Source organism: Archocentrus centrarchus, chromosome 5, assembly GCF_007364275.1.
Source record: "Archocentrus centrarchus isolate MPI-CPG fArcCen1 chromosome 5, fArcCen1, whole genome shotgun sequence".
NCBI classification, from domain to species: Eukaryota; Metazoa; Chordata; class Actinopteri; order Cichliformes; family Cichlidae; genus Archocentrus; species Archocentrus centrarchus.
Window position 1 is genome coordinate 1,061,747 of NC_044350.1, and position 72,089 is coordinate 1,133,835.

The 72,089-nt window shown below is 40.0% G+C and overlaps 4 protein-coding genes across 4 annotated transcripts; all 4 read right to left on the reverse strand.

Annotated features, from left to right (window-relative positions):
* Positions 1–2,988: 2,988 nt before the first annotated feature.
* Positions 2,989–13,156, reverse strand: arfrp1 (ADP-ribosylation factor related protein 1). Its single transcript, XM_030730094.1, has 7 exons — positions 12,816–13,156; positions 11,552–11,639; positions 10,888–10,970; positions 9,043–9,124; positions 7,436–7,506; positions 7,167–7,267; positions 2,989–5,410 (listed from the first exon to the last, which is right to left on the reverse strand). Exons 1-7 carry the CDS (start codon positions 12,906–12,908, stop codon positions 5,323–5,325), a joined length of 606 nt encoding a protein of 201 aa, XP_030585954.1. The 5' UTR covers positions 12,909–13,156; the 3' UTR covers positions 2,989–5,322.
* A 13,557-nt stretch (positions 13,157–26,713) lies between these two features.
* On the reverse strand, positions 26,714–29,682 carry LOC115780191 (acidic mammalian chitinase-like). The gene is made up of 11 exons (XM_030729240.1): positions 29,658–29,682; positions 29,540–29,566; positions 29,232–29,436; positions 29,044–29,100; positions 28,687–28,852; positions 28,460–28,584; positions 28,224–28,347; positions 27,951–28,133; positions 27,709–27,825; positions 27,481–27,613; positions 26,714–27,007 (listed from the first exon to the last, which is right to left on the reverse strand). Exons 1-11 carry the CDS (start codon positions 29,680–29,682, stop codon positions 26,757–26,759), a joined length of 1,413 nt encoding a protein of 470 aa, XP_030585100.1. The 3' UTR covers positions 26,714–26,756.
* Positions 29,683–37,497: 7,815 nt separating this feature from the next.
* LOC115780320 (acidic mammalian chitinase-like) lies at positions 37,498–52,010 on the reverse strand. The gene is made up of 11 exons (XM_030729451.1): positions 51,992–52,010; positions 50,913–50,942; positions 50,625–50,829; positions 45,731–45,787; positions 45,453–45,618; positions 41,420–41,544; positions 40,412–40,535; positions 38,743–38,925; positions 38,463–38,579; positions 37,813–37,939; positions 37,498–37,706 (listed from the first exon to the last, which is right to left on the reverse strand). The coding sequence occupies exons 1-11, from the start codon at positions 52,008–52,010 to the stop codon at positions 37,498–37,500; spliced, it is 1,362 nt and encodes a 453-aa protein (XP_030585311.1).
* A 15,413-nt stretch (positions 52,011–67,423) lies between these two features.
* On the reverse strand, positions 67,424–71,981 carry LOC115780285 (acidic mammalian chitinase-like). The gene is made up of 11 exons (XM_030729398.1): positions 71,963–71,981; positions 71,809–71,838; positions 71,511–71,715; positions 71,157–71,213; positions 70,885–71,050; positions 69,788–69,912; positions 69,459–69,582; positions 68,242–68,424; positions 67,986–68,102; positions 67,741–67,867; positions 67,424–67,632 (listed from the first exon to the last, which is right to left on the reverse strand). Exons 1-11 carry the CDS (start codon positions 71,979–71,981, stop codon positions 67,424–67,426), a joined length of 1,362 nt encoding a protein of 453 aa, XP_030585258.1.
* Positions 71,982–72,089: the final 108 nt, after the last annotated feature.

Sequence of the window (72,089 nt, forward strand, 5' to 3'; positions counted from 1 at the left end):
GCAGGAGCGACATGCTGTTTATCCTCACCTTTATTTATTGGCAAAAAAAAATCTTTGCATCCCTGCCACAAGTGTGCCATGTGAACGGATGTTTTCCAAAGCTGGAGAGGTAAATAGCAAAAAAAGATGTCGACTGAGCCCCAAAACAGCTGAGGAAATATTTTTGAATAAAAATCTTGACATATGACAGTTGTTTCTTGAGTTTCCCTTCCTTCATTTCCATAAGCATAAGTAGATTTGTAGGTGACATTCAAATCCACCAGACCTGTGTTGTCGTCACAAGGAACAGCAGCCTTGTTACAAAATATTTTATTTCATACATTTATTTGTTGTGCATTACACTGAATTAATAAGCAACTGAAACACATATTAAAACACAGTTCTTTACAGTCACAGCTTGCGGTCTTTAACAAGAGTTTTTCTTGCTTTGTTGGATGCCGGTTTCTCTCATAATTATTGATAGTGTGGTGTAATAAGTACCCTCGCTTACAATTGTTCCGCACTTGTGCGTTTCATTGTTTCAGAGAACGTCATCATACAGATGTGGAATGAGCTAAAGTGGCCACTGGGTGTCACTATAGAGATGTGTTTCAGAAAGCCTCGCTTTGCCCATCACTACAAGGCGCACTCTACTGGAACAAAACACGTAAATCACATAAACTGACTTAGTAGCCCAATACTTCATATCGGTTACACACCGCGGCGACATGCTTTAACCTTCTCTTCATATTTCTTTCTTCCTCGCTCTTACCCTTATTTTTCCTTTTCTTGCTCTTTCTTCATTCCTCTTTTCCACACCTTGCTTCCTATTTATCTTCTTTCCTCTATCCATCCCTTTCTGTACCTTTTTTTTCCTATTTATATTTTTGTTTTATTTTATTTTCCTACCTCCCTCCGTCCTGTCCTATACATTTTCTGCCTACTCATCTTCCTTTTTTTCTGTTTGTTTTAATTTACCTTCCTCCCTCCATCTCATCTGTTACCAGTTTGCTTAGTTATCATTCTTCCTCCTTCTTTCTCATCCTATTTCTTTACCTTCCTCTATATTTTCCTATATATATTCCTATTTATCTTGTGTCCTCTATCTGTCCATCCTTTAACCTTTTCATCCTGTTTATCTTCCATCCTTCATCCAGCATTCTTGGTCCAGTTTATCTTCTTCATTTTTTTCAATTTTCATGCCATTTTCTTCCTATTTAATTTCCTTCCTTTGTTTCCTAGATTTACTTCACTAAAACAATAAAATGAAATCAGCTAAAATCAGCAAAGTTCTCCAGAGTTCTTCGTCAACTTGCAGCGGGATGTGAATCATGCCAGCTCCTTCCCATTAAATTCATCATCATTGCTGTTGTTGTGTGGTTTTTACCTTACAATATAAAGTGCCTTGGGGTGACTGGGTGTTGTGATTTGGTGCTATATAAATGATATTGAATTTAAAAAAACATCAATGGCAAATTTTTCATTGCAACAACTGTTAAGGAAATTTTATAGAACTTATTCTGGTGTCACAAATTAGTCCAGTCAGAAAAATGTTTTTTAGCTCTGACAAATGGAGGTTGCAAAGATTTCAGTAGCATCCTTAATCAGACCTGTTGTAATTCTTCAAAAGCAAAGTGCTTAATGTGTATGTGATTTGTGTTTAAATCACACATAACACATTGGATTTTGGGAACTTCATTCAGTGAGCAACAACAGAGCAGCACTCGCTCCTACGCTGCTAACAATATCACAAACATTAATGCTGTTATTGAAAGAACACTGAATAATCAGAAAAGGGAACAATGCTTATTGTTCTTTATTTTTATTATTTTTTACTCTATACTAACAGTTAGTCTAAGGGATCAGGAACAGTGAAGCAAAATGCGAAAGCCCAGTCAAACCAGGGTCAGAAGAATGCGTCTGTTAGCACTCTGAGGTCTATAAATGCACATTTAGTTTTTCTATAGTTATGCTTCTCTGGATATTGAGCCTTCAAAAATAATTTTGGGTCTAATATAATTTGTTTTGAAATGATTTTTTTTCCCTTATGTTCCTTATCTGCTCCTAAAATAGTTTTATCTGCCTGTATTGCTAGAGGCAAGGTATTAATGTTCCTTTGAGTAACACTTTTTACATGTCTAGTATGTCTTCCTTGTTTTTATTTAATTCCATAGGTGTAACATATGTACGCATAAGCCATTTAAATTATAGTACTTTAAGATGATTGCTTGTAGACATTGTGTGAGCTTTTTTTTCCCGGATTGATCTTTCTGAGTTAATTCAAGTATTCCCTCTAAACCACAAAGTGTGGGACACTATGCACAAATATGTATACTTATATATTTATATAAATTTTATTTATAAAAAAAGTGAATTAAAACTGGTAATAGGAGGTTATTAGTTTGTGATATTACTCATTACTCTGACCTAAATTTACTGCTCTTGTATTGAAGTTTGTGTGAGTCACATATTGGCATTAACACTTTTCATAAGACTGTGTAGTGTTAGAAATTTATAGTCAACAGCCTGTGTTGTTTGTATTTTTTAAATAAAAGTTTCAAGGAAATCATCACTCCTGTATTTTGATTCGAGTAAAGATTTAAGATTGAGTGGGTCTCGTGGGATTTTCAGGTTTTCGAGTGGGCTGCAGTACTCTTGACTTTGGATTGGCTGCTCTAACACAACAACACATTTTAACACCCCATTCCTACTAGACTGCTCAAAGAAGTCCTAACATTAATTGATGCTTCAATCCTAAATATGATTAATCAATGTTTATTAGGCTATCTACCACAGTCATCACTTAAACTCAGCTATCTTAGCTAATTAAGGCCAATCTCCAACCTTCATTTTCTCTCAAAAATTCTTGAAAGAGTAGTTATGAAACAGCTGTAAAACATCTAACAATAGATTTACCTTCACAACTAGACAGACAACAGGAGGAGCTGTGAAGGTCAATATGAGGATTGATAGGAAACTTCAGGTCAAAGTATATCAGATGACACACTGTTCTTGCTGAAATTAGAAATTTATTGGAATAAGCTATCATCCAGTCTATGCGATTGACAGAAAAAGTTACCTTCAGTTGATTTTTTTTAACTAAGTACATCCCAAGTCAAACAGCTGATCTGACATTGATTTAGCAGGATCAGTAAGGTTTCTGTGCCCTGCACACTTAGCTTTCTCAGATGGCATATCCAGTTACCGAACCATCTATAGTGTTTCTGCAAATTAACATAAAAAAAATCATTAAGAGATCAAAGTAATGTTTTACCAAAGAGAGACCCCTGACTCAAGTCTGTGAAAACTGTTGGAGCTCCTGCACTAGTCAGCACAGAGACTCACAGAGCAAAATGATCCCAAAGGACACATCAAAAACACCTCCACACACCTCCAGTTTTTTTTTCCTTCCAAAAGTTAAAATTAATTTTATGCTCACATTACTGGGATTTGAACTTTACAAATCATCAGTTATTTACACTCATTTATTCCTCACAAATTCCTATTTTGATAATGATGGGAATCCAAATGTATAATGATGAGAAAAATAATCCATGTCAAAATTTAAAAGGGCAAACAATACCATGTTGACAATTAAAGTAGCAACTGCCAACTGGACCGATTGAACATGACTGAAAATGAAAAAAAAATTAGAGTTATGCTGGTATATCAACAGATAAAGCGGGGACCAAATAAGAGGAAAAACTGCATAGTAATGCATTTAGCCACCATGTGCTGCCAGAACAGATTCACTACTCATGTGCATTGGTTGTCAAAGTCTCTGGAACTCTACTGGAAGGATGAACAACATTCTTTCAAAAGAAGAATAGACTGTCCAAAATCTCCTATCAATTTAGAGTTGGGTTGTGATCTGGTGATTCATGTAATCTTCTTCCTCAAATCATTCAGTATCTCACTATGCTTTGTGTTAGACTGGAAGACCAGCAATGGTTTGCAAAAGATTTATTCCAAAAGATGGATGGGTATGTGCACATTGTGCACATGTGGAATATTGGAATTATCAAACAATTTTGCTTATAAGTTCTTCATCTGCAAATGTTCTATTGGTCAATTTAATTGTGGCAAATAACTGAGAAATATAATCAGCTGTAACCTTCAGTGAGTCTCTCATTCTGTGATTGAACTCAAACTCTCAGGTGCATTCCACCTGAAGCTGTAATTTCCAAGTTCCCAGTCAGATTTTTCAACTGGAACATCCCCCTCAAGTCAGACGTCCAACTAGGAAAGTCAGAGCAGCCCCACAAACCTCAACTTTATCCAAGATGGCGGCAATGTACTTAAATATTGGTAAAACTTGTAATCTGTGCTGCCACTGTTGTGTATGTCAGACTCACTAAAAAAGCCATACAGAGTTTGTAGGGAAAACATGGGCTGGAAAAGGTTGGCGCTAGCTAGTTTGCAGCAACTGAACTTTCAAAAAGGGAGGAAAGTGAACTGTCAACTAGTAAACTGATTGTATTTTTTCTTAATCTGCCTGACAGCAAAGTTTAAAAATGAGTCGACAAACACACCTTGTTGGCTACCCAAGTAAAATATACGTGTGAGAACCACTGGGCAATATTGGTAATGTAATGTTCTGTCTTTACTGCCACATGAGCAGATGACCAGCTGAGGGTCCAGGACTTAGCTGGTGTTGATTTAAATTAAAAAAAAAAAAATTACTTCCTAATGCCAGAAGTGAAGGCTAACTACCTGTACAGTCACACTTCCCAAATGTTGAAACTCATAAATAGACAGGACAGATCAATTTCCTAATAATTCCTCGCTGATGCTTAATGACAAAAGGAAAAAAGTGACCAACCTAGCTAAAATGTAAACTGTTTCTATAAATATGTTAATAAAGGTTCTAATGACGGAAGAAAAATGCTGTATCGTTAATCACTGATAGCCTTCACAAAAAGGAGAATTTACGTTTCAGTTTATCTGCAAACATGTAACTTATCATTGCTTAGTGGATCTGATTAAACAGATAACTCCCTCGCCAATGCTTTGTATATATAATGTGAGAAATGAGGTGTCAGTACTTCTGCCCACATGGCGCGCTCCATACAGATGCTGCAGCACGGATCCCAGCCAGCAACAATAAATGATACACCTTCAAAAAGTGTGGGCACAAACACGCAGACATCTGATCAAAGGACATCTGAAGTTATGCTTGTTGATAAAAATACCGTAATGAACTCCAAAAAGCAAAAATCCAAACCATTCAATGTCACAGGAAATACAAGGTGAGAGGAAAGTTATCGGCTCCAGGGCTTAACATGGAATGTCCTCGAGAAGAAACTCTCAGTCCGTAGTCAGAGTCCAGAGATGACTAACATCTTATGTGATGTCCTTCTGTCTGGGTGGCCGGTGAATGTTTCTGACCACACACTTCACCATCCACTCAATGCCTTCATTCACTCCATCCCTGTATGAGAACAAGCAAGTAGAGTTTTGAATTTCATATGAACATCTACAGTTCAGAAAGTGTAAAAATCATTTAAGGCTTACATTTTGAAAGCAATACAAAGACATATCAAATATATCAAGTGTTAAAAATGAGACATTTCCTAATATATGCTTATTTTGAATTTGTAACAACGGCACATGGCAATAACAGCTGGGACCAGCAACAACTAATTTGCAATCATTTAATAGCATGATTGGCTATAAAAGGATGAGTCTTGCACAAGTGAAGATGGGGGGATTTCACCACTCTGCAAAAGATTGTGGGGCAAAGAGCTCAACAACTAGAATAAGGAATGGGCTGCCAACAGGTGCAAAATATTTCTGTACACAAGGGACAAGGCTGAAACCAGCACTAAATGGCTGTGACGCCAAGGCTCTCAGGGAGCATCGCATTAAAACTGAAATGACTTGATAGTGGAAATCACTTGCAAAATCTACACAAAGGTGAATTCAAGTTCCACTATGCAACTTCAGACAAACAATTACTTTCTCTGGAGTTTAAGGTGGACTGAGGCAAAGGGGGTAAAATGTCCTGTGGGCTGTGCAATCAAATTCTGAAATTCTTTTTGTAAACCATGGATGACGCATCCTCGGTGCTAAACAGGAGAAGGTCCATCTATCACACAGTTCAAAAGACAAAATCTGGATGGTATGGGGGACACATTAGTGAATGTGGCATTGGTAACTTGCAGGTCTCATTAATGCTGATCGATACATACTGCTCAAAAGAAATTAAAGGACCATTTTGAAAACACATCAGAGCTCAATGGGCAAAAAAATCATGCTGGATATCTATACTGATATGGATTAGGTAATGTGTTAGAAACAATGAAATGAATGAAAATGATCAACCTGCAGAGGGCTGAATTCAAAGACACCCTGAAAGTGAGCAGGTGCCAACCCTCGGCTGTTTTGAATTCATAACAGGGGGAAGGGGAGGTCAAGGTGCTGTTATATTAAAGTCATTGAACAAGTGTTTTCAGTTTGATGGGTCTAGCTTGAACAGTATGCATCCATGGTGTGAATTTGAACATTCTAGATCACATCATTCTCGAGTTATTGTGTTCACAAGATTTTCAGAAAACTTGATCTCTGACCTTTACAGTCAGGTCAATGTCACCGAGATTCAAACTTGTCCCAGATTTTCAGGAGGTGCATCTATGGTGTCGATTTGAACATCCAAGGTGAGATTGTTCTCGAATTATGGCCAGTGCTAAAGTTTTTATGGAACTGACGCCAAGGCTATGGACACTTACGCAACTAAAAATGACATAGCACGCTAGTCCATTTTGCCTAAATTTCATTGCAGCAATTTCAAATGGTACTCAGTAGTTTTTATGGCTCCCACATGCTTGTAAACATGCCTGACAATGTCGGGACATGCTCCTAATGATCCAGATCTGGGAGAAGGTCCCCCAGGACACCATCCATTGACTCCATTGCAAACTGGTAGCATTGGATAGATGGAAACATAATGTCCAGAGGTGTTCTATTGAAATTAGGTCAAGCAAGCGTGGGGGCCAGTCAATGTATTAATTCGTTCATCCTCCAGGATCTGCCTGTATACTCATGCCACATGAGACCTTGTATATTAAATATAAATATAGCTATTACTTTCGTAGTTTAGCTTCTGTTGAACACGTACTGGATTGGATTACATGTAAGAGCCACCTGTTGCGCATACAGTGTACCATTTAGCGGTGGAGCTGTCTTACCCTGTGAGTGCAGTACAAGGCTGGACTAAGCAATCTCTCTTGCCAATCTTCGGCGCACAGTCACTGAAGGCTGTTTTAATGTCTGGCACTGACAAACAGTTCTGAGAAAAAGAACACACACAAGACCGAAGGCAGCATCAGCAATGATCAAACTAAAGTGCATATTTAAAAAAAAATTACATGTAATCTGTCAAAGATTTAGGTATGAACAAATCACTGGCTTAGTGTGGACGGAAAGTCTAAAGTTAGTGAATAATCCACATTCATACCGGTACATCTTGCTTGTTAGCCAGCACAAGGAGTGGAACGCCTTCTAACGCCTCACTGCTGATCATTTTCTCTGGAAGAGAAGAAAGTTCAATCACTGATTCATCAATACTGTGCCATGAAAATGTATTTGCCCCTTCTTGAGTTTTTTGTTGTCACACATTTCAGATCAAACAAATTTTAATGTTAAACAAAGATAAGCTGAGTAAATAAGAAATGCAGTTTTCAAATTATTTCATTTGTTAAAAAAAAAAAGGGGGGGGGGGGGGGGGCTATCTATAACTACCAGACCTGTTAAATCAAGAAATCACATAAATAGAACCTGTCTGACAAAGTGAAGCAGGCTAAAAGAGCTTTAGAAAAACAAACAACATGCCACGATACAACGAAACTCAAAAACAGATGAGAAACAAACAAAAAAAAGTTCCGTCATCAGTTTGTGCCATGAAGGTTATGCAGCAGGACAATGATCCCAAAACACACCAGCAAGGTAATGTGTGTTTTAATCCCATGATTCATATAACATGGTAGACAGAGGTTTGCTATTAGCCGTTTACTGTTAGTTTATCACTTCCACAGCTGTTCTGTCACATTATCGTCTCCCCAAAAACAATTCAGTTGTGTGACACTTGTTCCCAAGCTGAACATGCTTGGTCTGAGCTCCTCACTATGCAACATCACCTTTTTCCCCATCACCCTGCTGTACACGCCGCTTACTTGTGACTGCTCATCCACAATCCCAAGCACCCACATCAATAACACAGCAATGGTTGCGCCAGAGACCTGGCACACAAGCTTTGCATCAACGTGGCCAAGACCAAGGAGATAATCGTGGATTTCAGGAGGAACGCCATCTGCCGTTCTGCCCCACTGTGCATAGGAGGAGTAGCGGTCGATGTTGTTTCCGGCTTTAAATATCTGAGGATTCACGTCACTAACACCCTCACCTGGAACACAAACTCTGGTGTGTCTTATGAAGAAAGCCCACCAAAGACTGTACTTCCTGCGAAAGCTGAAGAAGGCTGGTCTGGGGACCAAAATCCTCACTTCCTTCTTCTTGAAAGCATCATAATATCATGCAACACTGTGTGGTATTGGAACTGTTCTGCGGCAGACGGGAAGGCTCTGCCGCAGAACAGGTCAAGTCTGCACAGAAGATCAACACCTTCACAACTGTTGAGGACATGCTAGCAGATGTCCTCTCAGAGCCACCGTATCACAGTGCAGCTGAATTAAAACAACTCTGCAAAGAAGAGTGGGCCAAAATTCTTCCACAGCGATCTGAAAGACTCATTGCCAGTTGTTGCAACTGCTTGACTGCAGTTTTTGCTGCCAAGGATGGCAAATACTGTTTTCCACATAGGGCCAGGGAAGTTTGGACAGCTTTTTTCCATTCATAAATGAAATCATCATTCAATTTATTTATTTATTTATTATTCATTATCTTTACTGAATATTAACATTTGTTTGATAATCTGAAACACGTAGGTGTGATAAATATGCCAAATAAATAAATACCAAAGGGGGCAAATACTTTTTCACAGCACTGTAAACCTCAAAGCAAACCTGTCAATGACTTTGTTCAGAAAATAAGATGAAAGTTACTCACCAAAGGCCTCCTTTGATTCTGATAAACGCTCTTCATCAGTTGAGTCTATCACATAGATGACTCCATGGGACTCTGCATAGTACTAAATACAAACATGAAGAATACAAATGGCACATTAGACCAGACTTTTGGGCTGAATAAAACGAAACCGACTGCCAAATAGACTTGACAGTGATAATACAATGAGAAATAAAAACAAAAAAACCCCAAAACAAAATAAACAAAAATTCACTATTGCAGATTTATTCAAAATCCAAGGCCCACTTAACCAGCATGGCTAGCACAGTATTCTGCAGCTTCACCCCATCCCATCTGGTTTGCACATTTGTTTTTCAACAGGACAATGACTGCAAACACACTTCCAGGTTTTGTAAGAAGCTGAAAGAAGCTGATGGAGTGTTGTGTCAGATGACCTGGCCTCCACAACCACCTGATCTAAACCCAGTTGAGATGGTTTGGGATGAGTTGGACCGCAGAGTGAAGGCAAAGCAGCCAACAAGTGCTCAGCACCTCTGGGAACTCCTTCAAGCCTGTTGGAAAACTTTGTGTAACACTTTTTGTTGTTTGCTAAATAATTCCATATGTATTTCTTCATAGTCTGGATGACTTTAGTATTAATCTACAAAAATAAAATTTTAAATAATGAAAAACCACTGAATTAGAAGGTGTCCAAACTGGTACTGTATGTGTGTGTGTTCCTGAAAGTATTTCTATACTGTCGTTAATACAACTCCATTTCCAAAACTGACTTCATCCAAGATAAATAAAACAGAATGCAGTAATTTGCAAGTAATTCAAAGACTATATATATTTTTTACATAACAGGACAAAAACAACTATCAAAAATATCAAATGCTGACATTAAGAGTTTCAGCTCATTTGAAAATTATTGCCAGTAACACATTTCTAAAGGTTGGGCATATTTACAATGTGTTTTGAACCTGTAGAGACTAACTGCTCTACCTTTGAATGAGAACTATTCATGATATAGGACTCTAAGTGCCCAGTTTGGGGCCTTCTTTGTCATATTTTTCAGGGCACAATTTTTTCAGTGAGTGATGAAACCTGTATATAAAATTCAGCATTAGCAGGGCCTTCACTGATGTGCAAGTTACCCACTGAGTAAACAATGGTTCTCCTCCTCTTTAGCCCAGAAATCACAGCACTCATGACCAAAAGGATTTTCAAATTCTGACTGGTTAAACCACAGGACAGGTTTCCACTTCACCTGAGAGCGTAAAGGTGGAGCTCTTAATTTACTGGCTGATCAATATACGTGCTCTTACCTATCACTGTCTGCAGTGGGTGAAAGAATAAGATCGCAAATACAAGGGGAGGAAATGAGTCACCTCTGAAGGATTTCTGGGCTCACACTTACACAAGATTGAAGACCTTGGTCATTCTGGAGAGGCTCAGAATCAAACCATGTTAATGCAGAGAGTACTCCCTCTGTGTTGATTAATAGATAATACCAAAAGAGAAGAGATTCCATTGTAGATCGAGGCCATGTTGAACAGTTTTTGTGTCTTATCTAACTTTTGAACACCGTGGTGTCCCCCATGGAAGAACCAGAGGAGATAGCTGGAGAGCGGGAGCTCTGGGCATGTCTCCTTGACTATAGACGGCATTGTTCCCTCAGACGAATAACAAAAAGTAATTAAAATTTTTCTTTTTAAAAAAAGAGTAGCCAAATATACCTGTGTTGCCTGTCCAAGTAAAGTCTTTGTCTGGCAAACATTATAAAATAATTACACCTCAGAAATAGAAATTTTAACTAGCTGTGTCAGTGTACAGCCTGTGAAGAATTCCTCTCTGGATATTGTTGGTGCTTAATTTTTAACTCACTTTGTCCCACAAAGACTGGAGCTCCTCCTGGCCTCCCAAATCCCAGAACATTAGACGGGCTTTGCCAACATCAATTGTGCCAACTATAAAGGAAAGTAAGAGATCCACAAGAAATGTTACAGCAGTTCAAATCAAGCGCCTTGTGTAAACTACAAAGCAGGTAGCAGATTCCAGGAATGACATAGCCTGGTAAAGAGTCGGCTTGAGTTTTTCCTTTAGCTACATCATATAAAGTTATTCTGTACTATAACGACAGGGATCTTGTCAGAAAAATTTCACAGCGGGCTGTATCAGATAGCTGCTTGCTAGTGCTAATAGCGGCCCCTGCTTGCTAACTGTGGTAGTAGCAAACAGTTCTGATAGTGAACCAGTGAAATTTTCAACCTGGCGTGACAGTACCTCAACTCAGCACAGGTGATCAACCACTGGCTAGAACCCAGAATGATAAGAAATTACAATTAATTACTGCAGTTACTCCTCAAAAAAACAATTACCACTTTTCATTATTTACTTCAGTAATCACACACGCAGCTAACAAGGCAAGAGATTCAAACTACTTTGTTCTTAGAAGACAGGAGAATATTGTAAAGGACTACATGCAGATGCAGGCCTGGTACAAGTCACTGTTTGGAGTAACAAGGCCATAACACAGACATTCACTTACTGTTCAGGCCAACTGTAGTGGTGATCTTCGATAAATTCATTCCCTTGTAATTCTTACTAAACTTTGTTTTGGTCTGTTCCAGGAACGTCTACAGAAAGAGACAGTAAGGTCAACACTTAGATCAGTGGATTACTCAGACTTAAATTTGTCTAATAATCAGATCAGGTGTTTATAGATCTGTATGTCTGTGTGTGTGTAGACACAGAAACAAAGTCAGATAAACTTCAGGGAGATTATACGATCCAGTTAGCAAGCATAAACCACAGTGAAACCTTTTCACCTTCTTTGGTTTAAATTAAAGTAACAACAGGTGCACCAGAAAGGCAGCAAGACAACCACCAAAAAAAGAGAATGGTTTTGCATGTGGTGGCCATAGACCATTACTCTCTATTTAACCATCATGACAGTTTTTTCTCTAGTTTTGCTTCTTGCCAGTGTTCTTGTCACTGTTAGCATGCAGTGGTACCTGCAGTCCAGCTCCTCTAAGATGGCCCATCCATATGTGCCATTGCACAGGGGTTTGCTGTGCCTCCCAGCACAGCATCAAGAGTTTGTAGAAGAAATGTAGTGCCCTTTAGTGGGACCCGTGGTCAGACCACCACCATGCAGTTCAACTGAGATTTACCCAAGAACACCAGGCAATCTGTCACCTTAATTTGCACCAAAACAGGTGATGGACTGGACAGATTGATGTCCGTGAAGTTTAAGTCCCATGATGTTTATATGGGAGGTTCTCCCTTATGCCACCATCACATGTCATTAACTTTTACTTTTCTACTCTCTCCACCATCTCCCAGTGTGTGCGCTTAGGTTGTATGTGGGGTCTTTACAATATAAAGTGTATTGACATGACTATTGTTGCAAACTGGGGTTATTTTAAAAATACATACATATTTAATAACATTTCTAAAATTTAATAAAAGTAGCTACTAGAGTGTCTCCATGGTGTAGTGGTTTTACATATTCGCCCAACAAAGTGAAAGACTCCCCGTTCTTTTCCAGGAGGGGACACAAATCCCTTGTGATCGCGTCACGAAGGGCATTTGGCATAAAAATCTACCAAATCAAATATGTGGCGCTACCAGCTCTGGCGACCCCTTTTGAATAACGCTATTCTCATGGGTATGACTCAGACCTGGAGATAGGTACACTGACAGACCACAGAAAACACAATGCTAACTTACACAAGGATACATAATAATACCGCTTTCAGTACTATGCAGGCAAACCCAGTTAACGAATTACAAAGTATCACTTAATGTACCGTTTTTCCGGCGTTATCCAGTCCCAGGATCAAAACGCAATATTCATCCTTCTGGAACATATACTTATATAATCCAGATAACAAAGTGTACATCTTGGAAAAAATTGTAAACTCGCGTCCGTGTTAACTAGTGTTACCAATGCTGGCTTGGTAACTTAGCTTAGCTTATATGAGACTAAACACAGCGACCTGCACCACTGCGGCTTCATTCTAATCACACTAAAAATAAGGCTGAAAAACAAGTATACATAAATAAAATAAGTTTGGAAAAAACGTCGTTTAAAGCGACTTTTCTATTGTGAGGTTCTAAACACAATCCTGGCCCTTCGCGTAATCTATCCAGGAAGTGCCTCTGTGTGAATTATGGGAAATGGAGTACATATTGCATACTTCGACTTTTACATTGGGTGGCTGCATATTCATGTAAAACTGCATTTCCCAAAAAGAAATTCGAGAACGCGTTAAATAATTTTAAAGAAAATTTCAGCTCATAAATAGAATTAGTTAATTTGTTCAGATGGGAACCGGACCGTCAGTGACATCAGGATGGCCTGTTCTACGCAATTCATACGCTCTTTTATAGCCCACCTTAGTCAAATGAGTTCGAGGTAAAATCCTGACTTCATTAAGTGGAACTTCTCCTATTTATTATTCATGCACAATCACTGTTACCACAGAATAGACTTTTAAAATAAAGTATCTACTAGTGATGTGAGATGAAGCTTCATGAAACACTGAAGCTTTCCATTCAATTGGTGAAACCATGGGCCGAAGCTTCATGGTGCGTCATTTGCTCTTCTGCGCCATCAAGTGGACAGTGAATGTAAAACAGGCAGAGTGATTATAACCGCACCGTGGCTTTGGTGTGTGAAGCTTTGAACTGAATAAATGGATGAATGATGTTTGTGATGCCAATACATAAAATCTAAACTTATTAACATTGTGTCTGTCTTTATGATACAATGGTGGGGTCAAAAGGGAAAGTAGAAACAAACTGGGGAGAGGGTTGTGATATGAATGTAATTGTTTTACATGGTTTATGACTGTGCTTATGTCACTAGGGACATTTTATTTATTCATTTTTATTTTAAAATAACATCTTTCCCACAGTGCTGGGCTTCAGGAGGTTTCTTTGGGGTACAGAGAAAAGCAACAACAAGTTTGTACAAGGAGGGATGTACATTTTTCTTTCCTTCCTAATAATCTAGAGGGTTCTCCAATCTTTCAGTGTTTGTTTCACTCAGGTACAATGTGACAGGTTGTCACATTAATTAATATGCTGCTTATTAATAATTTATTACTATGTGCATACCTTACTAGAAGAGATCAACTCAAAATGTTCCCAGACAGAGGAAAATCTCCTCTTTCTAGCCTGTTCCATCGCCAAACAAACACCGTCTCGAATAGATTGCAAACAAATTACTGACCAACTCTCCATTTGCAGAAGCTGCTTCAAGGATTGACAATAATGATATTTTGGTTGCATCTCTTGTCTGAGTTTGCGGTACAGTAATATAAAATAGAAGCCTCACTTTCCTAGTTTGTGAGTTTAATATGTTATCAGTGGATATTTACCTAATATAAATGTCTTCATGCCGTGGAATGAAGCCAGAGTACCTAGAACCTATCCCAGCTGACACAGGGCGAGAGGCAGGGTAAACCCTATACAGGTCGCCAGCCTGTCACAGGGCCAACACAGCATCTTTACCTTACAATATAAAGGGAACTGTTTATTGTGATTTGGCGCTACATGACTAAAATTGAATTGAATTGAAGAACAGCTGAATCAGCTTAGTATCAATACACTGTTTTTAAACAAGGAAGCTGATCCTGCCCAAAAAAGACTCAAGCTAGCAATCTGTCAATCATATGGTAAAGCAGACCCTACATTATTGTGTTTGCAGACACTAACAAGGACCATCATTTATAAAACAAAAATTGTGCTTTATTGACTGAAAACCAACAACTGTGGCCATAAACCATTAGATTTAAAGGATAAATTTAAAATGAATGAACATTCATTTCAGGGCTACTGGGTTGTTGAGATTTGGAGGCCAATAAGCCCTTTCCCAAAACATGTACACAGTTACAGGCAGTAAAAGCTATCTGGATCTTTGATAGCCCAACCACTGCTGAAAACTGTGGGATTTTGAAGGTCTTGGTAAGTTCTAAATGTTTTAAAATCATACAGTTTATACAGTGTGAGCTGAAATGAGCTAATCAGAGCTCCGAATGTAGTTCCACACCACAGATAGCAAAGACTCTAAAGGCTTGCACATCCACTGCTGTAGCCCTACTATGTCCATGAGCTCTATGAGCTCCATTACCTCTCGATCTACAAGGAATCAATTATTCGAATCCAGCCATTTCTCAAACTACAGACTGTTGGAGCCCAGATTGAAATGTGAAAATCTTCTGCAGACCACCAAAACATTTTAGCCATAACAGTCATCATCATACATGGGGAACATTCAGCATTTCCTTTGTAATTATTGTTCAAACACCATTACTCTGCAATGAGGAATGTGACAGGGATGCCCTAAAATAATTCTCAGAAATAGATAAAATTATTTCCACGTTTAATGAAGCCTCGGGTTAGATTTAAAACACTGCAGCTGTCAAAGGAAGAGGGGGATGTACTTTAAAGGATATTATTTTGTGGCTCAGATTAGGCCCCTTATCAATCTGTGCTCCCCTCAGTTCTATGCCAGGTGGAAGGATATTGAACTTTCAGTCATGAAAGACAATAATTCCATAGTAAAACTAACTTTGAGTGCATATACTGCAGTTAAGACTACATGAGAAATGGAAAGGGAATGTAATATGTTAATATCTACAAATGATTGGTTAAATTTATGTGAGTTTCAATGGAAATGTACAAACCCCCATACTGTATGTGGCGTGACTTTAATTGGAAATGTCTTATTCATTTTTTTATAACACCAAAGCAAAAAACACATTTTGATCCAGTAGCTGCTAATGTTGGCATCTGTGTCGCTTTTGGGAAGCTGATTACTGGCGTGTATTTTGAGAATGTCCAAAAACAAAACCATTTTGGGCAGAGATTCACAAAATTTTAACTACTCACTAATCACCTTTACCCTCTAATACCGTTACAGTTTCTTCATTTATTTATGGGGAATTGTAATTTCTTGACCAGATCTGCTGGGAAGTATATATTTGCCATCTTTACATCTGCTTGTAAAAAAGCACTGGGCTGCTTCCCAGTGCTAACACTCTGTGTTGTCATTGGCACATGCAGGTGGATGACCATTGAGGAGCCAGAAGGAAAAAGGAGGAGGAGCTTTGATATCAGGTCAGTTGTGAGCCACAGGGGTCATCATCATGTTTTTAAGTGTTACTGCTCATGTGTTGACCAATCTTAAGGAAGAGCTGCCTGCAGTGAGGGCAGTGAGGCTGTGTTTGGTTGTGTCTTTCTGTCCATTAGACACACAGAAATGTCTTTTTTGCTTGAGTAAATGAAGCTTTTTAAACTATAAAACAAAGCAGGCAGATATCAGTCAGATTCAGTCAGCCCTTTACTGCCAATCTCACGTGTCTGACAGACACAAATATAAGTATTGCTGAGTCAGCACATTTATGTTTTGGACATTTATTTTTGGAAATTAAGAATAACTGAACGTGATACTGTCATGTCGGTGTGTGGCAGGAGCAGGAAGACCCCAAAATGCAGGACTCAGAAGTGATGAACTTAATGTATTTTTATTGAAATGAAGATAATAAACAAATAAACTGGGCTGGGCAGAGGCCAGAACTAAACTACGGGACACAAGGGATGGAGAACACACAGAATGGATACATAGACCACAACACAACAAAGAACAGAAGAAAACAGGACTTAAATACACATTAGGTAGTCAGAGCAAGAGGAAACAGAGGGCACAGCAGGTGAAGCAAATGAAACCAACAACGGAGGAAGCAAAACTAAACACAAAGCACGAGGAACACAAGACCGTCAAAATAAAACAGGAAGTCACTAGACAAGGTACACGTAGACTTGACATAGGGAAACACAAGGGACTAGAAACAACTGAGGAATACAAAGAAGAATCAGAATCAGAATCAGAATCAGAATCTTTATTGTCATTGTACACAGAAGTTGCACAACGAAATTTAAAATGCATTCCTTTCTAGGTGCCTCAGACAATAAATAATAAAATAATAAAAATATGAGTGATAAAAATGATTACTAAAATACAGTGCACAATAGTAAATTAAGACGAATCTAGCCCCAATACACACCCCAACGCACGCACACAGTCAGCACTACCACCCCACATCACTGTCCAAACCACACAGAGTTCAGTTCAATGATAGCCCTGGCATAAAAGCTGTTCCTCAGTCTGTTTGTTCTGGCCTTCATTGTCCTGAAACGTCTGCCTGATGGCAGTAGCTGAAACAAGGAGTGTCCAGGGTGTGAGGGGTCCTGGAGGATGTTCTGTGCCCTCCTCTGGCAGCGGGCATTGAACAGTTCCTGGAGGGAGGGCAGGGGACAGCCTATGATCTTTTGAGCCGTGTTGATGATTCGCTGGAGTGTTTTCCTGTCTGCTGCTGTGCAGCTGTTGAACCACACGCACAGACAGTAGGTCAGGATGCTCTCTACACAGCAACGGTAGAAGGACACCAGCAGATTCTGGGTCAGATAGTTGCTCCTAAGAACCCTCAGGAAATGCAGTCTCTGTTGGGCCTTCCTGACAATGCTGGTCGTATTGATACTCCAGGTCAAATCATCCTGCAGATGTACTCCCAGGAACCTAAAATCTGAAACCAGCTCCACTTCATCCCCCTCGATGAACAGAGGTTGAATGACATGTGTTGTCCTCCTAAAGTCTACTACCATCTCCTTTGTCTTAGTGGTGTTCAGGATCAAGTTATTCTCACTGCACCACCTTGACAGCCGCTGCACCTCGTCCCGGTATGCTGACTCATCCCCGCCTGATATGAGCCCCACCACAGTGGTGTCATCCGCAAACTTAATGATGCAGTTACTGGCATGTATGGAGGTGCAGTCATGTGTGTAGAGGGTGAAGAGTAGGGGACTCAGCACACAGCCCTGTGGAGAGCCGGTGCTGAGGCTGATGGCTGAAGAGAGGTGGGGACCTACTCTTACCCTCTGGGAACGGTCTGTCAGGAAGTCCTTGATCCAAAGACAGGTGGAGCGTGGTATCCCCAGATCTGACAGTTTAGTCACCAGTCTGCCAGGAAGGATGGTGTTAAACGCCGAGCTGAAGTCCACAAAGAGCAGCCGAGCGTAGTTCCCCCCCTGCTCCAGGTGAGAGAAGGCAGAGTGGAGGGCCGTGGCAATGGCGTCCTCTGTGGACCGGTTGGCTCTGTAGGCAAACTGGTGGGGGTCTAGTCTGGGAGAGAGACTGGAGATGACGTGAGCCCGGACAAGCTTTTCAAAGCACTTCATAACAATTGGTGTTAGTGCTACTGGCCTGTAGTCATTCAAACCTCTGATAGTGTTCTTCTTGGGTATGGGGACGATAATGGAGGACTTCAGGCAGGAAGGGACAGCAGCCTGGCTCAGGGACTGGTTAAAAATGCTGGTAAAAATACCAGCCAGCTGAGCCGCACAGACCTTCAGTATCCGTCCAGAGACACCATCGGGCCCCACAGCTTTCCTGGGGTTCACAGTTTCCAGCATACGCCTCACCTCTTGCTCTTGCAGCCTGAGGATGCTGCTGCTGCCTGCTGAGGGATGTTGGATGGCTGTCTCTGATTGCTGTACCTCAAAGCGTGCAAAGAAGCTGTTCAGCTCCTCTGCCAGATTGATGTTACGCTGATCAACTAACAGGCTGGGTTTGTAGTTCAAAATATGCCGAACCCCTTGCCACACCTGCCTGAAGTTGTGGCTCTGGAAACAGTCCTCAATCCTCCTCTTATACACAGCCTTGGCCTCCCTGATGCCCCTCTTCAGGTTGGCTCTGGCAGCGCTGTAAAGCGCCCCATCACCAGCTCTGAAGGCGATGTTCCTTTCTCTGAGTAAGCTCTGCACCTTTCCATTCATCCATGGCTTTCTATTTGGAAGAACCCGGATATTCTTGTCCACAGTTACAGTGTCGGTGCAGAACTTGATGTAGTCCAGAACAGCCGAGGTATACTGCTCCAGGTCCTGGTGCTTGAATACGTCCCAGTCAGTTGTTTCAAAGCAGTCCTGCAGCTGTTGAGAGGCACCTTCAGGCCAGGTCTGAACAGTCTTAGATGTAGAAAGAGCAGTTTTGCTGAGGGGGGTGTATGCTGGAATCATAAGCAGGGACAGATGGTCTGACTGGCCCAGATGTGGCAGTGGCACAGCCCTGAAACCCAGCTTGATGTTAGAGTAGACTTTATCCAGTGTGTTGTTCCCTCTTGTAGGGCATTTAACATGCTGATGGAACTTGGGTAGAACAGTCTTTAAATCGACATGGTTAAAGTCTCCTGCAATGATGTGTACAGCCTCAGGATATCTGCTCTGTTGACTGCAAACCGTGTCATGTAAGAGACTAACAGCCGAGTTAGCATTAGCATCAGGGGGAAGATAAACAACAGTGATCAAAACAGCTGTAAACTCCCGGGGCAGATAGATGGGCCTGCATTTAACAGTCATGTACTCCAGGTCCGGAGAGCAGTGGCTGTTCACAGTCATACTGTCTGTACACCAGCTGTTGTTTACATACAAGCACACACCCCCTCCTCTGCTCTTACCGGAGGTCCGCATTCTGTCATGCCGGTGCGTTGTCCTGCCGGCTAGCTCGATGGCTGCATCAGGAATGGATGAATGAAGCCAGGTCTCAGTGAAGAGCAAAACGCAGCAGTCCTTCACGGTCCTGTTTGTAGCCACCAGCAGTCTCAACTCATCCATTTTATTCGGGAGTGATCTTACATTGGCGAGGAAAACACTGGGTAACGGAGGTCTATGAGGCCGTTTACGTAGCCTCTCCAAAACGCCAGCTCTGCCGCCTCTTTTCTGCCTCCTTTCTCTGCGCCGTCTCCGTCTGCGACCCCCCCTCACAGGGATGATGAACCACAAAGAGCCAGGTGGTCTGGCGATGTCCACCGGGATGTTGTGAGAGTGGAGGAAGGCAGCCATAACCGCCTGCTCACTTTGTGCTCCTATATGTAGGAGTTCGTGCCGTCTGTATGTTATAATGTCCGCCCGACATAATGGTGATGTGTTGAGCCACAGTTGAAGCACACATAACAACATACACAATTTCACAGAGCACCGAAAAGGAGAGCACTGAGCCGCTGCGACTATGCGCGCCGCCATCTAATAAACATAATCACAGAAATAACTGAAACAGAACCAAGAGAATACAAAACACTGGGCCATGACAGATACAGAATCATTAAGAACCTCACAGCATTTTTCCCTGTAAATGTTTATTGTTGGCTTGTGTTTTCATTTATTTAGATTGCTGGAGTTTTCCACTGAATTAACAGTACTTGGTAGCTTCATCAAAAGGAACACACAGGTGTGTGTATAATATAACACATCACTTATGTATTATTGTAGATATTATATGATATTGAGAGGAAGTTTTTTTCTCAATCTCTGCTCTCCACTATAGATTTGATCCATCCTGGCTTCCCTTTCTTTGAAAATGTTGGAGGAAGATCAGTTAGAACGGGAAGAATGTGGGAAAAAACAGCTGCATGCATTAAATGGCGTTCCTCCTGTGTAAGTCATACTTAAAACAAACTCCATATTTAAACTGACTGCATTAAAAAAAAGCCATGCTAATTATTTTATCGAGACCACTGCAGTGACTGCATGGACTGGGGTTCCAAAAAAATACCAAAATCACATCAGACTCAAGTTTTTCCACCAAGCAGCAGAGCATCCTCCTGCAGAGCTTTAAGCCGCTCCGGATATGTGCATGTTTCTGTCCTGGTCCTGAGTCTGTGAGCCACTGTTTCTGTTCTGCTCTTTCATATTCTGTTGTCATTGTTTAATTCTTAGTTTCCTCTCCTCTCATTGCTCCGTGTTCCGGTCTGTTTCCTAGTTTCTTCCTATTTCATGAATTCCTGGCTCCTGTCCAGCCAAGTTGATATTTTGCATGCCTTCCCTGAGTTTACCAGCAAATAAAGCTGCATTTTTCTTAGTTCAGTCTTGCCTCACAAGGCTGCAGTGGCAGTTTAAGGTGGATTCTGTGATGTCATTTTTACGTTACACTTGTTATTATGGAAAAAAAGAAACTTTTTGCTGCAGCACCTTTCCAGAGTTTTCACAGCAGTGAATCAAAATCAGTGCTAAGACATCTAATAAGACCTCAAACACACAGATCTATTTAAAGTAAATTATTCAATAAGCAAATTATTAACTATTATTATATTTATGCATAGGTGGAAGGCTTCAGGCATGTTTTATCTATTCTTATATATTACAATAGGGATGCAATGATTCCTCGAGTAACTCGAATAATTCGATTTTAAAAAGTCCTTGCCACAATTTGTACACAGTGTTTAAAATAACTGATATTTGCAGCCCTATATTAGACATACTTTATGCTATAAGGCTGCTGCTCACACTAACGCTATAAACAGATGTGTTCAATGGACGTTCATTGAAGTGTTGCTGCTTGTGTGATTACAGCTACAGTTAGAGTTGTCTTTCCCAGACTTCCACTGATGGTCATCCTATAGCCTTTAACCTGCAGCAGATAGAGGATGCTGCTCCCTGACAGAAACAGATTTGGATGGAGGACTTTGTGGTGCCACAGCTTTTTGTTAGACATGTGAAACTATGACAGTTCCTAAAAGCTGGGCTAGCCAATGAAACAGAGATTTATGTCCAGAGATGGCAAGCTTGGTGCATCACTGATTACATCAATTTCTGCGTGGAAAACACTGTGCCCACCAGGAGGGTACGGTGTTTTTCAAACAACAAACCCTGGATCAACTCTGAAATAAAGGCTCTCCTGAAGGAGAAGAAGAGAGCCTTTAGATCAGGAAATAAGGAGGAGCTGAGAGCCGTGCAGAAGGATCTGAGAAGGAAAATCAGGGATGGAAAAAACATCTACAGGAAGAAGATGGAGGACCAGCTACAGCAGAGCAACATCAGTGGGGTTTGGAGGAGTTTGAACTCAATTTCAGGCCACAAACCAAGCCCTAGGGTTGTGGGAGACTTAGAGTGGGTTAACAACCTGAACCAGTTCTTTAACAGGTTTGACCAGCCACCCACCCCTCCCCCAGCCCAGTCCCCCCTGCTGTCAGCCCCACCATCTTTAATGACTGCCAACCTTTCTTCTTCTTGGGACCTCACACCTCTCAGCTCTCAGCCATCACCCACCCCCTTCACTTCTGAGGACTCCATCTCACAACCCCCATCCCCCACCTCCACCTTGTCCCTCTCAACTCATCATGTGAGGAAGGAGCTACGTAAGATCAAGGTGCGAAAGGCTGCTGGTCCAGACGGCATCAGCTCCAGGCTCCTGAGGTGCTGCGCAGATCAGCTGTGTGGCATCATGGGATACATGTTCAACCTGAGCTTGAAGCTGGGGAAAGTACCACAGCTGTGGAAGACCTCCTGTGTGGTACCGGTACCAAAGACCAAACATCCAAAGGATCTTAGCAGCTACAGGCCGGTAGCCCTGACATCGCATCTAATGAAGACCCTCGAGAGGCTGGTCCTCAACCATCTACGCCTCATGGTGTCGTCTTCGTTGGACCCGCTGCAGTTCGCCTACCGGCCTGGCATCGGGGTGGATGACGCCATCATCTACCTCCTGCACCGAGCTCTGACCCACCTGGAGAAGCCTGGAAGCACTGTGAGGATCATGTTCTTTGATTTCTCCAGTGCTTTTAACACCATCCAGCCAGGACTTCTGAGAGACAAGCTGGAACTGTCAGGAGTGGACCACCACATCTCCGAGTGGATACTGGACTACCTCACTGACCGCCCACAGTACGTGAGGACACAGGGCTGTGTCTCTGACAGGCTGGTCTGCAGTACGGGGGCCCCACAGGGAACTGTGCTGGCACCGTTCCTCTTCACCCTCTACACTGCAGACTTCTCCATCAACTCCCCACGCTGCCATCTGCAGAAGTTCTCTGACGACTCTGCCATAGTTGGCCTCATCACAGGTGAGGATGACTCAGAGTACAGACAGTGGACTCAGGACTTTGTGGACTGGTGCCAGCGGAACCACCTCCTGATCAACGCCGCTAAAACCAAGGAGCTGGTGGTGGATTTCCGCAGGCGCAGACCCACCACACGGACACCGGTGAACATCCAGGGAGTGGACATTGAGATAGTGGACTCTTATAAGTACCTGGGTGTTCACCTAAACAATAAACTGGACTGGACTCATAACACTGATGCGCTCTACAGGAAGGGTCAGAGCAGACTCTACCTGCTGAGAAGGCTGAGGTCTTTTGGAGTGCAGGGGACACTCCTGAAGACCTTCTATGACTCTGTGGTGGCATCAGCCATCTTCTATGCAGCAGTATGTTGGAGCAGCAGCTTGTCTACAGCTGAGAGGAAGAGGATAGACAAGCTCATCAGGAAAGCCAGCTCTGTCCTAGGATGTCCTCTCGACTCAGTGCAGGTGGTGGGAGACAGAAGGACTCTGACCAAAATAACATCACTGATGGACAAGGTCTCCCATCCCATGCATGAAACTGTTGCTGAGCTGGAGAGCTCCTTCAGTGACAGACTGCTGCATCCTAAATGCACAAAGGAGCGTTACCGCAGATCCTTCCTCCCAGCAGCTGTAAGACTTTATAACCATCACTGCTCCCAACAAAAACCACAATAACCTACACAATGTAGGATAATATATAATATACTGTAAATAGTCCGGCACATCATGCACATTGTATATAGTGTTATTATTATTAGTAGTATTAAGGTTAATATTGTTTGTTGATTTTATATATATTCTTTTCTTAATAGTGTGAATTATTATATCTTTATTTATATTTATAATAACTGCGGCTGCTGTTACACCCAAATTTCCCCTCTGTGGGACAATAAAGGCTGTTTCTTCTTCTTCTTCTTACACTCTTTCTGTGGGGTGGGTGGATGTAAGAGGATGTTTTTTTTTTAATCTTATTTCCCTAAAATTGATGTCTGAATGTCTTGAACTTCTGTTAAAATGTATAAGTTAAAATGTTTTAGATAAATAAAATTCTTGCCACAGTTTATGACCATTTACTTTCTTAAGTAATTGTTCACTAAACATCACCCTGATTTTTATTGAAGATTTCATTATTTCTGCTTTACAAAATGCTTTAGAAAATTTCCAGACAAAAACATCAACTTTGCTTTAATGTTCAAGTGTAAAAATTTATAATCTGATCTAATCTCAGCCTTCACCAATAGATGATGGCTCTCTGACAGCCATAATAGATTTACTATTAATATAAACCCACTTTTACTCTTTAACTTTTCACTAAAAATGGCAGACTGGCATGTTTTTGCTTCTGTATGTGTATAAAAACATTTTTGTACACACTATATTTTAACATTTATATTTCAACATTTAGCAATAGATAAAAAAAACCTGACCAGTGTCAGTGATAATGAGGAGAGCTGTTTGTACATCCTCACGTCTTTCTGTCATTAAGCCCCAGTGTTTATACCGTAGTTAGCTTCTGTTAGTGAAACTGTCTTTGAAATGGATCCATTATTACTGACCTGCAATACTTAGGGAATAAACTCTCATGTAAAGTGATAATGTAATCAAACTGTATCGAGAGAAAGTGGGATTTTAGGACACTCGAGCCTAAAGTTAGCTGACATGATGTTAGCTTCTAACCAGCTGTTGTTGTTGCTAGCTTTCTGGACAACAAGCTACAAGGACCAATCCAGGCTGGATGAGCTTGGAAAATGAACAGATCTGGTCCTGCGCTTTTCCTGATCCCTTTCAGAGTCACTTTGCTATCTGGGTTGTCTCGATGAAGCTGAAGTTGTCTTGCCAGTTTTTCTCACACTCAGAACCTGCTATACTTCCTTTCTTCTGTGTTTTTGCTACCATCACATGGGAGATCAGGAATCCAATTGACCAAGCCCAGCAAAATGAACTGGACCATAGCACTGGCCCCCCCAGCAGACTGTTCCTTCCTTCATCTGCTCTAAGATAATACACTGGATCCACACCCTGGAGTAGGCCAGACCATCTTCCTGCTAAAATGGTCCGTCTGTGAATTTTCCCAAGCCTCACCTCCACTCTTTGAGTCACTGAACTGGAACTCTCCACTTTGTCTCTGGCATGGCTTGTTATCCAAGTGTGTGACTTTGCACTAATTTGCAGTTTTTATATCAATGTAATGCATCTATACAGTTTATGGATACAGCCTGCTACACAGGCTCATTAGCTTTTGCTTAAAGTTAGTATACTGCTCTTCTCTAAAATATCGTCAAATCTGGCTTAAAAACCAGGATGGTAGCAGCTTAAAGACCATCACCGTAGCTTCAAAATACAGTCAAGAGTGATGCGGACTGTTTTAATGGTGCATATCTAAGTGTCTTTTTCTTGGGTCTGTTCTGTTGTTCTGTTGGGTCTGTGGCTGTAGCTCAGGAGGTAGAGCAGATCAACTACTGATCAGAAGGTCAGCGGTTTGATTCCTGGCTACTCCAGGCTGCATGCCAATGTATCCTTGGGCAAGATACTTGTGCTCAGTGCTCAGACTGAGTAGAAAAGCTCTATATAAGAACTAGTCCATTTACCATAGCTTTCAAGTTTTGTTTATTATAAAATATCTTCAGTTTATTTCTTAAGTTTGCATTTCATGCATTATTTTTTGTATCTCTTTTCGAGTTTGAGTATTATTTATAGTATAGTATAGTTTAAGTTCTTCTAGTTTTGCTATCTACTGTCTGTTCATGTTCTTTTCACTCCTTTTAGTCTATCTTGCCTTCCATGTTCCCCGTGTTAAGTCTTTGTCACTCTGTTAGTGTTCCCTGTTTAGCTTCTTTCTTTGTTATTTTCATAGTCCCATTTCCTTGTGCCTTGTTTTTAGTTTACTTCCCAATGTATTATTATCAGATTTAGTTAAACTGTGTGTAGTTTCCCAGGTGTCTCCACTCTGCCTTCATCCCCTCTCCTGTATTTAAACCCTCAGTCCGCTTCTACGCTGTTTGTTCCCTGCGTGTTAGCCTGTGATTTTTTCCCCTGCTTTCTTTATGGACATTTTTTGTTTTTTGCTTTTCTTTTGCCTGTTGTTGGAATACAAACAAATAACCAAAACCAAATTATCCCACTCCATCTTAAAGTTTACATTTGGGTCCACTTTCCACATCCTCAAGAAATGACAGGAAGGACTTAATTGAACTAGGTCAGGGTTTGAAACACTTTTGCTATAGTACACTTTCGTATTTCTTTAAATATTTTTCTATCTTTGCTTGCTGGACTGCAAGAACCAAAGTCCTCCACAGATGCTCACCAAGCTGATAAGCAGATAATTCAGCACTTAAGTATCATAATGTGGTCTGTGATTCAGTGACCCTTGTTTTGCCAGTAGTTAAGTTTGATAACAAAAGTTTGATCATTAATATTAGTGGTGGCTTTTTCTATGGCCTTAATGGATACAGTCTCTTAAACCCTTTCCTAAAGAACTGAACCAGAAAGAAAGACAAAGCTATAACCACCACATCACCACCCTACTTACTATCTGACGGCAATGTCATACTCTTTTCTGTGTCCAAATTTTGACTGGTACTGTATATACACATTATATATATATATATTAGAATAAAACAATAGTCAACAGTTTGTATCAAAGTACTTCAATGATCTTGGTTTGCCTACAGTTTACTGTTGTCTACAATTTATGACATATCTCAAAAGAAAATATTGAATATATTGAACACTAAACATACACTCATTTACATGAAGGATTTTGTACATAGGGGATACAAGATAAGTTTCGTAATCTGTTTAATAGTTGTTGATTGCAACAGTTGTTGTAATACACATTGCCTCCACTCTTGGCTCAGGGCCAGACACAGCACTTGCAACTGTCATCAAAGACAGTTCCAGCTCCACAGTGCCTCACATGTGTGATGCCACCAGTACACATGTAGAAACTGGTTTTGTCATCTGGGTTGGGGTAGATGCCATCAGGTTTGCCATTGCAGAACCCAGGTCCTGGGGCATGGGTAGTGGTGGTGGTGGTGGTGGTAGTAGGAGAAGTGGTGCCAGTTCCAGGTGTTGAGGTGGTGGTTGTGGGCTGTTCGGGAAACTCTGAATGATAGAGTACAGAAAATAATGATGTTACTGATGGGTTAGAATTAATTCTGTGAATAAGCATGACTGCTTTAACATCAGCCGGGTCTGCCTGTTTAGTGTTATTTTCAACTGTTTGATATACCTTATGTGCTATTAAACTAAACTGCAATAAATATCTGAAAGATAATTTTTTCTAGTTTCTGAAAATATGCTTGTTTGATCTTTGACTAAAATGCATTCCAACCCTAGCCCTGTCTAAACCTAACCCTTCATTGCTGACCTGCTGACATGAATTTTTAGTTTAATAGACTGCACCGTACATTACTTTATTACAGTCTTCTCACAACAATTTTACTAGCTCAAAAACAGTAATGAACATGCATGATGTTTATATTACTGACTGCAGTAATTCTGAATATCACATATCTAAAATTCAATGGCCCTTATGATATAAAAAAATCATCTATATAAATGTGCTTTGGGCATACCAATATTAAGAAGCTTGTTGAGATGAGAGAGCAGGGGGTGGTGACCCTCCCCACAGAATTTTCCCCCAAAGTCATCCAAATCAAGGGCCCAGACAAAGGCACCACCAAACTTATGCTCTTTCAGGTAACGTACCTATTGGGGAAAAAATAAACAGACATCAATGTAACTATTTTGTACATAAATGAATATGTTAAAGATGAAGAGATGACACAATCTGTCCCACTTACTTTGGTATCATAGCTCTCCCTGTTGTCAAATCCTACCCACTCATTGTTTTTGAAGGCATAGGGGACTTTCTGGTCCTCAATCCAATTAATGGTGATGCCTTTCACAAAGGTACAGATCTGTACCACAGACAACATGGTAAGCTCTATGCAGCTTTACAATTTGTCATCTTATACATATTATTAGCTAGCAAGGCAAATGATACTATAAGGTAATAATTATGCTCCAGACTTTAGAAATGTACCTCATAGTAGGACCAGAATCCAGCTTCACGGGTGTATGGACCAGCTGATGCAGGGCCGCTAGCTGGGGCACCAACACCAGTGTTTGATGATGTCAGACGGAAGGTACGACCATAAGCTGCAAATCCCATCCTCAGCTTCTCCACTGGGGTGCCATTGTCTCTCCAGTATTTCATAGCATAGTCCTATAAAAGTTGACAGAAAAAGTGAAATATGATTTTGCAAGAAGTTATCCCATAAATTAATTTTTACTTCACTTATCAGTGTTTACATACAGTATTGAAATAGATAAGGTCACCAAAGTCCTGAGATCCACGGTACAGAGGGCTGTTGTGTCCGGTGAACTGCTCCCAAGTTCCATGGAAGTCATAGGTCATCACATTGATAAAGTCTAATTCTCTGGAAAAAGCAAATAAACCGAAAAGGTGAATTCAAAATCCTTCCATTGCACAACTCACAGATTTTAAAAGCAGTAGTGGAAGTAAGATGGTTTACAAAGCAGGACACTCACTTGGCAACCTCAGCAATCTCATATCCAGCATCGATGGTTCCTTTTCCAGCAGAAACGGCAGCAGTTAGCATGAGCTGAGGATTGCCAGTAGCTTTGGCCTCAGCTGCATAGGCAGCAACAAGTTCCTATAAAATTGCACCACATAACAGTGTAATGATGAGGTCTAGTATGATGTAAACGAAAGAACAGCTGTGAAATGTAAATGAAAAGTGGAGTTTTATACTCACCCTGCAGAGCAGTGTAAACCTTTGTTTGTCCTCGGGAGGACTTCCACGGGATCCAGGGTACTCCCAGTCCAGATCCAGGCCATCAAATCCATGAGTCCTCAGAAATTTGATGGAAGACTGGATGAACTTCTGACGATTAGCTGCAGTAGAGACCATGATGGAGAACCTGCAATAAAAAAATGTAATATACTAGGTGTTAACCAAGAACCTTCATGTGTTTAGCAGGAAGATTGATTCTTTGCTGTGTTTTATAATGGAAACTTATTTTAGAATTACATTTTTTTCAGACTGATGCTTTACACGCCATATCATGATGTAAAACAGAATTCTTTGTTTGTAGTTTAAAAAATTATTTACTGTGTTGAGCCAAAGTTCCATCCACCAACAGCCAAGAGAGTCTTCAGGTGAGCATTCCTGGAAACAGCAGTAAAATCAGAGTAATAATGATCCGTTCATGGATAAATATGACATTTAGGGACAAAGAACTACTTCAAGCTCAAGAAGTACTATTCTGTCATCTCTGTGTTGGAAGAGTATTCACTTACTTGGCCTTCAGTTCATTAAAAGATTTGTAGAGGACTTCGTCATTCCATTCATAAGTAACCAGCTCATTGTTGTGGTTAATGATGGAGAAGGCATAGAGGAGGGTGGTGCATAGGAAAGGATCCACATTTTGTGGCAAGAACTTTCCATCTCCAGGCCTGTACTGGGACCAGTTGGTGAAATAGCACTCCATCCTGCTGGCAGATCCTGTGTAGGAGCAAAGGAATGTTAAAGAAGCATGGGCAACAGTGATGATAAACAAGTGATGATCAAAATGTCAATTGTTTATCAAAAAAGTTTGATAACTTACCCATCTGGCTTATCAGCAGGCACAAGCCTAAGAAAAATTAGAATGTAAGATTAAGCAAACATAAAAACAAACTTCTGTAATATAATAAATGTATACATCCAGCAAATTCTTAAAATACCTGCTAGAATTGTGAGCCTGGCCATCTTAAATTCACTTCTCAAGATTTCACTAGATGACTCTAAGAAAGAAAATGAGCAAATCAGCAACCCCTTCACACACACACACACACACACACACACACACACACACACACACACACACACACACACACACACACACACACACACACACAAAATTCACAATTTAGATGACTTTGAGGGACCGTGTGTCTTGTTCACTCACCTCGGGACCAAATGAAAGACCCAAACAGCTGCAGCAAAGTTTGGCCTTTTATACACCTGATTATGCTATGAAAAAAAAGAAGGTATAGCAGTCTTTCATAATTCCAGGTAATAAATGTACTGATTATTAGGACATGCTTTGATAAGACAGTGTTAAGCATTTAGCTGCATGTAGGCAATCATTTACAGTGTGGCATTCTGTTCACTTATGTGACCCTGGTGTACCTTAGGTCACTGGACATATCACATTATCATTATTGATCAGTTAAATTGTCCTTAGAGCATGATTTATCACCTGATATTCTATTTGTTTTTGGATACACATCATATTGTTATGCTGTCATGGTAACATTACCTGAGGAAATATTAAGTATACTGAAATTTTAGGTTTTGATACAAGTATATGGGTTACCTGCTCAACATGGTGAGCTACAGGGGTCTTTAAAGCTACAGTAAGTATTGTTTTTAGATTATTTAACAGAAACAGAATGTTGTACTCATAAATACACATTAGTGTGTAATTACGTCCATCAAATTGATGCATTCTCATAAACTTAGAATAAATTGATTAAAAATACATAGGAGCTGGAACCAGTTTGTGGAAGCCACCATGGAGCTGGAACCATGTGTCCCCGCCATCTTGAATATAGACAGAAAGGGTGTCTCCTGAACCCTAACTAAGAGTTGGTATCACAGGACACAAACCTGATAACAAAGTTCTGCCTCCCATTCTACCTATGGCACCTCTAGGATGAAACAAGTAACCTTGCAGTCTGAGAGTAAAGTCCTCTCTGGGGAAAATATGATACAATGAGGCCTTTAAGATATGATGTGGCCTAATCATTCAGGACTTTGTACAGTATGTGACAAGAAGGATTTCACAGTGAGGTCTGTAATTTGTAGGACAAAGACACAATTTGTGTAGTTTTGCCTCTATACACCACCACAGTGAATTTTTAAATCAAGCATCAATATATAATTGAAATGCAGACTTTCAGCTTTAAGTCAAGATGCTTTACAATAACTTTGCAGTTTAGCTGAAGTTACAGTCACTTTTATATGTTCGACCCCATTTTTAGAATCTCAAAAGAAAATTCGACTGACAAGCAGTTTCATGAACAAGTGAGGTCTGTGTCCTTGTTATTTATTTGTTATTTGTTATTGTTATTTGTGGGTGGCTGTAGCTCAGTAGGTAGAGCAGGTCTGATCGGAAGGTCAGCGGTTCGATTCCTGGCTACTCCGGGCTACATGCCAATGTATCCTTGGGCAAGATACTTAACCCGAAGTTGCTCTCCGACCGTCCCGTCGGAGAATGAATGTGTGTGAGTGTTAGCTAATTAAAAGCACTAAGCTTAGTAAACACTGAAGTGCTTGTATGAATGGGTGAATGTAAACATGTTGTATAAGTGCTCATACTGTGTAGAAAAGCGCTATATAAGAACTAGTTCATTTACCATTTCATGACAAACAAAGCAGACATAATATTTGAAGTTGAGTCAAAGTGTTGAATGCCAGTGCAAGTGAGAGAGGCCATCATTAGGCTGAAAAAACAACTAAACCTGTCAAAGGGACTTGGAGTGGCCAAATCAACAATCTGGTAATTCTAAAACCCAATGAATGTACTGGCCAGCTCAGCAACAACAAAAGGGCTGGAAGACCACAGAAGACAATTAAAGTGCATGATGACAGATTTATTTCCACGTTTAAAAAAAATCTACCAATGTCAAGATTTAAGTATATCATTGTCTACAGTGAAGAGTCGTCTTTATGAATGGTAGTACAGGGAGTTTAGAACAAGGTGCAAATCAGTAGTTACACTCAAGAATAAGATTTCACTTTGACAGAAAAAATCTGATATAGCCTGCCCAATTCTGAACAAAAAAAAAAAAAAATATATATATATATATATATATATATATATGGCATGGGCATGTATGGCTGGCACTAGTATTGTCCTGTGGTACTGCTCTGATTCAGCCAAAACTGATCATTCAATAATGACTCAAAACCAAAACCGAATGCACAGAGAGACCCACAATCAAGCAGCAGCTGAAGTTGGCTGCAGTAAAGGCCTAGCAGAGCATCTCAACGAAGGACATATAGTTTGGTAATGTGTATAGTGGTGTGAAGAGGTAAAAATACAGAAACTATGTATTTGTCCAACAAATTATAGATCTTTGTAAATTCAAAGTTGTGTTGTGTTTTAATCACTTTCTCTCCCTCAGTGTTCACCACATATCCATGCATTGTAGGGTTTTGAGCTTGAACTTTATCTCTTTTTGGCTGTAAAAAACTGAAGAACATTGAACCTGACCATATTAGTTTTTTTTTTAAATTATTTAATATTGCTACACATCTGATAACACACTGGAGGACAAATAATGATTAATCTTTCTACTGATAAGATAGACATAACACACTGACGTGAATTAGTTCACTGAAGTGTTTCATAATTGTCTTTCTCGGGCACAAATAGACAACATCGGGGTCAATTCTTGGCATCAGAATGTGAAAAAAAGAAGAAAATATTTTGTCCTCAGGTAGTGACAGGTAGAACCTGTCTTAGTTAACATCTGATACCTAGGGTCTGCACTTGGTGTTTCTGTTTCTAAGAACCCAATAATGTTGTCATAGGATCTGCACGTAACTCTGCAGCTGTTGGTGTCAAAGTGCATCTACAATCATTCACAGACATCACCAGCATGACAAAAAAAGCCTTTGCTGACCAAAGAGAACATAAAAGAAAAACTGTTTGGACAATGATTATAAAGATAACATGTTATTTGTTATCTATCGCTCTTACCCATGATTACAAAATTGTTGAAATCTTGGAGTGGTCTTATGATGTTGTTGTTAAATGCAGGTCCGTTGCACACTGATCAATAAAAATAAAGGAACACTTTTTGAATTGCATAACATCAATTAAATCTCTAGGATATTGATCTGTAGTAGAGGGGGTTGTTAAGCAGTTTCAGCTGCTTTGGTGTTAATTAAATTAACAACAGGTGCACTATAGGGGCAACAATGAGAGAACTCCAAAGCACAAATAGTTTTAGATGTGGAAGCCAATGAGATTTTTTCCCTCTTCATCTTGTCTGACTATTTTTTCACTAGTTTGGCTTTTGGCTTGGGTCAGTGTCACTCAGGGTTATAATAGTTTTGGATTTTACATTATAGTTTAGTTTTAGTTCATTTGTGTAACCAATATTCGACAAAAGATACCATTTAAAAAATTTTATTCAACAGCCAACTGTTCACAAGCCAGCAGCATTACATGCTAAATGTTTGTAATATTAAGGACACACATGAACATCAACAGGAAGAAACATAAAGAAAAAAATGAACTCCCAAATCCAATAAATTCTATAAAAACAGTCTCTGACCATGCAGGCAATGAAACATAAACAGTCTCTGGAGGTACCTGTACACATGTACAGTAAACAGTCTCCTGGGATGGAGGCTGTGGAGAATTTTTCTACAGCCTCCACTCAGTCTCAAAATTAGCTGGCTGTGGAAAACAAACAGTCAATAAACACTTTCTAAATAAACCAGCTCAGTAACAGTAATAATTCTGAGTTGGGTGGAAAACACAATCAACAGTCTCTGAATGAAGTAACTTAGGAGCAGAGATCAAAGTCTCTGATTAAAGTGGCACAGGATCACAATTAACAGGCTGAGCTGGCTGAGACACACAAAAAGCAATCTTATCAACAAACACGAAACAGTTTTAGAATTAACAGACTTCTTAAAAGAACATATAGACTTTACATATGCCAGCTGTGAAGCAGAAACCTTCACTGGTCAGAGAAAACCTAACCTTTAAAGAACTCAGGAACACAATGCCAGAATAGGCTCACTCTTAACCTGTGTTGGAGTCTCAAACTCAAAAGGTCATTTTAGGCCTTGTGTTAGCTAGGTCAGGAATTGACTGCTCAGTCCTAGAATCTACTGGATCATGTACAGAAAATTCAGATATTAAGTCACCTGAGTTTCAAGCAGAAAAAACAGTCCCAATCTTTTTTTTTTTTTTTGGCTGGCAGATTTTGCAAACAGAATTGTGATCTGAATGCACTGTTGTGCCAAAAATATTTGCTCTTCCAAGATGAGCTCTATAGATTCTCTATAGGCTCCTCTTGTTAATGTTTGTCCTTTTATATTTATTTATTTATTGATAGAGAGGACAGAGCACAAGTAATTAAACCATAATAGTCCATCAACTACTGCACCTGTAAAAGAAAAAAAAAAACAGCATACAATAAACAAACAAAACATGGAACAATAAATTTGTGGAAAAACACAGCTTGAAAGATTGTGATTGGCCTGTTCAGCACTGCTGAGCCCTCTTGTGTATTTCCGGCTACTTTTCGCCGCAGTGTTTGAATTTATCAATGAGAGAATAACAACCAGGAATAATAATCAAAGCATCAACTTATGGACTCACAAATGTCTGCAAATTCCTGGAGGGAGACTGCTGAAACTATTGGAATGGATACGAGGGAATGAACCAAGTGAAAAAACAGGGACAAATATTTTTGCAGCCAAAAAAAAATTGAGCACAAAGAGTGAGGAGGGGGAAAGTCCCAACGCATATAAAACACCAGCACGCATAAGGTAATTAACACACATAATCCAACTACACAAGCATAAAGTGGCCACGACGTCGGCCCACAAGGACCCAGCTGAGGCAAGCATTTAACCAAGCTAGGTCAAGCCACTCTGACAGAGAACCAGCTTTGTGTGATGGATAATATCAGGATGCAGCTGGATTTGAGCTTTGATTCCTGATGTTATACACCACATGTAGGTGTTGTTAATCTACTGCACTGAGTCTTTCATTTGTCTTTCAGTCTTCCTTTGTCCTTGTCAGAGCACGTGTTAATGTTTCTGTTTATGTTCCTGAGCCTGTTCTTTCTAATCCAGTGTTCCAAAGTGGGGTTTTCTTTATATTATTGTAGGGTTTTTACCTTACAATATAAAGTGCCTTGAGGTAACTGCTGTTGTAATTTGGCACTCAAATTAAATTTAATTGAATTGAAATTGTGTTGTTGTCTGTATAACAGTTAGCTGAATTCAGTTTGCTTGCAGAGAGGAGGAAAATGATAAAGTGGTCTACAACATTTCAGGGTTGGCGATATGGTCAGTGCATTTATTCTCAATGCACAAAAGGACACGAACATGGCGGTGAAGTTTAAACTACACCCAGTCTTGAAACAACTGCTGCTAACAGAACATCAACTATTTGCAATCATCTGCAAAAATAGCAGGCTAAAATAATCAGTTATGAAGAAATAAGAGCAATATGCCAACCCAACCAAAGCAGGCAGAGCCTGATCTTCAACAGTTAACAGAAGCAGTGATGAGCAGTCAGGCTTGTAGCTTTCATTACTACCTATACCTGTAGCTTTGGAGTGTTTTCCACCTGCTTTCAGCTTTGTGTTCATATTTGAACACTAAACAAAAGGGGCACCCGGGTGGATCAGTGATAATGACATTTTTTGCAGAGGTGGGAAGTAACAAAGTACAAATACTTTGTTACTGTACTTAAGTAGAATTTTCAGGCATCTGTACTTTACTTGAATATTTATTTTTTTGACAACTTTATGCTTTTACTTTCTACAATTTAACACAAATATCTGTACTTTTTATTCCTTACATTTTCAAAACAGGTTTGTTACTTTAGGTTTAAGATTTCCAGTCACTTCCAGTCACTTTCGTCTAAATGGAGGGAACTATAACACACAAAATACAATCTTATTTGTGTATCCTCCAGCACTAGGGCTTATCACATACAAAGAGATGAAAGAGGCAAAAACATATCTTATTTATATATCATTTATAGCGCTGTACTCAGGTGTTAAAGACCGAGCACAGGTGTCAGTAAGCTGTGGTCACAGTATTTCAACATCAAACTAGTGCTAGAGAAGAGGGGTGAGAATAAATGGAGTAATGTGTTGTCGCAGGTAATTTCAAATGCAAAGTTTCTATCAGTTCAACAAATACCAGTGAACACACTTTGTCAATCAGCATGTTTGCTAGCTAAAAGTCCAGCTGCTGTATTTCCCAGAATGAGAGAGAAATTCACTCAGAGATGGAGAAAGATATACAAAAGAGGACAGAAGAGGTAGAAGAGAGGTTAAATTTAAAGATAAGGACTGCTCAGTGACATCTGATACACTGGAAATTTAAAGCTTTCATGTAATGGCCTCATTTTTTGATCAGATATTGCCTCTGTATATCATGTAAAGTTATCCTTATATTTTGAAATGTCCTGCAAAACAAACTGAAGTATACTAACTTTGTTGTGTGAAAATACTGCACTTTAGTGCAGGATAAACAGGTTAGTTTGCTGTACTGTATTTACAGTAGAGCTCTGTGTTGGACTGGTGCATAGTGTCTGTGTTCATGGTCAGAGTTAGGTTACATGAAGTGTAGCAGAGATGAATCTGAATTTAAGATCATGATTCTTAGATTCATTCACTGAATCCAACCTTATACCAATTGTATATTGCCAGAATAACAACATCATAAGCAGTATATTGTCAGTGGAGGGGATGGAAATCAGCCAAGATAGCTTCTAAACTAGTGGGTTACATCTTTTTGAATTCAGTTCATCTGCACAGAGCAGTAAACCTCAGAGCAGCTAATCACAGCTTGTACACAAAAAAAACCAACCTGCACTCACAATAGAAAGTTGTGATTCTTTTCCCCATGCAGAGCCACTACAGCTCATATTAGGGTACCTCCACCTGCTGAATTCCACTTGGACTCCTGACTATAGTCATTTTTGTGTTTAGGTGTGGAGTGAGTCACTGTTCTAAAATATAGGGAACAGAAAATAGAACTATTTTTAAAATTCCCTTTCAGTGCTTGTGCCCTACATAACAGATTCAAGCTGTGTACATTCATTAGAAGGATAAGCAGTAGAAAATAGATGGATGGATAATGCTTGTATTTTCATGTAATAGTATTTTATTATTATAAAAATATAGCACTGGGTTTAGTTAGCTTTACACATGGATAGCTGATATAAATGCCCTTCAGTGAGCGACTTTTATTTTCTTACTTTGAGTACAGTTCAGAGCCTGTACTTTTTCACTTTTACTTGATTAAAGAAGTTGAATCAGTACTTTAACGTTTGCCAGAGTATTCTTTAAATATCTGTACTTCTACTAAGAAAGTCTGTACTTTTGCTACCTCTGCTTTTTTGTGTAATGATTCCAATACTCACTGATATATACTCTCCAAGCCTGCAACTGAGTTGGATAATTAGTTAAGAAAATGAAGGAATCGACTGGATACACATTATGAAAACACCAGTAATCTTCACTTGAAACTGAAATAATCAAATTTGGTAGAAATTTGATCATTTCTGTAGGCCCATCAATCATCAGAACATGATTATTAGATTTCATTTATTTTGAAATCTATTTATTTATTCAGTTCAAAAAAGCAGTGAGTCAGATGCAAAAAGTAGTCTTCTTATTGGTTTATTTCTGTTCCTGCTGTAACCTAGAACAATCATCTTCATCAGTATAAGCTGTGACAGGATTTTTTTTATGAAACATAACTGTCACGAACATTCATGAACTCGTGTTTTGTAGTTCCTGCTTCTGTGGCTCAGGGCCAGTTGCAGCACTTGCAGGAGTCCCAGAAGATGAGACCAGGCTGGCAGTGGTGCAGGTAGGTGTTTCCCTGGAAGCACTGGAAGAAGGTAGTCTTGTCAGCTGGGTTCTCATACAACCCATCAGGACGGCCAAGGCAGAAGTTAGTACTTGGGTCCCTGGTGGTGGTGGGGCGTGGAGTGGTTGTAGGCTTTGGGGTGAAACCTGCATAATGAGATATTGAAAAATAAAAGTTATACACCAGAAGAGATTAAACATTTTGTTTTTATCAAATCCAAGTTAGTGATGTTGGCTGATTTATAGTATTTACCCAATGACATCCTGAGGTGGTTGATGAGAGGATAAGCTCCAGCTGAGCAGAAGGATCCACTGAAGTCATCCATATCTATAGTCCAAACATGAGCACCTCCCAAGTTGTTAGCAGTCAACCACTGCACCTGCACAACAGACACATTGGAAACAAGAATGCTTGTAATAATAATAATAATAATAATAATAATAATAATAATAATAATAATAATAATAATAATAATAATAATAGTACAAGTCAATAGAACAGAACAAAAAGGAAAAACACCAGATGATTCTCTTGCTCTTGTGTGTATATGTATATGCATGTGTATGTGTGTATGTATGTATATCCTTCTTTGATTATTCTTTTCTCCTCTTTGTTTTTTTTCTTCCTTCTTTCTTTTTGTTTCTTTTCTCTTTCTCACTCTTTTTTCCTACCCTTTCCTTTCTACCTGTCAGGACTGGTGTAAATAAATAAAATAAAATTAAAATACAAACATTAACAAGACTAGCCTATTAGAAAACTTACAGAGCTATTCTTGGAAAAGCAAATATGTTTGGTACATCAGAGCATTTGGATCATATTCCGATTGCGAAAACTGCCAGACATGACAGGCTTAAAAAAAAAAAAGATGATTCTCTTGCTTGAGGCACATATAAATTGTTTACCTTGGAAGAATAGCTGCGCTGGTCATCATAGCCCAACCAGGCACTGCCATAGGTGGCATATGGAACCTCTTGCTCAGAGATCCATCCAAGGGTAGCAGTATTAATGAAGTCACAGATCTGGTTAAAAAAAGAAAAAAAAAACAGATACATTACACACTGAATTTATGATGATGATACTCTGTTGATTTGTATGTGATTGCCCACAAGTGTTAATCATGACTGCCAGTAATAGGTGACTTTTAGCACAAACTAAGCTGAGCCTTTAATGAACATGTTGTACCTCATAGTAGGCCCAGAATCCAGCCGTGCGAGTGTAGGGTCCAGCATCTGCAGGGCCATTAGCTGGTGCTCCCAGGCCAGTTGCACCAGTGCTAAGACGGTAGGTCCTTCCATAGGTGGAAAAACCTACCAGCAGCTTTCCAGATGGTGCTCCCAGAGATACCCAATGGGATACAGAGGAGTTCTATAAAAAAACAGAAAGGAAACTTCATTTATTGTTTTCAAATCAGTTCTGCCAGTGTCTTTCCATTTCAACCGTGAATCAATAGCAAACTTTTCAGAATTTGGCCAGGTTGGTATTTGAGAGAAATACCTGTATTAGGATACCTGCATGTCTTTGAATCTTCTCTAGAAATCAGTTAGATTGACAAACTGTAACATACAGTGCCATGAAAAGTATTTGCCCCCTTCCTCATTTCTTAGTCCCTCTGTTTATACATCACTCTGCATTTAATCAGTATTAAACTGGTTCTCTTCCACAACATGTCTTTTGTCCTGTCTCCCTACACTCACCCCCACCCGGTTGAAGCAGATGGCAGTTAAGGTGACTGTTGTGATTTGGCAATATATAAATAAAAAGGAATTGAACTGAAATGTTTTGCATATTTGTCACACTTAAATGTTTCATATCTTCTTCTGACTGCTCCTTTTAGGGGTCACCCCAGCAACTTTTCTGACCCCATCTCACCCTATCATCCTCTTCTGTAACACCAACCTTTTGCATCCATGAATCTTTTCCATGATCTTCCTCCTGCCCAGCAGCTCCATATTCAGCATTCTTTGCCCAATATATCCCCCCACCCATCCTCTGCACATGTCCAAACCATCTCAGCCCCATCTCTAAATTTGTCTCCAAAAAGCTCAACCTGAGCTGTCCCTTGGATATACTCATTTCTTAACTTATCCATCCTGGTCACATCCAATGAAAACCTTAACATCTTCAACTCTGCCACATCCAGTTCTGATTCCTGTCTTTTTGTCAGCGTTACCAGCTCTATAACATACAACATAGCAGGTCTCACTACCAGGTATTAAACTAATCTATCTTCACTAGCTATATTCCTTGTATGTTGACCATTCCACCTGCCTCCCTCTTATTTATATCACCCCAATAGAGTTCTTTGCTCTTAGACTGCAGACTGTGGTTCCTAGAGTTTCTAAAAGTAGAATGGCAGTCAAGTCCTTCAGCTTGCCCCTCTTGAGTGGAACCAGCTCCCAGTTTGAATTTGGGAGAGAGAGCCTCTCTTTACTTTAATACAGTGGTTCTCAAACCAGGCCTCGTGGCCCAGTGTCCTGCAGGTTGTAGATGTATCTCTGCTTCAACACACCTGAGTCAAATACAGAAGTCATTAGCAGGACTCTGGAGAACTTGACTGCATACTGAGGAGGTAATTCAGCCATTTGATTCAGGTGTGGTGGATCAGACACACACACACACACACACACACACACACACACACACACACACACACACACACACACACACACACACACATATATATATACCACTATGGGAAGTAAGTATAGACCACTATGGCCAGTAAGTCAGAAGAACCCTAATAAATAATAAATAATTAAATGAGCCTTGATTATTTTATTATTTGTGATTATGAAATCATTCAACAGAACACTCTGATAGACAGCTGTAGCTGTGTTGGTGTGTTTCTTACTATATTATTGTGAATTTGTGAGACAGGGTCCACAGAGCTACCATACAGAGGGCTGTTGTGTCCAGTTACTGCCTCCCAGTGTCCATGGAAGTCATAGGTCATGATGTTGATGAAGTCAAAATGTCTGTTGGGTTTTAAATTTATTAATTATTTTGAGATAAGCATTTTTTTTTAATTGCTGAGGTTCTGTGTCATTTGTAATATGTAGTACTGATTTACAAAAAGCATACAGTCATGGCCAAAAGCTTTGAGAATGACAAAAATGTTGGTTTTCACAAAGTATGCTGCTTCAGTTTTTATGATGGTAATTTGCATACACTCCAGAATTTTAAGAAGCGTGATCAGATGAATTGCAATTAAGTCCATCTTTACCATGAAGAGGAACTTAATACACCAAAAATCATTTTCACTGCCTTTTAGATGTGCTACAAAAACATCATTTCAGTGGTCCTCTCATTTGATGAGGAGAAGACTGGAGCCATTCTCCATCACTGACTGAGTCACTGATTGAGTTAGAATAGCAGACAAGAAGAATGGTGCTTGAAATCACTGTTATTCCTGTGTTAACCACAGTTAAAAAAAAAAAAAGCCTTCACAGGCAAGAATATAGCTGCTAGTAAGACTCCCCAGATCCCATTAAAAATGTGTGGTCAATCTACAAGAGGTGGGTCGATAAACAAAAACCCACTAATTCTGACAAACTCCAAGCACTGATTATACAAGAATGGGCTGCCATCAGCATGGATTTGGCTCAGAAATTGATTGACAACATGCCAGGACAAATTGCAGAGGTCCTGAAAAAAAAGGACGAACACTGCAAATATGTAATTGTTAATGAAAACTTTTGAAACTGATGAAATCAGTATATCAGTACAGCACTGAAGAAGCAAACTTTGTGAAAAATAAATAATTGTGTCATTCTCTGGTCATGGCTGTACTTATGGATACCTAACTTTTATATATATATATATATATATATATATATATATAAAACAAACTCAACCTTACGGTGCAATATTGTTGACTTCGTATGCTCTGTCAATGGTCTGACGTATTCCAGCAACATTGGCTGACAGCAGCAGCTTGGTTCTCCTGTTGTCGTTTGCATCATCCTCAAAGGCTTTGGTCAGCTCCTATAGGCACAACAACAAAAGCAACTTAAAACCAGTCAGAGAGCAAAAGGATGATAATTGTTAATGGCTAGTGAGAAAGAATATTTTGGTTTTTGTGAGGAAATAGTGACAATATTTACATTAATACAATTAATACATATAGTGATGGGGTAGAAAATACAATTGTGACATAGTGAAAAGATAGTAAAGAAGAAAAGTGAAAGAAAACATGGTAGAGTACATTTACCTTCCATCCATCCATCTGTACCAAGCGTACAAAGTAAAGTAAAATCTTTGACAAGAGTTTTGCAAAAGGTGTTTCTGTATGTATTTGCTGTGTGGGCATATACTTTAGTTGTACTATTCATGCATTTCTGTAAGTGTGTGAATGTGCAGAAGTCACTTTATATATATCATCCAAGGTGGACTCTCAGTGGCAGGGGAACAATATGAGAACAGCACCCCCACCAAGGTTGGAGACAGAGAAGTCCTGGAAGAGCATATTGGAGAAGGATGCAACACACAACACCAATGTTCAGTGGTTAGTGGATCAAAGAGCAGACCACAGAGACCTCACTGAACAGGCTCCAGTAAGTATCACAGTGACAGATATCCAAGAAAGAGTCTCACATATGAAGAGCTGGACAGCACATACACATGTCAGGGCCTGGTGGCAGTGGTGCAGTGGGTAGGCGCTGACCTTGGGTTGCTGGTTCGAGCCCGTGTCCCTGCACTGTGTTGTGTCCTTGAGCAAGACACTTAAACCAGTCTCTGGCCGCATGACCGCAGATGCTCGTCTCTGGGTGAGTGATCTGGAACGATCATTTCGTTGTGCGCCTTGCGCGCACAATGACGATGAGCTGAATCTTACATCTAACCTACTGGTTAAAAAGGTAGCTGCACTCCATGAGCACCTGGCAGCACAAATTAACCAGCTGCTAGAGGCTAAGACACACCCAGAATGGCTGACTGAAAGAAGGACAGTCTCCAAGGACCCCCAGAAGGGACCAGCCCCATCCAACCATTGGCCAATACCCTGCATAGCAGCTAAGATGAGCATGTGGAACAATACATGAGCGGGGCCAAGAAAGGACTTGACAGAGATACCAGGGGAGCAAAACACCAGCTACTGGTAGATAGAGCAGTCTGACCAGCCCATGCACTGCCTGGATTGATTACAAGAAAGCCTATGACTCGATGCCGGGTCCTGGAATACCGAGAACTATAAAGCAGGACTCTGAAGAGCCTTTATCAATAACTCAGTGGGAATGTGGAAAACAACACTAGACTAAAAGCCAATTGCATGAGTCACCATCAAGTGCAGGATTTATCAAGTAGATGCTCTGTCCCCACTACTGTTCTGCATAGATCATCAATAAGACTGGCTACAGATTCAGACTGGAGAACTGTAGTTGGATGATAACAAAGAGAGGGAAGGTAGTCAGAACGAGGGGGTTGCACTACCAGAAGGTAACTTTGCAGACATTTAAGACAGCTATTTGTGTGTGGAATCCCACATACAAATGGGAACCATGAAGAGGAAATCTGCAACCTCCAAGTACCTACGGAGAGTAAAGAAAGTCCTGAACAGTGAATCGAAAGAACAGGATCCAGGCTATCAACACCTACACCCTGCCAGTTGTCAGATACCCTGCTGGGATAATAAGTTGGCCAAAGGAGGAAATAGAAGCCACTGATGTTAAGACAAGAAAGTTCCTTGCAATGCATGGAGGGTTTCACTTGAAATCCAGCACCCTGAGACTGCAGGCTAAGCGGAAGGAAGGTAGCCAAGGACTGGTGAGTGTCAGAACCTAGATGAAACAACGAAGATCCATGAATACATCAGGAAGATGGCCACAAAGGATCATGTGCTTAGTTAGTACCTCAGGCAGCAGAAACCTGAGAAAGAAGAAGACGAGGTGGAAGAAGAACAGGAACCATCATGGAAGGACAGGCCTCTGCACGGGATGTACCACCAGCAGATAGAAGAAGTGGCTGACATAGAGAAATCCTACCAATGGCTGGACAAGGCTGGACTGACAGACAGCACAGAGGCACTAATCATGGCAGCACAAGAGCAAGCTCTGAGCACAAGATCGATAGAAGCTGGGGTCTACCACACCAGGCAAGACCCCAGATACAGGCTGTGCAGAGATCCCCCTGAGACAATCCAGCACATAACAGCAGTGTGCAAGATGCTAGCAGGCAGGACATACATGGAACACCATAACCAAGTGGCTGGCATAGTATGCAGGAACATCTGTGCCGAGTATGACCTGGAAGTCCCAAGGTCAAAATGGGACACGCCCCCAAGGGTGGTTGAGAACAACAGAGCTAAGATCCTGTGGGACTTCCAGATACAGACAGACAAACTTATGATGGCTAACCAACCGGACATCGTAGTGGTGGACAACCAAAGGAAGGTCATGGTGATAGACGTTGCAATACCAAGTGATGGCAACATCAAGAAGAAGGAACACGAGAAGCTCGAAAAATACCAAGGGCTCAGAGAGGAGCTGGAAAGGATGTGGAAGATGAAGGTAACAGTGGTCCCCGTGGGAATCGGAACATTCGGGGCAGTGACCCCCAAACTGGGAGAGTGGCTCCAGCAGATTCCTGGAACAACATCCGAGATCTATGTCCAGAAGAGTGCAATACTGGGATACTGCACAAGACCCTCAAGCTCCCAGGCCTCTGGTAGAGGACCTGAGCTTGAAGGGCAAAAAGACTGCCCTTAGGGGTGAGCTGGGATTTTTTTGGGGGTTTGCGTATTCTACCTGTGTTTGCGTGGGTTTTCTCCAGTCATTCCGGTTTCCTCCCACAGTCCAAAGACATACAGTTACTGGGGTTAGGTTAATTGTGATCCTAAACTGCCCATAGTGTAAAATATTTGTCTGTCTCTCTGTGTTGGCCCTATGATGGGCTGTGACCTGTATAACTTGTACACTACCTATTGCCCTATGACAGCTGGGATAGGCTCCAGCCCTCCCACAACCCTGAAAAGGATAAGCGGAAGAGAATGGATAGATTTGTAGATAGAAAATTATTAAAAAGATAAGTTGAGATCTGATGGATTACCATGTGTCACATGACAAGTTTGGAGTGAGACACAAAAGGCCTCAGGAATGCTACCAGCCACATGTCATGCTAACTTTTTTTGTGTTTTTTTCTTTTTTTTTTACCTTCCTCATCATTTTTTGTCTTCTAGGTTACTTTTTCCATTCCCTCCTTTTTGAGGGATTTGTGTTTGTCTTATTATAATGCATAAAAGCTCAGTCTGTCTGCCAGCAAACTCCTCCTACACAATTAGATATTGAGCAACTGAACTTGGAACACAAATACATCTTAGGCCCCTGAAAGTTCTTTGTATATTAGATATTATGATAATGTTTTCTAGCAACCACCTCTCAAAAAGGATAAAGTTATCCATTTGTAGTGTTTAAGCATCAATAACACCTTATAAAAGCATTGTATAATTTTAAATTCAACATCTAACATCTCATCTGGTAAATATTGTAAATAATTATCAAAAGTTTAATGTCAGACAAAACAACAGTTCAAATGTACTGTAATGGGATTGTAAGCCATGTGAAGTAGTCCTGTCTAAAACCCCACTTTTTCCCAGCATGTCATTCTGTGTATCTTTGTTAGGTGTATGTTATCGACATACAGACTGGTAAAACATAAATGCAACAATAAAAAAATTAAGTTATGAAATCCTCTTTTACTGCATGTGTGTATATTTAATTTAACAAAATCTTGTGCGCCATTTTTTTTATTATATGCTGAATGGGGATGGACCGTGTCTGACTGACAAGTGTAATAGTGTTCTTGTTTATCAACAACCAACCAAAATAATTAAATGGTAGAGAAAACACTTAGATTCAACCTTGTATTTAAAATTTAAAGCTAATGTGAGCTGTGTTTACCGTGACCAACAGAGTGAACTTCTGCTTGTCCTCCTGTGGGCTGCCATTGTGTCCAGGATATTCCCAATCCCGGTTGAGCCCATCAAATTTATGGGTGTGCAGGAAACTGATGGCATGATTGATGAAGGCTGCACGACTCTCAGGTTTGGCAACCATGGCAATGAATCTGATGAGATGCAGAGAAAAAGAACTGTGACATCTGCTCCAAATTAAAGTAGTAAAGGAAGGCTTTTGAAGTGGATATACTCTAAATGTGAACCGGTGTAGATGAAACTTACGGGCTCACTCCATTGACTGTTCCTCCAACAGACAGCAGAGTCTTCAGTGCAGGGTTGCTTGTAAAGGAGAGGGAGACACACACAGGCATAACCTTAAATAATTAAAGAACACCTTACTTCCAGCCTGACTGCTGGCTGCGTATTTCACCAATTCACTTCATGGGTTATCTGAAAAATTTACTATTATTAATTGCTTATTCCATGCAGTTAAACGGTTATATATTTAAATATAATCTTTTTGATATATGAAGACTTGCTCCTTGTTACCTAACAGAATCTTGATCACATTATAGTTTAGTTTTACTTAATTTTTCCTCTTTTTTTCTCTCTCTAATTCAACAAGAGAACCCCAAAACAAAAATAGTTTTAGAAGTGGAAGCCAATGAGCTTTTTTTCCCTACCTGATCTTTTCTGAATATTTTTTCACTAGTTTGGCTTTTGGCTAGGGTCAGTGTCACTCAGGGCTATCTTGATCCTGATCAAACCACCTGAAAGGACTGAAACAGGTTAAAAGGCCTGGCTGGTTGCAGTAGGTGCAGGTGGCAGTGGCAGTTTCATTCATGTAGCACATTTCATTATACAAAAATGGGCTTAAAACAGAAGATAACAACATAAAAATCTGGGTGGGTTTGCAATGCCTTAGTGCAGTGAAAACAGCAAAAACAAACAACCAAAACCACAGATATTAGTGCTGACCTATGTAAACACAATGGTTTTGACCCTCTTTTTGAATGTTGGCACAGATGTTATTGATCTCAGTAGCAGACAGTTTGTTCCAAAGAACTGAAAGCACCCTCAGCATACTTGGATCTGATTCTAGGAACATTTAAAAGATCTGCACATAATGACCTGAAAGGTTTGACTGGATTCCTGCTACAGGGAGCATGTCAGAGATGCAGTGGGGGCCAAGAGATTTGTGAACTAACCAGAAGGATTTTTAATGTAATTCTTTATGGGATTGGGAGCCAATGACGTGATCTCAGTCCTGGGGTTATATAGTCAAATTTCTGCATACCCGTAAGGTGATAAAAGGTGTATAAAAGTTTTTGATGTATGTAGATGGTATATCATGTTGTGATAATGATTAATATTGTGATATACCATTTATAGATGAGAGTGAATGGGAATGTCTATTTTGTATTTGTAATTAAATGCCTAATAAATACTGATGCACACATGCTGCCATTTATACATTGCTAATATTTGCTCATTTAAAACTCTTAACGCCACATAATAGTTAACTCTTAACATTTTCAGGTCTGAGCTTTGACTGGGTCATTGCAGCACTTTAATTCTTTTCCTTTTCAGCCATTCTGTTGCAGATTTGCTGCTGTGCTTGGCATCATTGTCCTGTTACATGGTACACTTTTGGCCATGCTTTAGCTGTTAAACAGACAGCCTCATGTTTGACTATATTTTGCTTTACAAAGGAGTTTGTGGTTCACACAATGTCTGCCAGGTACCCAAGTCCAGTGGGTCCACCTTTTTGGGCTAATATGCTGTGTTTTGTTTTTGCCAAATGTCGAGCAGTGCGTTATGGCTAAATATCTCCACTTTGTCTCATCTGTTCAAGGGACATTGATCTAGAACAGGGATCCTCAAATCCAGGCCTCGAGGTCCTGTGTCCTGCAGGTTTTAGATGTGTCCCTGATCCAACACACCTGATTCAAATGGCTGAATGACCTCCTCAGTATGCAGTCAAGTTCTCCAGAGTCCTGCTAATGACTTCTATATTTGACTCAGGTGTGCTGGATCAGGAATACCTCTAAAACCTGCAGGACACTGGACCTCGAGGCCTGGATTTGAGGATCCCTGATCTAGAACTTGTAGTTTGTTCAGATGCAATTTTACAAACCTAAGTCATGCTTTCTAAGGGTGGCTGTAGCACAGGAGGTAGCGCAGGTCACCTACTGATCGGCAGGTTGGTGGTTCGATTCCTGGCTGGTCCAGGCTTCATGCCAATGTATCCTTGGGTAAGATACTCAACCCCGAGTTGCTCTCTGATGCGAGTGTTGGAGTAACTTAGTTAATCATAGAAGTGATGGTGTGAATCCCTTAGGCAGTATTATTAGAAAGCACTGCATCAATTTTCATTGTTATGCAGATGATACTCAGCTTTACCTATCAATGAAGCCAGATGACACACATCAATTAGTTAAACTGCAGGAATGTCTTAAAGATATTAAGGCCTGGATGACCTCTAATTTCCTGCTTCTAAATTCAGATAAAACTGAAATTCTTGTTCTCGGCCCCACAAATCTTAGAAACATGGTGTCTAACCAGATACTTACTCTGGATGGCATTACTTTGGCCTCCAGTAACACTGTGAGAAATCTTGGAGTCATTTTTGACCAGGATATGTCCTTCAATGCACATATTAAACAAATATGTAGGACCGCTTTTTTGCATTTGCGCAATATTTCTAAAATTTGAAACATCCTTTCTCAGAGTGATGCTGAAAAGCTCATTCATGCATTTATTACTTCTAGGCTGGACTATTGTAGTTCATTATTATCAGGCTGTCCTAAAAGCTCCCTGAAAAGCATTCAGGTGATCCAGATGCAGCTAGAGTACTGACAGGGACTAGAAAGAGAGAGCAGATTTCTCCCATATTGCCTTCTCTTCATTGGCTCCCTGTTAAATCTAGAATAGAATTTAAAATTCTTCTCCTCACATAGAAGGTCTTGAATAATCAGGCCCCATCTTATCTTAAAGACCTCATAGTACCATATCACCCCAACAGAGCACTTCGCTCTCAGACTGCTGGCTTACTTGTGGTTCCTCGGATACTTAAGAGTAGAATGGGAGGCAGAGCCTTCAGCTTTCAGGCGCCTCTTCTGTGGAACCAGCTTCCAGCTTGGATTTGGGAGACAGACACCCTCTCTATTTTTAAGATTAGGCTTGAAACTTTCCTTTATGATAAAGCTTATAGTTAGGGCTGGATCAGGTGACCCTGAACCATCCCTTAGTTATGCTGCTATAGGCCTAGTCTGCTGGGGGGTTCACATAATGCACGGTTTCTCATTCACCTTATTTACTTTGTTTATACTCCACTCTGCATTTAATCATTAATTGATATTAATCTCTGGCTCTTTTCCACAGCATGTCTTTCTCTCCCCTCAGCCCAACCGGTCGCGGCAGATGACTGCCCCTCCCTGAGCCTGGTTCTGCTGGAGGTTTCTTCCTGTTAAAAGGGAGTTTTTCCTTTCCACTGTCGCCAAGTGCTGCTCATAGGGGGTCGTTTTGACTGTTGGGTTTTCTCTGTATTATTGTAGGGTCTTTACCCACAATACAAAGCGCCTTGAGGCGACAGTTTGTTGTGATTTGGCGCTATATAAATAAAATTGAATTGAATTGAATTGAATTGAATTGAATGGGGTAAATGTAAACTTGTTGTATAAGTGCTTTGAGTGCTCAGACAGAGTAGAAAAGTGCTATCTAAGAACTAGACCATTTACTGTTCTTCTTAGAGAGAAGAGGCTTTTTTTCTGGCAACCCATTTAAGCACTTTATTTTACAATAAGCCATACCTCTTTTTCTTCTTTTGACTGTTCCCTTTAGGGGGTGCCACAGCAGATCATCTGTTTCCATCTCACCCTATCTCTAGCATCCTCTTTTGTCACACTAATCCTTTGCAGGTCCCTGCAAGCCATACTTGTTAAGTCTTTTTCTAGTATTCCTGTCTGTCGTCAACTTTAACATTTAACATGCTAAACATGTTCTCAGCAGGGTTATAATAGTTTTGGATTTTACATTATAGTTTAGTTTTAGTTTGGTTTAACTTTTTTTCTCTAATTCAGTTAGTTTTAGTTCATTTTCAGAGTGGTTTTGCTAATTTTTATTAGTTTTTACTTTTGGTTTAATGCTTAGTTTTAGTTTTTCATACTTTATCAGGTGCAAGAGTGATTATTGTGTAATGCAAACTGAACAAAAGACACCGTTTAAAAAATTGTATTCAACAACCAACTGTTCACAAGACAACAGCATTACATGCTAAATGTGTGTAATATTAAGGACACACATGAGCATGAACAGGGAGAAATATAAAGAAAAACATGAACTCCAAAACTCAATAAACTCAACGACAGACTTCAGCATCAGTGCAGCAGACTAACGACATCTACATGTGTGGAACAGGTCCTCATTTTTTGTGCTCAGTTTCTTGGCTGCAAACATATTTGTTCCTGTTTTTCCACTTTCTTCATTCCTTCATGTCGTACTCAAAGAAACGCCATATGGGACTCTGCTGCTTTCTCGGCAGACTGCTGCCAATACTTTATGGACCAGCGCGGTGAGCACGCTGACGCACACACACACGCACACACATGCACATGCACACACACAGTTGCCCAATGGCGCTCCCAGCTTAAACTTGGAGAGCGGAAAAATAATTTCATATTAATCCACAAGGGTAAATAAACTGACAACCAAGAACACGAAGGTTGTTTTATCTATAATGTCAGTTAGTTTTGTAAACTCACAATACAATTTTAGTTAGTTATCATTTTTTCCTTTTAATTATAGTTTTTATTTATTTCAGTGAACGAAAATGTTTTTTTCAATTTCAGTTTTTGTTTTTTTGTTTGTTTTCATTTACTATAATAATCCTGGTTTGCAGTTGAGGTTGGGGTGGCTGTAACTCAGGAGGTAGAGTGGGTCTACTAATCATAAGGCTGATGATTGAGCCTTTGCTGCTTCGGTCATCGGAGTGTGAATGTGTATAAATGTTGGATAGAAAACAGGCATAGAAAAAATGTGCTTGCATGAATATGAATATGCTTGCATGTAGAAAAGCACTTTACAAGAACACTCCATTTACCATTTTTAACACTTAATACTGACAATAAACATCTGAATATTGGTGTCCAGCTTGAATATGATTGCATAAACTCACACATTCTTGAGGCTGTTGAGGCTGCCGTACAGCTGCTCATCGTTCCACTCGATGGGGCTGATCTGGTTGAAGCTGTTAATGGTGGCCAGAGCATAGATGACATGGGTGCACAGGAAGGGGTCGATGTTGTCTGGTGTGAATTTGCCAGTGCCTGGTCTGTATTGGGCCCAGTTAGTCATATGGCATGCCAGCTTAGTGGACGAAGCTGAGGGAAGACAGCGAAAGGACACTGATTACAGTGATCATCTTGGTAGCAAGAAGACTCGATCACTGAATGCAGATACTTACCAATGTGTAGAATAAATAGAATGCCCAGAGCTGAAATAAAGAAATAGGAAAATTGGGTGAATACATAGTTTATCCTAGAGGAGGATAGAAGAAAATGGTTCAATTCAGTCCAATTTTCAATTAAATTTGGTTTTGAGAGTCATTTCAAGGCACTTATTATTGTAAGATAAAGACCTTATAACATATGCAAGAGCACAAGCACTTAGTGGCGGAGGGGAGGAAGAGGGTGCATGCTGGAAAAGTCCTCCAATGCAAAAATGGAGTCCCCATCCAATGCAGAACCTCACCTTGGGACTACAAGAACTGTTGTTTGACACATATACACAAACTACAGTTAGGGCCTGTTTCCCCACTCAAAGGTGTAGGGAAACAATCTTCTTGTCCATCGAGGTGAACACCAACCTACAAGCACTGAACTGGGAAGATATAAGAAAATACAAGTATAACCACCTGTGCCCACTGCCTCTCACCAAGGGGCAGAGTGGAACATAATCCAGCCCTTCTCCAGGATACATTAATGCACAACCCAAGCTGTGCATTGATGTTGGCCCGACAGTATTTAATATGTACCTCTCAAACTCCTTCCTTCCCGGCTGTAGCTCAGGAGGTAGAGCAGGTCATCTACTAATCAGATTCTTTTTACTAACGTGCAATAAAAAAATGCTGGGGTGACTGAGACATGCTAGGAAAAGTGCTTTGAGTGTTCAATTAGAGTAGATATAAGAACCAGACCATTTATCATTTCACCAGAGAGGTGAAATTTCATAGTCCTATAGTCAGATTTGTCAGACTGCCAGAGCTTCTGGCAGTCTGGCTGCTGCCCGTTCTACACTGTACTAAACCTATTCAGTCCATATCACAAAGCGCAGTGATTGTAACTTCTGTCAAAATTATCAAAATAAAATTGCACATGAAATCATTATACTGTCTCACTCATCAACTCTATTATAATAATTATTATTATTATTATTATTATTATTATTACTACTACTACTAATAATAATTTATTTCAGGATAAATAAACAAAGTAAAATTCATGAATGAATGACTGAATTAATGAATGAAAGAATGGCATTTACCTATGAGGAGTTTTGCCATGTTGCTGTCTGTTCCACTGGTTTCCTTTTGTAGAAATGAGCTTCTGAATGATCATAAATCAATTTCATTCAATGGCATAACATACACAAGTAAGAAAATCTGGTATTACATGCTGCTGCAGAAAAAAATTCTCCTTAATTCATCAGTTGAACACTAAGTGAAATTTTACAGACTGAATTTTAAACAGACACAACTCAGTCAAGACTCTGATGTCCTACTATATTCTAAATAATTACTTATCAAAACATACACAATCTTATAGAATCCTTAATTTTAGGCTTACATGTAGCTACTACGACGTGCACTACAATCTAACCAAACCAAACATGATGTTGATTTCATTACCTTTCTACAAGAAGTACTAAAGCAGACTTCAGATGTTGCTGGACTTGGTCAGATTTATATCTTACTCATTCATGACTAATAGAAAGTGCCAAAGTTCAGGTGATAAGGGCTCAAGGTGGTGGGAGTCTAATAACCCCCTTTCCTGGTAAGACCTGGCAAAGTCAGTTAAGAATTTGAGAATCAGATAAGCAACTGATATTGCAATGATAGCTGTAATTAGTATATACTATATTCCTGTGACCCAATAACAGTAAATTATGATAGTAGAAGTAGTGAAAAAATAAGGTGGATATATATTATGGCAATGCCAGAGTTCATAAAAGGGGGAAAAAGCAAGGAAAAAAAAGGAAAAAAGAGAACATGCAAAAAACAAACAGTACCTGAAAAAAGCACACACTTGTACTGTATATAGCGCCTTGAGGCAACTGTTTGTTGTGATTTGGCACTATATAAATAAAATTGAATTGAATTGAATTGAATTGAATACATATGAAAAAAACATGGCTACACAAACCAACAATGTTGTTTTGTTGTGTGTTTGTGCGTGAGTGAATAATAGAATGTGAATGCCTGTTTTTGTCACACAATGTTAGATTCAACTCATTGTGTGCACAAGGCACACAACGAAATGTTCTTTCCAGATCACTCATCCAGAGACGAGCATCTGCAGTCATGCAGCCAGAGACCGGCGCTACCGTTAGGTAATGTGGTTTAAGTGTCTTGCCCAAGGACACAATGCAGTGCAGGGACGGAGGCTCAAACCTGCAACCTTCTAGCTGCAAGGCGAGCGCCTACCCACTGTTCCACTGCCATGAATAATGAGGGCAGAAAGCCCTCATTATACTTAATAATGAGGGCAGAAAGCCACAATTCCCCCCCAGAAGCTAGAGGCAGATAGAGAAAGACCAAGGAGACCCAGACAAACTGCAGCGCCCCCCCCCAATAACACTCAAGGCCACACATTTCAATGACAATTGCATGCCCACCCCAGCAGAAGGAAGAGAGAGGCCCCAGCACCCCCCACCTCGGGGTGGCTGTAGCTCAGGAGGTAGAGCGGGTCACCTACTGATCGGAAGGTCAGCGGTTTGATTCCTGGCTACTCCAGGCTGCATGCCAATGTATCCTTGGGCAAGATACTTAACCTGAAGTTGCTCTCTGACGCAAGCGTTAGAGTGTGAATGTGTGTGAATGTTAGATAAAAGCACTTAGCTTACTTAATCATGAAAGTGCTTGTGTGAATGGGGTAAATGTAAACGTGTTGTATGAGTGCTCAAGCAGAGTAGAAAAGTGCTATCTAAGAATTAGTCCATTTCACCTCAAGCACCCCAGACTCTACACCTCCGCAAGGCCCCACCCACCAACAACCAGGGTGAGCACACGGACACCACAAGATGGTAGCCACAGATCTCCAGTTCCAGGAAGCCATTAGACACCTGCAGTCCCCAGAGTCCACCCCCAGCCACCTATAAGGCACACGGGGAGATGAGACCACAGCAAAGTACCCCCCACTAAGTAATGGTGGGAACCAGAGAGAATCAAATTCATTCTGAGTTGCCTGTACAGCGGGGCATGTGTTTGAGTGTCTAAGGCCCATTTGGAATATCCTTTGTCCTTTATAGTGTGTTCTATAGAGAGTTATGTATTGTATAAGCTGTAAGTAGTCATTTTAGTGATTTTGAACATATTTCTGTCCAGAAGGTTTGATCTGCGTTGATAGAGATCTCGCTCCCATCTTGCAGTTGGTAGGGAAATCAAATAATTAATTTTTTTAAAATTAACTTACAAAGGCATTTCTACATTTAGCTGAGATTGAATCTTCCCAGTATGATAGAGTTCAGTTGCTGATATTTCAGAAATTAACTATTGCTGGTCCCATATTTTGCTATAAGTTCTTGGAATTAGATAAATTTTCTGTTTTGAATAATTTGTTTTTTTTTTTTTTTTTATCCCTGTCCTATGCCATGACAGAAAATTAAGTATTTTCTTTTTCTGAATGATATCTGGATTGTTCCAAATGGGTGTTAGTTTACATGAGACATAAGGCAAGACGTAGTTATTTTTATTTATTTATTTTTTTAAAGCCTGTCATGTCTGGCAGTTTTTGCAAATGGAATCATGATCCGAATGCATTATTGTACCAAACATATTTGCTTTTTCAAGAAGAGCGCTATAAGTTCTCTGTCATTCATTTTGTTTATTGTTCACAAAATATGACTGCCAGGTCTGACAGGCAGGAAGGAGGAGGGGGGGGCAGAACAAATAAGGGACAGACCTAGGTATACATATATACATTTATACTTATATATACATACACGTATACACACACACACACACACACACAAGTGTGTTTTGCTATCTTTGTGGGGAATTTCCATTGACTTCCATTCATTTCTACAGCCTAAACCTTACCTTTACCCTTTTCCTAACCCTAACCATCACATACCTAACCCTAACCCTAACCTAAACTCAATTCATACCTTAGCCCTAACTCTGACCCCTGACCCAAAAACAGGGTTTCCCCTTGTGGGGACAAGGTTCCAGTCCCCACAAGGAGCAATTGGTCCCCACAACGTAGTATATGTCAGGAGAATTGTCCCCACAAGGTATTATAAACATACGCACACACACACACACACACACACACACACTTGCTCTTGCTGTATTATGTTTTAATGTATGTGTGTCGCTGTCATGATGAATAAAATTGTACCCAGTAATGAGGGTGAGAAGCCACAACCACACCCCCAGGCGCTAGGAAGTCAGGAGAACTGCGGCCACACATCTCAATGACATCCGCAAGCACACCCCAGAGGAGGAAGGAGAGAGACCCTAGACTGAGTTCCCACGGTCAAAAGGCAAGAGCCCCAGAGAGCCAGAGGCAATGATCAGCCCCCCGCCCCCCGGACCCCCAGCACGAGCCGAGAACGTGGCCCCATGGCCCCCACCTCCACCCAAAGCGAAGCTGACTCAAACCTACCAGCTTGTAAAAATTTTGTCTTTAATTATTTGTTCTTTTATTCAAAGATTGGCCTGTTTTTTGAAAACATCTCTGTCAAACAGAGAAATATGTAGTTTGTGTTTCCAAATTTTCCAGCTGAATCCTAGGATATGATAACACTGGTCAACAATCTACTACCTGAAGAAAAACAGCTAGTTTTTACTCATTTGGGTATGCTGATTCCAAATATGCAAGCAGAATTTCTCTAGCACGTCAGGATCTTGAATTATGTAACTATGCCAATAAATGCCAATCGCCAAACTCGACATCAGTGATTTTATCAGAAAACTACACCGTTAACATATAACTGGTGAAAAAAAGACACAGATGGGGTGCCAGGATAGCTCAGGGCGTGAGCAGGCGACCGTGTATGCCACTTGGCTGTGCGGCCGGCACAGGTTCGAATTCTGTCACCATTTGCCACGTGTCTTCCCCCGTTTCTCCTCCCTGCTTTCCTGTCTATCTCTAGTGGAAAACTATCAAATGAAGCTGAAAAGGCCAAAAAAATTGTTTTTAAAAAGACACAGATACCAAAATCAATCATATAGGAATCTCAAACTAATACAGTCCACAATTAGTCTGTCTAAACAGTTCAAAAGTGTGACAAACACTTGCTCTTGTGCTTCACGTAAGTTTCACGCTGTAGAAACCAGCAGTAGTCACCCATCATGTCTGCGTCATAGCACCCCTGATACCTGGTCTCCATTTCAGAGATATCTTGATTGAACCGTTCACCATGCTCATTGCTCACATCAGCCAAACTGGGTGGAAAGAAGTCAAGATGAGAGTGAAGGAAGTGAATCTTAAGTGACATTCTCCAATCCACGCGTTTGAATTATATGAGCATGTCGTCAACTAGTTCTTCATAGTTTGTGGCTTCGTGGTTGCTCAAGAAATTCTGCACCACCTGAATAAAAATGATTCCCGTGCTCTTAGTTCAAGGGGTCTGAGCTTAGATGGAAAGTCTTTGTCTCTAATAAGCTCACAGACTTGGGGTCCATCAAAGATCCCAGCTTTAAGCTTGGCATCACTTTGGACTGCCCCAGAAACACCATTCCATCACTTGATGTAGCACTAAAACTTTGTTTTTATCAACTGACAGTCACTATTGGCAGTTTAACTTTAGTTGATTAGATTTTAATGACCATATTTGGATTCAGCACCTCAAAATCACGCAAATTATTGCTAAATTCTGTTTAATTTCAAAATTAGAAAATCTTAGTACACTCTACATTTGTGTGAGAAGCGCCAGTACAGCAATACATTAGCTAAATATTGACATGTGCATAACTCAAGAACCTGACGTGTTAGAGAATTTCTGATTATAGATTTGGAATCAGCATACCTGAAATTCCTTATATCAGGTATTTTTCTTCAGGTAGCAAAATCTTTGTTGACCAGTGTAATCTCATGGGCTGGCCCATCTCTTTCCTCACCCCACAACCAAATCTCCAACATAACTGTTGTCTTTTGGCAATAGCAGGCTCAGTGACGTCCTCACCTCATCCAGAAACTTCAAAGCTGTCTGGTCTTTGTACAGAATGTGACAAACAGAACACTAAAGGTTCGCAATAACCTGTAACATCAAAAGATATTCCTTTTTACAGTGTTCGAAGTAGAAGTTTACTTATCAGTTTGATAAACTGAACTTGAACTGCTGGTGTGACAGTTATCTTTTGGTGATTACGTTTTGTTCATCCATGGCCTGGTACAAGGCTTATAAACATGATCCTTGAGTTTGTTTTACAGCCTTTTTATTAGTTTATTTACCTTACAGGATGTAACCTTAATTTCATGTCAAAATAAAAACATCAACCAGTTACACTAGTACTAATCAAAAAGAAAGTAATTAATTAATTATGGTAAATGAACTAGTCCTTACATAGCGTTTTTCTACGTTATCTGAGCACTCAAAGCACTTATACAACACGTTTACATTTACCCATTCACACTAGCACTTCCATATGGAACTAAGCTAGATGCTTTTACTGTCTAGCATTCACACACATTCATACTCCAACGCTTGCGTCAGAGAGCAACTTGGGGTTCAGTATCTTGCCCAAGGATAAGGCATGCAGCCCGGAGCAGCCAGGAATAGAACTGCCAACCTTCTGATTAGTAGGTGACCTGCTCTGTCTCCCGAGCTACAGCCAGCTATGCCTTCACGAGTAGACAAAAATCTTCAAGGCCCTGAATTGTGGATATTAAAATGAGACGTGAACTATTTATCCCCCTGTGTAATTTTTAAATTCTGTTATTGCATTTTGAAACTTTGTTTTTGTTTAATTGTACCATTAATTGCTGTATGTATAATATTTAGACTACATTTTTAAGGTTTATTTTCCTGTTCATAGATGTATCATCCTTTGTTAGCAGTAATTAAGATGATAAGTGATGCCTGTTAACGGAGAGGCAAGTTTATGTTCCAGGAGGCAGTTTGAGGAGAATGTCAGGCAAATGACCAAAAATAGTAGTAATGACCAGAAAGGAATTATACTAGTCCCATCTAGAAGTAAAAAGTGCATGAATTAGCTTTTCAGCATCACAAATGCAAAAAAGCAGTCCTACATATTTGTTTAAGGCGTGCATTGAAAGACATATCCTGGTCATGACTCCAAGATTCCCCACTAACGTATTCATCCCTCTATAACCAGAGGCAGAATAAATCAATATACTAATCAATTATAAAATCATTTACTAATAGGGATGTTAGAAGAGAGAGACATAATGTTCAGTAATCCACATTTAACTGTTTTACTCTTAGGTACAGTTAGGGATGTTATATTGTTTTTTCTTTGTGAATTTCTCTGCTTAAATTTTTGGCTGATTTTTGGTTTGTTTTTTTGGTGGTCTGCACCATCCACAGACGGATGGATACCATCTCTCCTAACAAGACTGGCATGTCCCCAGAAAGTTTCCAAATTATCTACAAAGACTACATCTTTTTGGGAAACCACTCAACCACCAATTTAAGGAGAACGGGGGGCTAAACAGTGGGACCAGGAGCTGATGGGAGGGGCCCAGAGAGTCCAACGCTGTTTTGGCAGAGTTACACACCAATTCAGTATTAACTTTAGAGACCTCCAATTGATTTTACTGGGTGTCATTAATCCTTACCTGAATTATTATATCACAAAATCTACATTTAACCTTAGCCAGCAGTTTCAGATTTCCTTCTCTGTCATCTGCTCTTGTAGGATACATTTTAGGGGTCTCCATATTCCTTTTTGACTGCAAATTAAAACCCAATTAAAACCATAGTTACCAACAAATCCCATTGTTGAACAGGTTCCAATTAGACATCTTAGTAGCACACAAATAGTTAAAAAGACACAGACAGTAGCATAGTGAAGACTGAGATACACACACAGAGTAACAGAAAAGAAGAAAGAACCTGTTGATCATGCCCCGGCTTCCTCATCACACCCTCCGACCGAGGAGAGCCCGTGCTGAGATTAAGTATGAGTCCAAATAAAATCAAACTGTCCAAATGATCCATGGCGATGAGCAAGCTCTGTTGCAAAAAGTTACTAGTACTTAGAAATATACAAACACAAAAAACAGAGGACAAAAAGCAAAAAGTAAAAGCAAGAAGCCCTCCCAGGAGGTTGTGCCTTAGTAGTTGCTGGAAAAACAGACAACACGGACAAAGACAGTCGCTACATCTTCTCTTCTCTTTCTCTCCTAACCGTGGTATTTATACTCTTTCCCTTTCTTTGTCTAAGATTTGTGCTGAGTCTGCACTTTGCAAGCATACATTAGAAACTGTCATTAATTCTACTGACATTATCTAAAAAGGCACAAACATCCCCGAGCATCTTCAATACATCAACAAGACAGTAAGAAAAATTCATCACAATAAATGTCAGAAACAACCTCCTTGTGGCCATCCTATGGTACTCCTGGAGAAGGATTTACAAGTGCCCACACTTACATAGACCAGATATGGGGGAGAAAGTGGGGCCCAATTTGCCCCTAGACTTGTTGCTTATACAGATTTACACTTTCTTGATTTGCATTTCCAAAATCTTTGGCTGTGCTACATAAGCAAGGTAAAAAAAAATGGGCAAACAGGATGACTAGTGTCCTATACATGAACTCAAAAAGGTGCAGTTTTATGAGCTCAGACCCCTAAGCATGAATTTGAATGAGCAACAGGTTCATCACGGGGCTAGAGCAGAAGACGAGTATGCTTTGGGGATGATCTGAGAGGGCCTGCTTGGTGACAGCAGACTGCTAGAGAGGGGTAGCAGAGCTTCTGGGGCCCTGAACACAAATAAGAGCAATTCAAACAGGCCTCAAATCTTCCTACTACTTTTAGACACACAATATGCATTTTATTACAGTGTAGAAAGCAGTTTAGTTGCAAATAAACAGAAGTAGAAATAACAACTTTAAATATCCACATTGGGTGATAAAAATATTTCCCAACACTCTGGCTCCTGGATGACAACCAACAATGGTTGCTGCTGTATCTAGCTTCAGGTTTCTCAAAGGCAACACCAAGTAAATGGACTAGTTCTTATACAGTATAGTGCTTTTATTACTCTCCTTGAGCACTGAAAGCACTTTATACAACACATTTGCATTCCTGCAGTCAAATCTACACTCCAATAAATACTTTGGGAGCAACTGTGGGTTTTAATATCATGCCCAAGGACACTTTAGCATGCAGACTGTAGCAACCAGGGATCAAATCAACAATCTTCCAATTAGTAGATGACCTGCTCTATTTCCTGAGCCACAGCCATCCCAGATTACAGCACAAACAGAGGTAATTCTGTCCAAACAGGCTGCACTGTTGTAACAGCAAACCACATATCTTTTGAATACTTGGAAAGCATGTTAATAGAGCAGTACAATCATGATTTTATTGTTTGTTTGTATGAATATGTGTGAATGGGTGAAGCCTATTTTGGCAACAAGTTTGTTTGAGTTACTGATTTGTACATCAAAAGGAGATGGAGACAAGTGCAGTATATTGCTGAGCTCTTTTGGAAGAGATGGACATCGGACTATCTACTTGTGATTCAGGAAAGACAGAAAGACCAAAGAGGAGCTTCTGTTCAGGAGACATAGTCATCATTGCTGATGCCACAGCTCCAGGAGGTTGGTTCATTCTGTGATGGTCCAGACCAAGAACAGTATATTGGAGCGACCTGTAACCAAGCTCTGTCTCCTCCTGGAGATTTGTAGTGTAGGTTATGTAGGACATAGAAATAGCTCCTACATGCTTACCCTAAAAGTAATTGTGTGTTAGCACATGTACAATTAGGGGATGGGTTGTTGGAGCTATTTGTGGTTTATTTTTTATTTTCGTATTCAAATGCTATATGTGTTTTTACATAAGGATAATTTGTGGTTTATTTTACTTTGGAAAATTAGAGTTTACTTTTGTGTTTTTGGCCAATCAGGTGTGCAATTATTTGGCATAAGTAGGTTTAGTGGAACGGGTCATGCAGGCACTGGCGCATATGGTTTTTACCAGGTGACAGAGAGGCTGCTGGTTAACACTCTTATGTCTGTAAGTTCGATGGAATGTGGTGAATCAACCGACCCAAATGCACCATGTGGCATGGAGTTTGTCTTATCTTTTGACCTGCAAAAGCTCTAGTCCTAGACGATGTCTCAGTATCCATTTGATTTGTGTGGAGAAATAGCCACTACAATACAGTTGACCATGATATCCTAATATCCCATTTACAGTATCTTGTGGGTAGTCGTGGCACTGCTCTGGAATGGTTTAAGTCTTATTTAGTTGGCAGTATTATTTCTGTAAGCTTTGCTGGCTCTGATTCCTCCTCTGCACCACTGCTTATTTTGAGTTTCCACAATGCTCAATTTTAGGGCCCTTTCTTTTTCACTTTATCTGCTTCCATTGGGATCCACTCTTAGAAAACACCTTTCACTACCATCAGTCTCCTTAGATCTGGACATCATCGCTACACTGATGATAGCCAGATCTATGCACCAATTAAGCAGATGGATAGCTTCTCAATTTAATCACTTTTTGTATGTTTTGATCACATTTTTGATGGCCCTAAATTTTCATCATTATATTGAAAAAACACAGAACAGTTGGTGCTTAGACCCAATTGCTCCTGGGTCTAAGCACTGTCCCTATAGGTTATAGAATGAATTTCCTTTGTGCATTAGACCTACATTGTCCATTTTTTAAACTTATCTTAAAACACATTTATAATCTTTGGCCTTCAACTGAGCATGAGACACTGATCTTACTTATTTTAATGTATTATTGTTTAATAATTAATAATTGCTGGTTCTTTGTTTGATATTTGTATTCATTTGATATACAGCATTTTGTATCTGATCTGGCTCTTTTAAAGTGCTTTATAAATAAAGTTGGTTGGTTGGTTGAGCTTCATGGGACGGTGCAAAAACAGCTATTTGTTGCTACAGACCTTGGTGCATACTGCCACCTACTGTCCCTCAGGCTCAGAGTGTAATAACATGACTTAGATTACATTTCCGGTGTTAATCCTGTTTTATTTTATTATTAAAACCCTTATCTGCAGTTATTTAACCCGCTTTGAAAATGTGGTTAAATCTTTGACACTGCAGCGCAGTGACTCCAGAGAGACTTCAATTCAATTCAATTCAGTTTTATTTATATAGTTCCAAATCACAACAAACAGTTGCCACAAGAAGCTTTGTATTGTGGGTAAAGACCTTACAATAATACAGAGAAAAACCCAAAGTCAAAACGACCCCCTATGAGCAGCACTTGGTGACAGTGGGAAGCAAAACTCCCTTTTAACAGGAAGAAACCTCCAACAGAACCAGGCTCAGGGAGGGGCAGTCATCTGCTGTGACCACTTGGAGCTGAGGGGAGAGAGACAGGACAAAAGACATGCTGTGGAAGAGAGCCAGAGATTAATAATAATTAATGATTAAATGCAGAGTGGAGTATAAACAGAGTAAGTAAGGTGAATGAAAAGAAACAGTGCATTATGGGAACCCCCCAGCAGCCTAGGCCTATAGCAGCATAACTAAGGGATGGTTCAGGGTCACCTGATCCAGCCCTAACTATAAGCTTGATCAAAAAGAAAAGTTTTAAGCCTAATTTTAAAAATGGAGATGGTGTCTCCCTCCCAAATCCAAACTGGGAGCTGGTTACACAGAAGAGGCGCCTGAAAGCTGAAGGCTCTGCCTCCCATTCTACTCTTAAGTATCCTAGGAACCACAAGTAAGCCAGCAGTCTATTAGGATGGTATAGTACTATGAGGTCTTTGAGATAAGATGGGGCCTGATTATTCAAGACCTTGTATGTGAGGAGAAGGATTTTAAATACTATTCTAGATTTAACAGGGAGCCAATGAAGAGAAGCCAATATGGGAGAAATCTGCTCTCTCTTTCTAGTCCCTGTCAGTACTCTAGCTGCAGCATTTTGGATCAGCAGCAGGTTTTTCAGGGAGCTTTTAGGACGACCTGAAAATAATAAATTACAATAGTCCAGTCTAGAAGTAATAAATGCATAAATTAGCTTTTCAGCTCCTTCAGTGAGCAACTGCTTCATCTGAAGTGTGTAAGAGAGCATTATTCTAGGTCCTTCCTTGCTGCTGCTGCTGTCAGGCTCTACACCCAGCACTGACCCACAGCAGAATAATTAACATCTTATCATTCACCTACACTAAGCAAGTGCAATAATGTTCATGTGGAATTAACAACATTTGCAATCTTATATCTTATGTTATCCAGACAGACCACTTATTCCCATGCACCATTTTATGATTCTCTATGGCAGAATGATGATAAAGTTTGGGCCACTTGTGAAGTTATGTGCAAGAGGTTTGAAAGTAAACACTGTCCTTTGAAACATCAAGCTCATGTAGTCTGTAACTTTAAAAACAAATCAAAAACACTGGCTTATAAGACTCAAATGCAGAGTGTGTACAACTAGAAATTTGGGAAGCCACTAGAGAGACAAATATCAATACCAAATACTTTTCCTGTCATTGTACGATCATTGGAACATGGTGAGCTGCATCTTGAAAACCTGCATACAAAACATGCTGATCTTGACACTCTAAGCACAATCCATGTCGTACCCACAGTCAGTGTGTTTGGGCAGATCAACCAGACACTGTCGTTCCTCTTAACTATGACAAGAGGTGAACGCCTGTTTGGTGAATTAGTATGTATATTAGTACGCAATTAGTATGCAATTAGTAACCACAATGTGAGAAAGAAGGGATACAGAGTTTTATCAGTTGAAGGTTTTGATGAACATTTCTATGCCTATGTAGTAGCTAGAAGTGATGTATTTGAAATGGTTAGCATAAATTACCCTGCAGATGTCAGACCATTAAGCTTGTCCTGTTTATGGGGAAGACAGATTTTACTTAAATCCCAGGTACAAAATTCTGTAACTCTTTCTGAATCGCATTTTCAAAATCTGGGGCAGTAATTTGATATTGTTTTACGCGCCAAGAGCTTTCATAAATGTTTATTGATAATCCAATTTAACATTGTAGACTGGAAAAAATCTTAATGACAATACACTATACAGGAAAAACTCTTACATAATGGAAAGCTTGTTAAAAGCTGCCAAAAAGTGATGTTCTGTGTGTTGCTGATGTGTAATATCTTCACTATATTGGTAAATAGACTGTATTCAACAGAGGAGGGGTGAAACTGACTATAGTGACAGAGCCTGGGACAGGTTATCTACTTTGATATATAATCAAACATGCTCAGTCATGAAGTTTAACAAATCGTGATACAGGTCCTCTTTCAGTGATCATTACCTGCTGCACGCGGAAATTTAAGTAAAGCATCATAACTGGATAGTTTCATTGAATATTAATGTCTCACTAAAGAGCTGTTAATATATTTAGAAATGAATCATTCGCTCAGCTGTATAATTAAAGAATTAAAATTAAACCACAAAAAGGAGCAAAAGTTCGGCTCCATTTTAACAGCTTCTTTTCCACAGCTGTGCTTTGCATTGTCATGGTTGCTAGGCAACATGAGCTACACTGAGGTGAGGACAGGTGATGCTGATATTAACGCTAGACCATCCAATTTCACAGCCGCTCACTTCTGGCCTTTGTGGTCTTCATGGGCTGCAAAGGACACAGTCTAGGAAGGCCAGGTCCTTGGAAGGATGCGGAATTTGGACACAGCTAATCGACAGCTAATCCACATTGAGTTGGAAAGGATGTTCAGCAGGTTAGGGTGGTTAAGGACAGAGATGGAAATATACTAAAGAGTGAAGGGAATGCGTTGTGAAAACGGAAGGAGTATTTTGAGAAATTGATGAATGAAGAAAATGAGAGTGAGAGGAGAACCAATGGAGGAAAGATAGTGAATCAGGAAGTGCAAAGGATTAGTGAGGAGGAAGTGCTGGCAGCTATGAAGAAGATGAAGAGTGGAAATATGGTTGGTCTTGATGGCATACTTGTGGAAATATGGAGATGTGTAGAAAAGAGAGAAGTGGACTTTTTAACCAGATTGTTAAGCACAATCCAGAGTGAAAGGATTCCCAAGGAATAGAGAAGAAGTGTATTTGTACCAATTTTCAAGAACAAGGGTTAGGTGCAAAGTTGTAGTAATTATAGAGGGATAAAGTTGATGAGCCATATCAGGAAGAAAGAGTTGTTGAAGCAAGGATAAAAAGAATTAAGAAGGCATGTCAGGAAGTCAACAATTTCAACATGACAGTAGTCAGTGCCTTAGATGACCTTTGATGATGCTTTATGTGATCAATATCCATCTATAAATTCAAGTGGAAGCCCAAATAATTAGGTGCAAATAATTTAAGCACCTAAGATGTTAAGAATGACATCAAACAATCTAAACAGAGAAGTGTCTATTTGATTAGAATTTACGTAAAGAGACTGTGAGACAGATGCCTTCACAGCCTTCCTCTAATGAACTAAACTTTGCACCTTAATGAATACAAAAAAACATCCTCGCTTTACTTTTGTGCATGAAACATTTGCATAGTAGTGTAATATAACATATTCTGTGGGAAACAGCAATGCTTGAAGCTAGTACACTTTAATTCTAACCCCACCATCACAGAACAAAATATTCTTGGGAGTCTTGAATCATTAACGAATCATGAGTGGCTGATAAGCACAATGTTCTGCCAAGGGAAGTGTTAATCATTAAAAATTCTACTGTATATTTCTTAACTAATCTGTTTGTTAAAGAACTGTCATGGACCAAGGTCTGAAACCTCGTGATTTTGAGTTTCATGGACTTTTGAAGACTAACTGTTCTCATTTGTGATTCCTGGTTTTGGTTTCTTGCCCTTTGTTTCCATTGAAGTGTGTTTAATCATGTTCTCAGTTCTGATGCTTAGTTTACGTTCCTCCTTTGTGTGTCTAACTTCCTGTGGGAAGTCTGCATTTCTGTCTCTGTGTTCAGTAGTTTTGTTTTACTTTGTCAGTCTTTGTCTCTTGTTCTCTGTGATTAGTTTTATTTCCTTGTCTCATTTTGTGATTGTGTTCACCTGTTCTCCTTCACCTGTTCCATGATTATCCTTCTGTGTATTTATTGTCTCAGTGTTCCCCTTATCAGAGTCTCATTGTCAGATGTGGCAGTGCTTGTTCCTTTGCTTCCAGTGCTCCCATCTCCCTAGTGTTACTATTTCCCAGTTTATATTGTCCTCAGTTTCTCGTCTTGAATGGCTTGTTTATTAGTTCATATTCTCAGCTGCCATTAAGGCTCGCATTTGTTCATTCACAACTGCCTGCCTCTGAGTCCTGCATTTGGGTCCTCTCCCACCTCCACACATGCGCCGTAACAAGAACATGAGTTTTTCAGTTGCTTAAATGGACTCTGTCCATCCATCCATCCATCCATCCATCCATCCATCCATCCATCCATCCATCCATCCATCCATCCATCCATCCATCCATCCATCCATCCATCCATCCATCCATCTAGCTCCTCCCACTTATACAATTCAGGGATGCCCATTCCGGCTGCCATAGGGTGAGAGGCAGGGTACAAGAAAAAGAGAAAAGGGTCCGCACTCTGGCAAAGCTCCTGAAAAATATTTATTCCAAACAAACCTTGATAGTGAATGATGTTTAGGACCACAGATGCCCTTCTTCAGACTGAGACTGAGAGGCAGGGTACACCCTGGACAGGTCACCAGACAGACAGACAACCATTCGTACCTACAGCCAATTTAGAATCACCAATTAACCTAACCCATACATGTCTTTAGACTGTGGGGTAAGGACTAGAGAACATGGAGAGAACCCATGCTGAAGGATATGTAAACTCCACACAGAAATGTCATTCTAATCAAGGACCTGCTTGCTGTGTGGCCACAGTGCTAACTACCACAACACCACACAACTGTGCTGCCTCATTTGATTTAAATGATGTGTAAATGGTAAATAGACTAGTTCTTATATAGCGCTTTTCTACATTATCTGAGCACTCAAAGTGCTTATACAACACATTTACCCATTCACACCTGCACTTTTTTTAATTGCCTAACATTCACACATTCGTACTCCAACACTTGCATCAGAGAGCAACTTGGGGTTTAGTATCTTGGCCAAGGATACTTTGGCATGCAGCCTGGAGCAGCCAGGAATCAAACCACCAACCTTCCGATTAGTAGGTGACCTGCTCTACCTCCTGAGCTACAGCCGTAATGAAAACAAACTGTCACTTGAAATTTGAGTAACTGAATTAGGTAGAATGTAGTAAGGCACAGTTTAAAAAGCATATAATCATGCAAACAAAATTTCACTGCTTTAGAAAGCGGATAAAATTGTCTTGTTTTTCTATAAAACAAAATAAAAGAGTACAGTAACAGTAAGTATAAATATTCAAGCTTCAATCTTCAGAACAACATAGATTTTATTTATTTGATGAAGAAAGAAAGAAAGTAGTGAATGAACTACAAAAAGTAATATTCTTATTTATTTAGTCTCTGTTCCTGTTGCAACCCTGGACAATTATAGTCATCGGTGTAAGCTCTGACAAGATTTCACTGAAACATAAATGACTGCATTATATATTTATGAACTTTGTGCTTATGATATGAAATGTTCTGTTCTGTAGTTCCTGCTTCTGTGGCTCAGGGCCAGTTGCAGCACTTGCAGGAGTCCCAGTAGATGAGACCAGGCTGGCAGCGGTGCAGGTAGGTGTTTCCCTGGTAGCACTGGAAGTAGGTGGTTTTGTCAGCTGGGTTCTCATACAAGCCATCAGGACGGCCACGGCAGAAGTCAGCAAGAGGGTCCTTCGTTGTGGTGGGGCGTGGAGTGGTTGTAGGCTTTGGGCCAAAGCCTTCATCATGTGACAGAGAAAAATAAGTTATACGCAGAAAGTGACTAAACCTTTTTTTCTTTTTAATCAAATCTAAGGTAGTGAAGTTAGCTGATTTATAGTATTTACCCATTGACATCCTGAGGTGGTTTATCAGAGGATAAGCTCCAGCTGAGCAGAAGGATCCACTGAAGTCATCCATATCCATAGTCCACACATGAGCACCTCCCAAACTGTGGGCAGTCATCCACTGGACCTGCACAAAAAGCCACATTGGTAAAACAAATGATTATCTTAATAATAGGAACCAGTCAATAGAACAAAACAAATAGAATAACTAGTTTTTTTTTTTGAGGCACATATAAATTGTTTACCTTGGAAGAATAGCTGCGCTGGTCATCATAGCCCAGCCAGGCACTGCCATAGGTGGCATATGGAACCTCTTGCTCAGAGATCCAGTCAACAGTGGCAGTATTAATGAAGTCACAGATCTGTTAAAAGGGAAATATTGACAGAGCTACATCAAACAACACAGGTTTTGGGATTGAGATACTCCTTGTTAAGTGTACTCATGGGTGACAGTAATAGCAGACATTTAGCACAAACTAAGTTGAGCTTTTAATGTTGTACCTCATAGAAAGCCCAGATTCCAGCAGTGCGAGTGTAGGGTCCAGCATCTGCAGGGCCGTTAGCTGGTGCTCCCAGGCCAGTTGCACCAGTGCTAAGACGGTAGGTCCTTCCATAGGTGGGGAAACCTAGAAGCAGCTTTTCAGATGGTGCTCCCAGAGATAGCCAATGGGATACAGAGGAGTTCTACAAAAAAGGGAGAGGAATATAATCTTTTTCAGAATCAGTTCGGCAATTGTCTGCCAGTATTTGCATACCAACTCAAAAGCAAATTTAGCTGACTACATTCAGTACGGGAAAGAAACATGGCTTTACTAGGATGGCTATGTCTCTTAAAAGAGTCCTCAGCTCCTCTGGCTACAGTGCTGAAAAGAAACCTGGGGTTGTCCTTATTTTCTTCAATTAGTGATGAAGAGTAAGATTTCCTAGCTTTATGGAAGGCTTTTTATAGAGCAACAAACTCTTTTTCCAGGCTAAATTAACATCTTCTACATAAGTGAGATCCCATTTCCTGTCCAGCTTACATGTTATCTGCTTTAAGCTGCCCGTTTGTGAGTCAGACACTTCTGATTTGAGGCTTTCCTTTTCAGAGGAGCCACCACAGTATCCAAAATCGTACACAGTGAGGATGTAAAACTACTGACAAGATAATCTACCTCACTGGGAGCAGAGTTTTAGTACCTACTCTGCAGTCTGTTGGCACATGACATTGGAGAGCATAATAATGAAGGAAGTTCACATAAACATTCTATAAATTGTCCCTTTAAAATTATAAGGTTCTGACATTTTTGACAAAATTGACTTATTGTCATTTTCTTATTTGTTGACCTCTGTTCAACTATATGCAAGAGATTTTTTTCAGTTATATACAACTTTGGCCATTTTATTCATAAAACGAAAAGGTTCTATTTGCAAAATCAAGCTTTAACTTGGTATTATAAGGTTCTGTTATTTAATATCTCAAAACAGGTCAGAATGCATATAGAACCTTATAATTCTAAGGGGACGAAATGTTACACTGACATTAGTAATAAATAGTCTAACAGGCTTCACAGTATATAGGACTGCTGGGGTTCCTGAATTATTTTTATGAAGAAAAAACCAAACATTTCAGCTCTACTTTTTTTTTCTCACAAATCTCACCCTGTTCACAGCAATACTGAAACCATTCAAAAGAACACACTGAAAGACAGCTGTAGATGTGATGGTGTAGTTCTTACTATATTGTAATGAATTTGGGAGCCAGAGTCCACAGAGCTATCATACAGAGGGCTGTTGTGTCCAGTTACTGCCTCCCAGTGTCCATGGAAGTCATAGGTCATGATGTTGATAAAGTCAAAGTTGCTGTTGAGTTAGAAGGTGTTGTACAACACATTTGTTCATTGGCGGAAGACACAGAACATATGGGACCTTTTTTTTGGCCAAACAGGAAATGTAAAATTGAGCACTATGTCATTTGAAATAAGTAATGCAGGTATATCTATTTCAATACTGGTGCAAATAAACCTTTTGGCTGCCTTATTTACACACGTGCTGAAATCAAACTTACGGTGCAATCTTGTTGACCTCGTATGCTCTGTCAATGGTCTGACGGATTGCAGCAACATTGGCTGACAGCAGCAGCTGAGTTCTCTTATTGTCTTTGGCATCATCCTCAAAAGCCTTGGCCAGTTCCTATAGTCACAACAACAAAAGCAACTTAGATCCAGTCAGAGAAAATAATGAGAAAGGCTATTTTGTTTTTTTGAGGAAACAAATGTCAACATTTACATAAATACAATTAATGTATATATTTAAAAAAGAATGCTGACATAGGGAAAAAGAGACTGAAGAAGAAAAGCGAAAGAAAACAGGGTAGGGTACATCCATCCTTTCATCCATCTATGTGTACTACAGGGTGCAGATGGATAAAATTAAACAAAAAGTTTGACAAGACTTTTTCAGCAGGTGTTACATTGTAATCTGTAGATGGGTGTGCATATATTGTAGTTGTGCAAAACTGTGTTGTTATAATAAGTTAAATGAATACATAAAAGGAAAAAATTATTAAGATTTAAAAGATATCAATATTAAAATATCCAGTAAGTCGAGATTTGTTGGATTATCACCTATACAGGATGCCTACACACTAGTCAGGCTATCAGGAACAAGTTACGCTGTCCAAAGACATGGAGTTACTGGGGTTAGGTTAACTGGTGATTCTAAATTGCTCATAGGTGTGAATGTGAGTGTAAATGGTTGCCTGTCTCTCTCTCTGTGTTAGCCCTGCGAGAGGCTGGCAAACTGTACAATGTATACCCTGCTTCTCGCCCTATGTCAGCTGGGATGGATTCCAGCCACTTTGTGACCCTGAAAAGGATAAGTGGAAGGATGGATATTTGTGGCTATTTTTCAATTTTTTATTCTTTTTTTCCCTTTTTACTAGCTCTCTTTTTCCTTTCACCCCTTTTGGTAGGGTGCGGTTTTAGATTTGTCAGTAGTACTATGCTAATGTAATGCATTAAAAGAAACAAGACATCCAGTATGGCCTTATTTCGGGCTAGACACTGGAGACCAAGAACCCAACCAAAAGACTTAAATCATAAAGAAAAAAACATAGATTCAAAATTGTATTTAAAATTTAAGGCCATTGTGAGCCGTGCTTACCGTGACCAACAGAGTGAACTTCTCCTTGTCCCCCTCTGAGCTACCATTGTGTCCAGTATATTCCCAGGCCAGGTTTAGCCCGTCAAAGTTATGGGTGCGCAGGAAATTGATGACAGACTTGATGAAGATTGCACGACTCTCAGGTTTGGCAACCATGGCAATGAATCTGATGAGATGCATGGAAAAAGAACTGTGACATCTGTTCTACATTAAAGTAATAAAGGAAGGTATTTGAAGTAAATATATTAAAAACTGGTGTAGATGGAACTTACGGGCTCACTCCATTAACTGTTCCTCCAACAGACAGCAGAGTCTTCAGTGCAGGGTTGCTGGTAGTGGGGAGAGACAGACACACAGACACAACCTTAAATTATTAAAGAATGATCCATGATCCTATTTTTCTTTTCTAAATCATTAAGAACTGTTGGGAAAGAATTCAAAGCTACACATAGTTCTTGTCTAAATCTTCTAAAAGCTACTAAGAATCAGAAAAAACTATAATGGAAGCACTGAAACATGTTTTTGGATTTAAAAGCAGTTGCAGGCTAATGTTAAACAATAGTAATTATTGTTGTTAATCTGAATATTGGTGCCCAGCCTGACTTAGTATGATTGCGTAAACTCACACATTCTTGAGGCTGTTGAGGCTGCCGTACAGCTGCTCATCGTTCCACTCGATGGGGCTGATCTGGTTGAAGCTGTTAATGGTGGCCAAAGCATAGATGACATGGGTGCACAGGAAGGGGTCGATGTTGTCTGGTGTGAATTTGCCAGCGCTTGGTCTGTACTGGGCCCAGTTAGTCATATGGCACACCAGTTTAGTGGATGAAGCTGAGGGCAGACAGAACAAAGACACTTTAGGTTTGTTCTGAAACTTTGATCATATTAATGGCAAGAAAAGTATCACTGAACGCAGATATTTACCAATGTGTAGAGCAAATAGAATTCCCAGAGCTGAAATAAAGAAGGAAGAAATCATGAAAAAAGTAACAATACATTCAATTCATAATTACAGTAATAATAATAGTCTTACAATGATTCTCTAAGGAAAATGAATGAATGATTGAATGTTATTTACCTACAACGAGTTTTGCCATGTTGCTGTCTGGAGATTCCACTTTTTCTTTCTGTAGAAATGAGCCTCTGAACGATCATAAATCAGTGTCATTAAATGGTATAGCAAACAAAATCAGACATTTTGTAGC

Bases quoted from the DNA above. Each gene is read 5' to 3' on its own strand.
- arfrp1 (XM_030730094.1), bottom strand. From the start codon at position 12,908: ATGTACACTTTGTTATCTGGATTATATAAGTATATGTTCCAGAAGGAT. The intron at 7,507-9,042 runs GTGAGTAACTTT...CTTCTCTTCCAG, and splicing joins AGAATCAAAGGAGGCCTTTG to AGAAAATGATCAGCAGTGAG. The intron at 7,268-7,435 runs GTATGAATGTGG...TCTTTTTCTCAG, and splicing joins CTAACAAGCAAGATGTACCG to AACTGTTTGTCAGTGCCAGA.
- LOC115780191 (XM_030729240.1), bottom strand. From the start codon at position 29,682: ATGGCCAGGCTCACAATTCTAGCAG. The intron at 29,437-29,539 runs GTAAGTTATCAA...GCTCCTACACAG, and splicing joins CCTGCTGATAAGCCAGATGG to GATCTGCCAGCAGGATGGAG. The intron at 27,008-27,480 runs GTATGCCCAAAG...TCTATCATTCAG, and splicing joins CAACAAGCTTCTTAATATTG to AGTTTCCCGAACAGCCCACA.
- LOC115780285 (XM_030729398.1), bottom strand. The intron at 69,913-70,884 runs GTAAGCACGGCT...TTGTGACTATAG, and splicing joins AGTTCACTCTGTTGGTCACG to GAACTGGCCAAGGCTTTTGA. The intron at 68,425-69,458 runs GTAAGAACTACA...CCTTTTTTGTAG, and splicing joins CCCAAATTCATTACAATATA to AACTCCTCTGTATCCCATTG.
- LOC115780320 (XM_030729451.1), bottom strand. The intron at 45,788-50,624 runs GTGAGTTTATGC...CTCCTTTACAAG, and splicing joins CTCAACAGCCTCAAGAATGT to CAACCCTGCACTGAAGACTC. The intron at 37,940-38,462 runs GTAAACAATTTA...TCTGTTGTGCAG, and splicing joins AGCGCAGCTATTCTTCCAAG to GTGCAGTGGTTGACTGCTAA.